Source organism: Neltuma alba, unplaced genomic scaffold (genome assembly GCF_004799145.2).
Source record: "Neltuma alba isolate B1F8T4 unplaced genomic scaffold, ASM479914v2 tig00013329_pilon, whole genome shotgun sequence".
In the NCBI taxonomy this organism is placed as follows: Eukaryota; Viridiplantae; Streptophyta; class Magnoliopsida; order Fabales; family Fabaceae; genus Neltuma; species Neltuma alba.
Genome location: NW_021637603.1, coordinates 22,943 through 95,031, shown reverse-complemented (window position 1 = coordinate 95,031; position 72,089 = coordinate 22,943). Strand labels below are relative to the sequence as shown.

The 72,089-nt window shown below is 33.0% G+C and overlaps 6 protein-coding genes across 7 annotated transcripts in view; 3 read left to right on the top strand and 3 right to left on the bottom strand.

Moving 5' to 3' along the window:
* The window catches only part of LOC114736347 (chloroplastic group IIA intron splicing facilitator CRS1, chloroplastic-like), a 6,320-nt gene extending 5,184 nt beyond the window's left edge, over positions 1–1,136 (bottom strand). The window contains exon 1 of the mRNA XM_028924138.1: positions 278–1,136. Coding sequence (XP_028779971.1) covers positions 278–1,090 — 813 coding nt within the window. The 5' untranslated portion in view covers positions 1,091–1,136. The remainder of the gene's footprint in view (positions 1–277) is intronic.
* Positions 1,137–4,545: 3,409 nt separating this feature from the next.
* Positions 4,546–7,607, bottom strand: LOC114736348 (delta(7)-sterol-C5(6)-desaturase-like). The gene is made up of 3 exons (XM_028924139.1): positions 7,370–7,607; positions 5,684–5,989; positions 4,546–5,288 (listed from the first exon to the last, which is right to left on the bottom strand). Exons 1-3 carry the CDS (start codon positions 7,605–7,607, stop codon positions 4,996–4,998), a joined length of 837 nt encoding a protein of 278 aa, XP_028779972.1. The 3' UTR covers positions 4,546–4,995.
* A 20,974-nt stretch (positions 7,608–28,581) lies between these two features.
* LOC114736346 (uncharacterized) lies at positions 28,582–31,434 on the top strand. Its single transcript, XM_028924137.1, has 4 exons — positions 28,582–28,782; positions 29,986–30,046; positions 30,140–30,323; positions 31,082–31,434. The coding sequence occupies exons 1-4, from the start codon at positions 28,669–28,671 to the stop codon at positions 31,122–31,124; spliced, it is 402 nt and encodes a 133-aa protein (XP_028779970.1). The 5' UTR covers positions 28,582–28,668; the 3' UTR covers positions 31,125–31,434.
* A 4,080-nt stretch (positions 31,435–35,514) lies between these two features.
* On the top strand, positions 35,515–39,786 carry LOC114736345 (chloroplastic group IIB intron splicing facilitator CRS2-B, chloroplastic-like). 2 transcript variants are annotated; one of them, XM_028924135.1, is made up of 9 exons: positions 35,515–35,575; positions 37,076–37,297; positions 37,377–37,461; positions 37,561–37,628; positions 37,748–37,798; positions 37,884–37,957; positions 38,590–38,648; positions 38,735–38,811; positions 39,641–39,786. In XM_028924135.1, the coding sequence occupies exons 2-9, from the start codon at positions 37,085–37,087 to the stop codon at positions 39,755–39,757; spliced, it is 744 nt and encodes a 247-aa protein (XP_028779968.1). In that variant the 5' UTR covers positions 35,515–35,575; positions 37,076–37,084; the 3' UTR covers positions 39,758–39,786. The 2 variants fall into 2 exon arrangements, with proteins under 2 accessions (XP_028779968.1, XP_028779969.1); XM_028924136.1 differs by having other exon boundaries at positions 35,542–35,575; positions 37,081–37,297.
* Positions 39,787–52,751: 12,965 nt separating this feature from the next.
* Positions 52,752–53,836, top strand: LOC114736354 (uncharacterized). Its single transcript, XM_028924141.1, has one exon. It carries the CDS (start codon positions 52,831–52,833, stop codon positions 53,524–53,526), a length of 696 nt encoding a protein of 231 aa, XP_028779974.1. The 5' UTR covers positions 52,752–52,830; the 3' UTR covers positions 53,527–53,836.
* Positions 53,837–54,723: 887 nt separating this feature from the next.
* LOC114736344 (uncharacterized) lies at positions 54,724–59,996 on the bottom strand. Its single transcript, XM_028924134.1, has 5 exons — positions 59,498–59,996; positions 59,268–59,335; positions 57,321–59,144; positions 55,737–55,848; positions 54,724–55,611 (listed from the first exon to the last, which is right to left on the bottom strand). Exons 1-5 carry the CDS (start codon positions 59,655–59,657, stop codon positions 54,857–54,859), a joined length of 2,919 nt encoding a protein of 972 aa, XP_028779967.1. The 5' UTR covers positions 59,658–59,996; the 3' UTR covers positions 54,724–54,856.
* Between the last annotated feature and the right edge of the window lie 12,093 nt (positions 59,997–72,089).

Genomic DNA, 72,089 nt, shown 5'->3' with positions numbered 1-72,089 from the left:
TCTCGCCATTAGACATCTCGGATTAGTTCAATTTTGTCTTTCACCTCTAAAACTCAGTTAAATAAATCAGGTTACTATTGTAAGATTTTAAAGACGAGGAATTACCCTGACGATTCCCATCTCCGCAGTTCATTCAAGGTACGCAGCACATATTGATCCTTAAATTCAGTTCAATATGGCAGCATGTTCACATAGAACTAAAACATATTTTAAAAACCAACTTTTGAAACGTATCGCTTCGAAAATGCAAATAGAGAACATTATTCACAAGCCTAACCTCGACAATTTCTCGAGCTCTATCCATATTCCGGCACAATGGGATATCAAATTTAACCATGGCAAGCTCACTTCTAGTCCAAATGCGTTTAATTTCATCAACAACAGCTTGAGTAACACCAGCTTTCTTAACCTTCACCCAAGTTCTCATTCTAGCAGCATCAGTTCTTAATCTCCTTAGCAATGCCTTATCAAGAGTCAAATCCGCAGTAGTCACGGCCTTCTCCTTTTTCGTCCTCCGAAACTGAATAATCTCATCTTTCTCCCATGGCATCCTACCCCGAGTTCCGAAATCGCCGTCTTTTTCGAATTGTTCTAAAGTATCCTCAATTTCAGCTTGCGCAGGACCCATCTGCGTATCAGTTGAGTAATTCTGACCCTTCTGAAGTTTTTCAATGCCTTGGACAATTTTCTTCATAGCCTTCTTCCCTCTGACGCCACTTTCCTTCGCAGTCAAAGCCTTGTCAGATTGTTCCACCTCGCTCTTATTGAATATCTTCTTGGCATTGGGCTTAGAAAGGTCAAGAACTTCATGAGGCTCAAGAAGCAGAGGACCCTTCATCCACGGAGGCGTGGGGGCTTTGATGGGAGCACCAGGATGGGACTTAGACTCAGGCGAGACAGGGGAATTCGGGTTCTCTGCCGAGGCAATTGGGAAAAGGCTGAAAGGGTGATTTTTGACGGTGTTTTTGGGAGGAGTCTGGGGAGAAAAGGATGTAGTGGTGGAAGAATATGGGAATGAGAGGGAGTAAAATGTGATGTTAGGATTACCAGATAGCTGAGGAAGAAGAGAAAGGAAGATCATGGCAGGCATGAATAAGACGTGAGCGTTCTTTGCCTGCTTCGCGCGCACAACTGAAGACGAAGATGGGACTATGGCTAATACTTCCAGTTCTTAACTTCTTATCACATTTTGCAGTTGATAATTTCGGGTTGGATCGCCTCTCTCTCTCTTTCGTGAAGCTTATTCTATCAAGGTAGGAGGGGCGAAATCATACGGGTGAAAACAGGTAAAGCCTGGTTTGTACCTATAGGCCTGAACTTAGCTTTAGTATGTTACAGGTTTATTTTTCAGTCTAAACCTGACCTGTATAAAGGCCTGACTTGACTTAAATCCTGTTAAAAAGTCTGTTTTTTAAAAAATTCAAATTACAATAATTTTTTTAGAAAAATCTAAAATAAAAAAAAGTGTACATAATAATTAATTTTTTTAGTTTTGTTTTTTATTTAAATTTAGTATCATAGGTATTGTCTTAAATCTTAATTACAATTTATAAGGATATTATTGAAAACTAATTCTAATTGTATGTTAAAATTTGGGACAAAATTATGTTTAAGTACAAAAAAAAATTAAGTCAAATACATAAAAAAAAACTATTAATTTTACAATGAATAAAGAGAGTATCATAATTTAATTAATATAATACATAAGTTAATTAATCTATCATTCTTGGAACAAACTTTCTTTCGTATTTTATTTATATTTTTAAGATTTAAAGATCATATTATTTATTGATATCTTTATTTTAAATTATATTTTTATCTTTACTTGTCAACTAAACTTCAAAATCTAAGGAAGAACTAAGCTATTAACTATATATTAAAATTAAAAAAATAAATTAAAAGTGCACATTAACAATACCATTAACTAATTTTTTTATATATTATAATTATAAATTTCTAACAGGCTCAGGCCGGTCTAACAGGCTTAACAGGCCTTTTAGAGAGCCTAAACCTGGCCTATTAACTTAAACAGGCCTTTAAACAGGCCTGAGCCTGTCTTAAAAGAAGGAATATCCTAGGAAAAAAATATACAAATATGAGAAACAAAGTGAATTGAGATTTTATATTTAGAACTAAAATAAAAATCAAATAAGGTCTTAAAAGACTAGAGGTAATATAATTTTTAATTGCTATGTTAATTTTAAATATGAAATTACAATATGCCATTTCCAAAATAACCCTGGTCTCAATCCAAAACAGCCCCAACCACCCCATCAGCCATCACCCTCCATAGAAACTATTGACGGCCACCATAGAATAACATCAGCAAATGAAATATCAAGATACAGAGTCACCCATCATAAACACAGGTAGCAGAAATGGAGGGGACACAGGTAGAAGAAATCGAAGATCGAAGAGGGAAAAGGAGAAGATAATGAAAAGCTCATAGATCGAAGAGGGAGAATACGGTGTCTGCCACCCGCCATTCACCTTTCCCTTAGAAGAAAAACACATTGAAAAGAGAGAAGAAAATGTTGACGTTCGGAAATCAAATGCAAATCGAAAAAGGAGACGACCTTGTTACCATCACAGAAAACTAGATCAAAGAGCAAAGCGCTGTCTATTGCTGCCTTTGCTATCGTCCTCATGCCATCCTCTATCATCCTTGCTTACTACCATTATTACGTCTGTTAAAGGGCAACATGAATGGGACCGGACTAGTTCCATGGGTAGGAGCGTGAAACCCAATTCCATTGTTCGATGGGTAGGAGCGTGAAACCATTCCATCGATATATGTGGATGGAAGTGGATTCCGCGAGGAATCGAATTCTTAGCTACCAACACACCAAGTATGTGGTTCTAATTCCAATCTCGCTTTCATAGCCTGGATTTACTGAATGAGGCATTGAATGAGTACGGAGAGAAAGAGTTTTTTTGGGGGGGGGGGGGAAAAGTAAATAAACTTCAATTGCTTGGGTCATTATATCGAAGACTCAATTTTCTTAGAAATAGTGCCTTCAATGCTCTGTTTGGATAGAAAAAAAAATTGGAGGAAAGAAATAGAAGGAGAAAAAATAGAAAGAAAAGAAAACTGAAAAGAAAATATTATTTTCCTTTATATTTGGGATAGACGAGAGAAAATAAAAGAAAAAAATAAACAAATATATGAATGACTAAAATATCTTTATTCTTATATCAAAATATATCATGTTATAAATTAAATTAAATATTATAATAAAAAATCATATTAGTGTTAATATCATTAAATAATTTAAAATCAAATTATTTGACAAAAATTTATTACCATGTGATTATATTGTAAAAACCAAATAATTTAGTAAAAAATATTCTTTTTAAAGGTGAAAATTAAAAAAAAAGTGGATTTTTTTTTAAAATCAAACATAATAAAATGATATAAATAAATTACGTATTATTTAAGATTATTGATAAATAGTAAAAATTTAATATAAAGGTTGAAAGAGATGAAGAAATTATATATATATTAATTTATGCGAATTTCCTGCATTGTCCACTGAATGTAAAAGAATAGAGTTCATTTGTAGCTTTTGATTTTGGCCGCAATATAATGAGATAATTTTGTTAAATTATGAAGTAGTCATAAGTAAAATTTTAAATAAAAAAAACTTGCATTAAAGGCGGAATGTGATATTACTGATTATATTTGAAGAGGGCATACAGGAAATATGAGTTTTCTTCTCATTTTCTCTCCATATATGGAAAGAAAAGTTGGGGAGAAAATAAAATAGATCCCACATCCCATTTCTCTCCTATTTTTCTTTCCTTTCACTTTTCTCCCCTCATCCAAACAGAAAAAAGCTCATTTCTTCTCCTATTTTCCTTCTTCATTTTCTTTCCTCTCCCATTTTCTCTCCATACAAACATGGGGTAAGTTTTCTCATAAGATCTACTTTTCTTGTACCAAAAAAAAAAATCTTCTCTTCTAATATTTATTTGAAATAAAAGTTTATTAGAACGATATTCACCTAAAAATAAAAGTTTATTAGAACGACACTTTTGTCTTTAATATTAAAAAATATAATATATTTGTTAAAAAAATAATTTAAACTTTAGAAACAGACAAGGGAAGGAAAGGGGTTGTCACACGGAGGGAGAAGACAAAAGCCACGCCCAAAATATTCCACATAAGTCAGTCCAGCAAGCAATTATCAAGCAACTTGCAGCTCATTCGTCAAGCTCGTGCAGGGGTTGGCCACATGCTTTTGTTTTGTTTTTGTTTTGAGGGGGGGGAATAAGAACTTACGAAGTCGAGGTTTGAAATAAGTGATGTTCATTACCTGTGGTCCTATCACGTGCAACCATGGGGATGACAGAATATTCTCTTTTCTTTCTTGCACGAGCATTAATTATTTCACGGTCTTCGGCATAAACCACTTAAACCCCCATTTGAAAGTGTACCTCAACTAAATGTAGAGAGACATGGAAAGTAAATAGTACGCCCCATTTGCGATAATAGAAGAAGGACCTACCATTCTCTATTTCTTTCTAAGCTTTAGTGTACTTAAGGGGGTTGCCTCAGATACTGAGGGAAAACCTGAAAATGAAACTCCAGTGATATTCATTTACACAGTATCAAATAAATCTGAGACCGTGAATCCAAACACACACTTGATTTTGCCTTTCTAATCCCTATGGTCACCCTGTAATGGATGCTTCAAAAAGCAGAAATATAGTGAACAAAAAGAACATCCTTATGCTTCAAAAGAGAAGAACAAGATTCCAAGAATACAACAGAAATACCTAAGAAGGAGAAATTTCTACGTCGACCCATTCTAAAAAATATTGACAGACCAAAGAAATGATTGGTGAACATTCAAGCATTAGAAAACATTGAAATGCTTGTTATGTTCATTCAGGATTAATTTGTACCAAACTTATTGTGAGCTGAATCTACCTAAGGATTTCTCCCACTATAGACTAATGCAGCAGTTAGGCGATTGATGACAGTCAAAATCATCACATCACCTTACCTCCATCATCCATGGGGTCTCGTAGAGTTCCAAACATCCAATCCATCCAAATGGTGAAATGGCCGTAGTTATGACGATACGTAGTATGATGAATGGTGTGGTATCCAGCACCCATAACAGGCCACAAGTTGGCATGAATGCAGTCATGTATATTCGCAGTCCAAATGGCCTCAATGAATATAGCCGCTAAGTGTGTAGTTAAATGAACTGGAATGATGAACAAAGCAAGGCTATGTGGCAATGCCTGAAGGATCCCATCAAGAGGGTGAAAAGCCAAACCTGAAATTCAGGGAACAAAATAATCAGTCAGCCCTCCCTCTTGTGAAATCATATGGACCTAGCAGACTAAACTGAATAATGTTAGTGAAAATTTAGCTGACACATGTTTGGGTTGTGTGCGGCTCAAAATATACTTGTGTGGGTGAGTTAACGTTTAGAAGAGAAGGAAGAAGATTCTGAGCTAAAGAACGTTTAAGAGAAAGAGTACACCCAAAATTTTCAAATGGATATGTGTGTGTAACAAGACAATAATTTGCTTCACCATATTCCAGCTAATTTGAAGTTGAACTAGAAAACAAAAACCGGAGTCTAGCAACAACATAGAAGGAACTTCCATATCTTCCCACTACCTGCCCAAAACGTGAAGTAATAAGTTGAAAACATCATGTTCTTACCAGCAAATGGGGAAAGAGTGTTCTGCTTGTTGTAGATGTGATGAGTAGCATGGAGATACTTATAAAGCGGTTTTATGTCATGCAACTCTCTATGCACCCAATAAATGCCAAACTCCACGAAAATTTGGTAAATGGCTAAATATGCAAGGAAGGCAGGCCAGCTGATATTATTTAATCTTGGAAAACACTTTGTCCAGCCAATTTCTGCCAAGTACTCAGAAATAGTAGGAAGCACACAGTACCAAGGCATTGCTTTCATCGCAACAGATATTTGCAAGAGCATGGATTTACGAGAGGGAATGGCATCTGCAATAAAATGGCTTTCCATATATTAGATCCTGAAATTTTAAAATAAATAGACAACCATACACTCAAACAAACACAAAAACAGTGCCTAGAAATGGCATGGTTGGTTAAGATTTGATATAAGCAGACAATGCAAACTTAAAGGAATCTAGAGCCAACCGAGTACAGGTGAAAAGTATTTTTAAGTTATTTTCCATCATTGTTGCAAGAGATTTCTTCATCCTTCCACTGGTAAGCATGCAGAAAAGTTAATTTGTTTTACATCAGAAATACAGACATATTGATGTCGCTTATCTGATTAAGAATGATGAAACGTAACTATGTGAATGTGTCCAAGTGATAGTAGAGGATAATCTATGTTTCAACTAGCCACCTACCCACAATGGGCAAAGTGCCAACCAACTTGAAACTGCCCTTTTATGGCCAAATTACTGTTACAGAGTAGTCTAATGAAATCCTCTTGTGAAACTTGATAATCTATCATAGCAGAAGCTCAACAAATAGTATATCTCCTTCACAGGGACATGCATGATGATTGGTTCAATGATTTTGCCCTGAGCAGGAACAGATTTACATTAACAATTGCTTGAAGCTGTACAGAAAATGATTAAAACAAAAATAAATCCCTGTATCTTTATCACCAGTTATTGAAAAACTTGCCACGTATAAATAGGATAGGCATATCAATGATAACTTAATGGCGGTTGAAAGATGTCAGTAATCCCACTAATTAAAACCTTACGCGCATATTTAAAAGGGAAAATCCAGGAACTAGTCCCTGTGTAGCCTTATATTGCCAAATTCCATAGAAGAGACCATTTACACCGACCAGAGAAGAGAAACCTCACAAAACCAAACTATTGTTGTAATCTAATGGCATACAAACAGAGAACCATAACTCAATCATACTTTAACGAGCAACCAAGAGCAGAAAGAAAAGGCAAGAATACAGATCCAGGATATTGACCAAAAGATATTAGTGCCATAAATTTCAAAAGGAAATAGACAGATACGAAAACGAAATAAACTACTCTAAGTAAAAGAAAAGGTGAAATTTATGGTAGATAGCATCAGAGCCAGATAAGAGCAGAACAAGAAAAACCACATAAAATTAGCCCACAAGAAACCAACACCTCATTGAACTTGAGATTTTCAGCCTAGAAGGGCAGAACTAAATAAAAAGAAACGACAAAGAAAAAGCTCATAACGCCGTATAATGACAGAAGGATTCAGATTAAGAACTAACAAACAAACTCATCACAACTATGGCACCTTCGCCGCAAAACAACAGAAATAGAAGAAGAAGATGATGATGAGGAATGTCAAGGCAGACATTGACGAGAAGAGAAAGCTGGAATAAACCCGAAAAAAATGAAATACCTGTAGGAACATAAACATTGCGCTTCAAGTAATAGATGTAGAAGCACCAGAAGAAGCCAGAGAGGAGGTAAACGAGGACTCCCCCAATGTAGTTGCGAAGCCATGTCTGGAAGAAGCGAGGGAGTGAGATCCACATGCAATCAGGCAAGAGAGAGCCAAGGAGGAAGCGGTTGTAGAAGTCTGCATCGTCGACGAAGAGTTGACGATAGTCGCTTGAGCCGTCCAGGGGAGGCGCCATTAAGCTTAGTAGCATAGAGGATGAATCAATGAATCAGATGGTGAAGCGGTGAGTTGTGAAATACCCAAAAATAATACACGTCGCTTTTGTGGGCGACCGTACCAGATCTTAGATTTCTTAGATTCTTTTCAGGAAAATTTTAAGAAGTTCTCAAAACTTTATAAAACTTCACTACAGGGCTAAAAAGACAAACTGATATTAATTCTATTAAAAAAATAATGCTATTACTTCTAATAATATTTATTATAGAGTGACATGTAAATGAACTAATACCAGCTGTAAATAAAAGTATGTATGTTACAAATTGTTTAATTTCACTTGCAAATGAGTTCTCTCACACTTGTTCACTCACAGACACCTTCAGGTGAAGAAGGTAACATGTAAATAGACTAATTTTAGTTGTAAATAAATATATATTTGTTCCAATTTATCTAGTCCCACTTACAAATAGACTCTCTCATACTTGTTCACTCACGGACACCTTCTTCAAGTAGTAAAGGGACTAATTCCAGTTGTAAATATATATATATGTTGTAAATTGTCTAGTCCCACTTACAAATGAACTCTCCTACTTTTATTATGAGGGGCAATAACGTCATTTTTTTGTGGAATTAATATCTTAGTCCTGCAGTGAAGTTTCAAAAAATTTTGAGAGCTTTCTAAAATTAATTCTGTACTGCGGTTCTCATACGAAATTTCCCCTTCTTTTTATTTTTGTTAAAGTTGGTGAACTTTTTTTTATTTTTTATTACCTAAAGTAATATTTGATCCTCTTCATGATCCAAAATAAAAAAATATTTGTCCTCTAAATTTGAATTTTTTTATTTTCTTAAATTTATAAAGTATAGTTTTACTCCTTTAATTTTAATACTGTTAATCTTATAAAAGAAAATGTTGACTTAAGAAATTTAAAATGGTAGACTTTGCAATTAAGTATTAATAAAGCATACTTAAATTTTAATCATTTCACTTGGCCAAAAAACACGTTGGAAAAAAAGTCATTTAACAGTTAAAATAATTTTAAAATATATTGAGTTTATTTTAATTTTAAAATACAAAATTTTATATCGAAATAATCAAATTTAAGTATGTTTCTGTCACTATTTAATTATAAATTCACCATTTAAACTGGTTAAATAATTATTTCCTGTAAATATAATCAGCAGTGTTTAAATTAAGAAACTGAAAATACATTTTATAAACTTAAGAAACTAATACAATTTTTTATACAAGAGAACCAAACATATAGGTTTACTTTTTTTCGTGAAATTCCTTTTTTATTTTTTAAATACTACTCTTTTCTTTTTAATGCAATAATATTTTTTCATACTAAGTTATTTTTTTATAAACTATACCAAGTGATTTTAATAAAATTTTATGATTTTCTTTAAACAAATTCGATTGATTGCGCATATTTAAAAGGTTTTTCTTAATAAAAGTAATTTCAATATAAATAATTAAAGGATATTTTATAATAAAAATTACGCACGAGAATATTTGATTGGAGGAAAAATAACTCATATTTCATATAAATTATTAATTTTACTACTTTTTTTTAATTTTTGTAAAGTATATAATTTTCAAATTTAGGGCGGCAAGAAATACCAACTAATCCAATGGTGTCAAACATGAGTGTAAATTTTCTCACCGTTGCAAATTTTTCCACCTAAAGCTTTCAATTTTTACCTGAATTTTCCAAATTGCAACTCATATTGGAGTATTTATTTAAAGAGGCCCAGCGGGGAATAACTTGAATTTTAATTGAAAACCCAAAATAGATGAAAAAAGAATATCAGCATTTTTTAAAAATTAAATTTTATTTAAAAATAATTTTTTCACTTGACATTTATGATGTCAGATTAGTATTATTTTAAAGCGGTAAATTCAAACATCAATATCAATAGTACATCAAAAAGATTGAGTAGTGGCGAAATAAAATACAAAAAGGTTGAGTAAAAAATTTTAAAAAGTATGAATGATAATTTATATTTCTTGTAATTCTGGGTAATAATAAAATAATGTTTCATTTTGAATAATTTTTAGTAACTTAATTGTTCGAAATAGTTAGATATAATAAAAATTACTTTTCATATTCATAAAAAAAATTAAATGATCATTTAAACAATAAAAATTTGCTTAAAATAAAATAAATATTTTACCTTGTCATTGTTAACCTCCAATATTTAACCCACCTAAATTTTTTGTCAAAGATAATGATTCGGAGTTTAAATTAAAACAAAAAAGCAACTTCAATTCATTACTAACTTTGGATTTTTTTTTAAAATTAAATTTTCTCTTAAAAATACAATTTCATCAATTCTAGCAAAAAGTTCTTGATTTAGAGCTAACCCCCCCGGGGGGGAATTGAGATTGTCATCAATAGTTAATTTAATCACTGAAAATGTGACATATATACATATATATATTACTATCTCAGGTCTTTAATATAAGACTTTATTTGACTTTTATTTTAGTCATAAATATAATACCCCCAATCTATTTTGTCTTTCATATTTTTGCATTTTTTGTCAAAATAATTCTTCTAACAATAGTAATTATAGCCAATACACTTAATTAGCAAAGATATTTTAGGAAAGAAAACACATATTTATTACAAATAACTAACTTAACTTCTTTCCTTAATTTTCTCAAATTAGTCAACTAGTTCTTATGATTAGAGTCCGAAGCAATATAAAAAATGTGAATTCAATTTCTTTTTAAAATAATCCTATTTAAGACATGAAGGGGCAATTAATTTAAACATACCACCCAGTATAAATTCAGACCTTAATGTTTTATATTAAGAATTACTAGTCCTTAACTAGACTTGACGTTGTTAATTAGTGTGAATTCAATATTCGTGTAAATAGAGCCAACCTTGACAATAAATAATTAGTAGCTTTGAAATTATTTGTGGTATTATGTTGGTATATTATACAAATTGATAATTATATTAGGCCAACAAAAAGACTCTTTGGCAGATTAAATTAATCCATCGAAAACGAGGATAATGGCTTTTCCAGCCTAATATTAACAAGTAGTAATTATTTTTTAATTGCATAACTAGATTTCGACCCGTGAGTTGATCTTGCAGTTTCCAACAGGTGGAGCAAGTGATACATACAGAGGCACACACCTTTCTTATTATAAGCCACTTGTCGGGAAATTTTTTTTTTTAATAAATCTAAATCACTTAGATACTTGATACTACCTTTAATTCTAAATATAAGATCTAGTTACAAATTTAATTTCATTTTAAATATAAGACTTCCATATATTTTGTCTCTCATATTTATCTATTTTACCCCAAGTATTCCATAATCCTTATGATAATTGCACTGTGCATATGTTAAGAAATTTTTATCAAATGTCTAATATACATAATTAATAGGAATATTTTAGAGAGGTCAATACGTATTTATTATAAACAACTAATTTAATTAATTTTTTTAATATTGCAAATTTACCATCTAGCTCTTATACTAAGAGCAAAAGATAGTAATATTTTTTTAATTTTACCATTAATTATTTTTCATTGAAAAGAGAAAAAGAGAAGATTGATGTGAAAATAATTTATAAATACAGAGAGAAATTTTTTTTTTGGTTGTTGATAAAGATAAATTTGAAAAATTTTATTACTTTATTGTATTCTTTTTATACGATAATAAATTACAAATGGTTTACATTTATGCTTGTTGAAACATCAAAATTAATTTAGATTATGAATTGTAGCAATGAATAGTTTTTTTAAAAAAAAAAACTAGCAAATGCAACGCACAGCAAGAATACACTGTCAAGTTCTAGCATAAATGGATCTAAAATCAAACACAATATTATGATGAAGTAAAAAATTCTACATTGACAACACTTTCTTAATAGACAAATTAAAAAGTAATCTTACCCAGCCGTTACACTTGTGACACATTCCTAAAGATTTCTCTGTAAACAACATTTCTTGTCTTTGTATTCGTACAACTTCCACTCTTATTGATAAAAATCTTCAAACCTTCAATGGATCTAATTCTTGACAATGCAACATACAATTGACCATGAGTAAAAATTGTCTTTGTTAGAAATAAACCGACATAATTAAGTGATTGCCCCTGACTCTTGTTTATTGTCATTGCAAATGACAAGGTAATGGGAAATTGTCTTCTCTACATGCGAAATGGCCATCTACTTTCTGAAGGATTCATATCCATTCTATGCAACAGGACCTTCTCATTTGGTTTAGATCCATTCAAGGTGATAGCTTCTATCACTGTCTTTCCCAATTGTGATATACGGAGTCTTGTACCATTGCATAGCCCAGACGCTTGATCAATGTTTCTCAAAAGCATAACAGGTGCTCCAACTTTTAGAGAAAGCTTATGGGGTGGAAGACCTGAGCAATTTATTCTGTTCAGGAACCCAGTAGTGTACAAATTATCAAAGGAGTCACTATCTTCTGATGATCTACAAACTATGTCACAACTTAAGTACTCAACAGATTCACCAAGCAACAGAGAACACATATATTCATTTATTTCATTCACATACTCAATTGTTGGGACCAATATGGCCCTATCAGTGAAGTAACCATTCCTGGAGAAATTATTACGGAGATCAAAATAAGTGGACGACACAATTGCTTCAAGTGGGTTAGTGTAATTTGTGAGCAAGAATTCATGTGGTATCTCTATCTCTGCTACTCCATCATGGGGAAGTCCTAAATTTCCATCTCCAACATCAAGCAACCATTTTGAGAACTTCTTCAACGAATACGTTCCTTGATTAATTGAGGATGAGTTCAATCGCATGTTTCTTGTCAATCGGAAAACAGTGCAATGATTCCATAACAACGAAGAAGTAATACATGCATCAACAATAGTTGCCCTACTGCCTTTAGGAATGACTGGCAAGATCTGTCTAAAATCACCACCCATAACTATGCATTTCCCACCAAACGGTTCTTGACAGTGCATGATATCCTTAAACGTACGGTCCACCGCTTCAACACAATAACGTTGAACCATTGGTGCTTCATCCCAAATAATTAACTTCGTGCACTTAATTAAGTGACCTAAAGGAGAATTTTTCTTGATAGAACAAATTGAAGAATCATTAATTTGAATTGGGATTGCAAACCTTGAATGTGCAGTTCTTCCAGAAGGTAATAACGTTGCTGTTATTCCACTTGATGCAACAGTTAATACAATATCGCGTTTGGCACATAACACATATGTTAATGCGTTCCACAAAAATGTCTTCCCTGTTCCTCCATAGCCATAGACAAAGAAGAATCGACCCTTGCAATCATCAACAATCAATAAAGACATCACCCTATCAAATATTTCTTTTTGCTCAATATTTAATGACCTAATTAACTCTTCAACCTCTAAATGTAAGGATTCCCTATCATAATTCAATTCTTGTAGAATGAGCTGATTCGAAACATCAATAGTTGGAACATTAACAGGCAAAGGAAGAGAAGGAAAGTCATTAAGACTCCTTCTATTTGCTTTCAACAACTTATCAATTTCATTAAGTGCAGCATGTTGCTTATCCAATAATGGAATGTGATGACCTAAAAATGCAATATAACAGTGGACATGTAATGGAAACATTTTTCAAAATTAAATGGAAGTAAAGAATACTATTACCGTACAACATGATTAAATGAGACCAACTTACTTGGAAAATCCAAATTAGCTCGGGGGACGTAAAACAGATCTTCTGATAGCAATTCTGAAGTTTTATTCCAAACATGATCAGGACGGTTTAAGCAGCAACACAATAACATGCTAACAAACATCTTTCTAAGTGAGTTCCCTGAAGCCCATGTTGCAGCTTCCTTTATTGCACAAATACATTTCTTATCATCATCTAACAGCCTAAGTGCAAAGCATACCTCTCTAAATGTTGGGTGTATAACGCCATCAACTGTTTTTATCTCATCAAAAGATCTTGGTCCTCGAACTTTTGTTAGAAGCATCCTCAAATAGTATAATTCCCCTAAAGTAGGTGATGCATGAGTAATTCTTCCAACTACAAAACCTTTCTCTCTTCGCTTCCATTCACGTTTTGTTCAAAAATAAACATAATGATTTGGAAATTCAGAATAAGTTAGAGTTCTGGCAAAGGTATCCGTGACATTAATTTTCATCCATGCAAGAAATTGAGATTCACATACCCTTTGCTTCTCCATCAACTTAGCAACATCATCAGAATTGAAGTAAATCACATATTGTTGATTAGGAAGATGAAAACTCAACCTTTTAACTGCAGGATATCTATGATGAATATCATACCCAAATATACGCCATGAAGCTTCACATGCAGAAATGTACTTGCAATTACAATATTGCTAAATTTCATCAAAGACTTGTGCTCTATCCGCATCAAATATACCAGCAACAACCCTATCATTCCCTTTACTAATATACTTGAATAAGTATTTAATTACAGTCGATTGATTGCACTTTTAAACGTTGATGTGAGCTTGAAACATATGTAACAACAATGGATTGTAGGGGACAACATATCGATTGTCTAAAGGTACAGATTTGACCTCAATTTTTCTCCCATCATCTCTTATCATGTATGTAGGATAACCATCATCATCAATTGTTGTGTTGCTATTGAATTTCTTAGGAAAATACTTTGTGCACTTCTGATCTTTCATGCATGGTGACTCTAGATTATGTGAACCACATGGTCCATGGATCATGAACTTTTTCACCAAATCATATAACTCAGGTGTTGAAGCCTTATCAGGTATCTCAGCAGAGATTAGCCAATCAATTGTACCAGGATCTTTGATCTTATCCCTTGGATCGAGGAATAAAAGTATGTGTGCATGCGGTAGTCCCCTCTTTTGGAACTCAATGGTGTACACCTCTGGTAAAAAAAACACAAACATATATGGTTCAGAAACTAAAAGTTAATAATGAAATCAATAGTCAAGCAACCAAGTAAATATGTCAAAATTAAGAACCAACCTGCTCGAACCCTCCCAAATATTTTCTTCTCTTTGATAGCCCTCATCAAAGACTGCAGTTTCATCTTAAATACCCTTGAGAGGATATCTGGTCTATCTGAAGGATGCAACGATTCTGGTTCACATAATCTTGATACTTCCACCCAAGCAGGATTGCAAGTGAAGGTTATGAAAAGATCAGGATATCCAGCCCACCTACACAAACCCATTGCATCCTAATAATTTCCTAACAAATATCTTGCTCCTCCTGTAAATAATGACGGAAGTATGATACACTTTCCTGTGGACGATGCATCTCTCTCTCCACTTGTTAAAGCAGCAAATAAGCCTTAGTACAAATCTACTCGAAGCTCCTTTTGATGAGTTCTAATCTAAAGCAATCTTTGTGCTTTAATCATTGTGTAACCATCAACTAAAAATTGATGGAATAATCTACGAGCATGCAGCAATGACAAGACCTCATTGCACCTAATCATTATCCTATAAGTGAAGTACTTTCTCATGCTAAGCCTTTTCTTCTTCTTTGTGGCATGAAGAGTTTCCTCATGACACTCAATATCATCCCTATACCCATCTTCTCCGTAAGGAAATAATATTGGATATTGAAGTGGCAAATATGCAGTATGCAGTTCATTTATACGTTTAGGTGAGCCCGATACCTCCTTAACTATAATATCTCTCACATTATAAGACATACTATGTCTCCCACTATTAGTTTAGCAACTTCAGACGTTGAAGGCATATTATACATGCGACCATCATGTTCTCGTGTGCTAATTAGACATAATTTGACTTTTGAGCGTCCTTGCACATTAATCATTGATGATGCATAATGATATTGTTGGACAAATGGATTCACTTCATCAAGCATACTTTTTATACTCGCAACTATTTTAGGATCAAGACTTGAGTCCTTTTGATGTTTATTGCATGAAGAAAAGATACAACTTAGATCAATTATGAGGTTTTTAAACAACAATAGTGAATATCAATAGATAAACATAATACCTGATAGCAAAAATGCAATTTCCAACCTCATTTTCAGTATCATATATGTAAAGCTGGGAGTAGATAGGCCTACAAGCTTCCGGAGGTAACAAACTGCCAATATTATGGTAATTCATGCCCGACAAAACAAAACAATACAGCCTTTGCCCTTAATTCTTAGAGTGATCAATTTTCCCCCCATGGATGTAAATGAAGACATATTGTTATAGTGCCTAATATTTGCATAAAAATTCTTTGATTCTCAGCTTCCCTTCTCGAAGAATAAATTATACAATTTTGGAGGAGGAGAACGTATCAAAGGTAATTGGACTTTTCCCTTCAAACAACATAGTGAGAATGTGTTTACATTCCTCTTTTTGTCCTTCTTAACCCTTTCATTGTACCATAGATATACGCCACAAAATTTACAGGAATATATTGGATCACCTTCATCTAAATATTCTGTGAAATAATAAAACATAAATTGCTAAAGACACATCATGAATAAACATCGAAATGGAATCGAATCTTTTCATATAAGTGGCTTTTCCATTTCGATAATTAGTGAAAGCACATACTTACAACACTTGAAATATAAATGTCAAATGCATCAAGGAAATCCTCATCAGTGTTAACAATCCGAGTCCCTCTATTTTCAAATCTCCCGTCATCTAAATTATCCTCTTCACTGCCACTTGAATCAGACTCACCATAATTGAAAGAGAATTTGACATCGCTATAATCAGGTCCTACATAAGTTAGGAACTTGCTTAAATAAAAAAAATATAATTGAAACCACTCAGGTGTTCAAAGCATCTAAATTATTGTTTCCACCCAAATATTGTCATATCAAAGTTTTAAGCGTTATAACTATGGACAAGTTCCATTGAAATTACTTCATTCTCACAACCATGAAAAAACAATCTCATAGAATAATTGTACTAATAAATTGATAGGATCATCCAGGAAAGCATCAAGGCGAGAAAAGAAAATAACATTAACAATATCAATTTACAGATCACAATTCTTGGGTACTTCTGAGTTATTTGCCTCACCTATGGAAGAACTTGCAGTCTGCAGTTTATCAGCATTATTGGTGTCACTTTGGCATCCCTCTAGAATTTTGCTTACAGTGACACATCCCACAGTTACTACATCTCCGTCTCTGAGGTCCCTAACTTTGCCTCTTCTGCGTCTAGCCCTTCCCTGCAGTATTTTTTCCTCCAAATTCTGTCCCTGTTCTTTTGTTATCGGTGCAATATTGTCAATCCTATTGACATCATCTGATAAATGAGATAACAAATTGAGTTAATAAAGTTCAATATTTTAATAAATTGACAACAGGTTCAAAAAACTCCACTATCAGTAATTTGAAAAGCATAATCCTAACCTGTTATTACTTTCTTATTCAATATCTTTCCAACTGATCCAATTGGAATAGTTCCCATATTCTCGAAGGCCTTGAACTGTGCATTTTTTCGCTTCCATACATGTTCAACAAGCTTAATACATTGTTCTGGCCAAATATCAATGAAAGAATCATTACCACAACTCACAGGAGCCACTTAACTATGTAACTACTAAAAACTAAAAACTGAATGTCCAAATATCTTCATTGGTTTGGTTCGTAAACCTTTTACTTAGATCAAACGCAACGTTTGTGATATCTTCCAACACACACTTTCTTTTTCGAAAACTACGGATAACATTACCGTTGCCTTTGGTAAATACTGCATTAGGTTGTGTCTGCACAACCATCATTGAATAATTAAATAAATCATTGTAGTAATAATAATGTAAACATTCAAACTAATAGGGAAGTGATCTTTTAAACTTGACCTGCCCATTACAATCTTCCAAAATTGGCGAGTTTATCATTTTGGTGCATCCCTCTGTATCTTTCCCTACAGCATTTTACCTATAAAATAACTAATAAAGCTTAATATTGGTCAGTATAAGAAAGGGTAATAATTTCTTATGATACCTTCATCAATGCCTTCACGAAATCCTGTATCAGTACACATCTTAGTTGCTTAAGCTTTATGGACCATCGATATGTCTTCCTTTTATTTTCAGTGGAAGGAAGCAAACATAGGAAAACTCAGAGACAGCGCAAGTCGATGGGTCGTCCAAAATATACCAATGGATCTTAGCTTCTTTATTATGGGCATTACCCTTCAGTCACTAAATTGAACACAAGTCAGAATGATATGACCTTTAAGGCTATTCATGGTTATACTGAGTCAAAAGTGAAATTAGCTGGTGCAACAGTACAAAAGAATGGCTCTGCTGTCACTTTCATATGGAAAAAGAAACTCACATTACAATTGGATGTCCACAATAGATGACAAATTCCACGCCCAAAGCTCACTGACAATGAATGAATAGGCAAATAATAGTTGTGAACATATATCACCACCACCATTGAACGATCACCATGCTAAGGAATCTTAGTTGAGGAACAATATCTTCAAGTTCTTTAATCAATGTCTTTTTTTCAGTTTACTATCAAAGCGTAACGATTCTATAGATATGTGAAGAGTCATGGCTTGCTATTAAAATGTTACGGTCAGGAAGAATAACCATGCCGTATTTTTTATTAACACATGTAACCTCTTTATTCCCCAATAAAATAAGGCTATTAAACTATCCACAAATTTTTCTGCTTTATTGTTTCGATTCTATTGATATATCCTTATGGAGAAAAAGTTATTGAACTTATTAGCCTCTTTATTACTATAGGGTTGTTTAATTTCTTTCTGCCAAAGATGTCCTCACCGTCATTAACTCACCAATCCTTTAACCAATTCTATTATTACATAAGTATTAAAAGTACGTCTCTTTGTTGTCTTTATTCAAATGTTACATCATCATTAACTTTATGATACTACATAATGATAAAGATTTTATTTCTTCCAAGTCCGTCATTATCATACTACATTTTCACTTTAAACATACTAATTTTTTATTATTATTATTATCATTATTATCACTATTATTATCATTATTATCATTATTATTAATTATATAATATCCTCACCTCGATAACTCAGTTTTTGTTTTACCAATTCTGTCATCACATAAGTATTAAGAGCATGTCTCTTTGCTGTCTCTATTCAATTGACCTGTCATGGTTAAGATTATTATATTTCAAATGATGAAGATACTTTTTCTTTCAGGTTCATCATCAGGCTATTACGCATATTTGTTTAAGTTATAAAACTATTATTATTGATTATTAATAATATATTAATAATATAATTTATTATACTATAGATAACAAACAACGATTAATAGATGGCACGATTCAACACATGTAACATAAAATAAATATCACATTAAGAAACGCTAACAAACTGAGCATAACAAATGGAATTGAATTACAACAGACATAAAAGGTTTAATAAGCTAAAACTAATGCAAATGACAACATGGAATAGATCAACGTGACACAAATTCAAAGAAGTGAAATCCTACAATAACACCAACGACATCAAATAGCAGAACATTATTAGGCATCCTTCTCTTTCTTAATTATCTTCACAGTGTTCCAGTTAAGGTCCGAGGCAGATGAAGACCCTGGCCCATTGACTTTGTCAGTAGCAACACTACTATTCTTCCCACCACTCTTCCTTTTCCTAGTAACGATAGAAGGAACAGCAACATTCTGGCATAACTTAGCTAAAGTTATGTCATCTGACTTTGGAGCATCAAGAATTGGTGTTTGAGGATCTGGTTGAGATGGGGAAATTGGTTCACAGTGCTGAACTTCTGCACTTTCATCCTCAATATTGATGACATTTTCCTGAAATTGATCATGATTGAAACAAAGAAATTGAAGTTAATGATCTACTAATTAATAAATTAGTCCGGCTATAACAATTTAATTACTGCAATGGGTTATGAATATTTAATGAAAATGACCTCATTTATGAATACTTACATCAGCTACATCATCAAACTGCTCTATAAGGTTCTCACAAATTGTATACTGCAGCACACTAATACTAGAGTGAGGATACTTCTTGTTGTACTCATTGAGCTTTAACTTCAATAATACCTTGACACCAACTGGATCATCAAGCTTGTCAGGGAAATCATAGGCACGATCTTCCTGCTATACATTATAACATAACGTCCATCAAACTTTCTATTAAGTTGACATTAGGAATATAATACTGACTAATAAAGAACCAATAATGAAGTCCCAACTTCTCGAGCATCAGTTTAAGCTCAGAAGCAGTATGCTTAACTAACTAAACAGCCAACTTGTCCCAAAAAATAACAGAGGCAGACCCTATCTCGTCTACAATAGTGTAGTGGAGCTTCATCCTGATTAATGATGATATTCCTGAACAACAAACAAAAAAGTATATATTATCCTAATATGCAGCTTAACTATACATATCCTTCAATTAATGAGCCTCATAATATTAACGATACATACCTTCCTCAAAAAAACCAATCCTGCATAGATTCAGTAGAATAATTACAGGAGAGCCCATGTTTTCGAGATAAGCCATTTAAGCATTCATGGAACATTCATCAAAGAGGATGCACTCTATATCATTATCCCTGCATCATGTGATATAATTATCAAACAGAGCCTTTATGTTTGTTCAATATTAGTTATGCAAACAAATATAGTTAGAAGTTGTACTCATTGTCTACTAACACCATCCTAAGCTTTTTTTTTTATCTCATTGTCCCTTCGATATTCCTCCAAAAAACCAATATTCTTAACAAAAGCAATCACATCTGTATTAAGTTGTCAATGACAAAAACAATTAGTACTAAAACCTTATTTCACGAAAATCCAAAACATATAATATAAGCATATAATAAGTTAATAGTAGACCAATCAAACAGTCATTGAAGTTCCTTTCAGTGCTCTTCAATATTTCTTTGACAGGGAAAAAAGAGTATGGAGAGCAAGTTGGCAGGGCAGAATGTTCCTTCATGTATGTCTGAGGCGTGAATGTTATCTTGAATTTGTGGTTAGTAGCTCTGTACTGTGAAACATTGGGAGAGACAACAAAGTTGGCAAAAAAGTAAGTGGAACCCTCAATCAGTCTCTCACTAAATACATCAAGCAGTGCCCTGTTCAACACACTTGCTTGGATCTTGTTGCCTTGATAAGAAATATCAATAGATCACGTACATCATTTACACCATATTAACATATATCATATATCATATGATTACATAAATAAATATCTATACACATAAATACATTATCATGTAATATGTCATACATGGAATACAATATGGTGATATATCTAAATAGAATCACATTTTACCTCTGCGTCTACTAATATCATGGTGATACAAAAGACATCACTTGGAGCAGACTTCTGGAACACACTCCATTTCCTGAAAACATTGGCAACAACTCGCCACCGCTCAGTGTCTTGGTTGAGATCTTGGATAAGAGAAAGTGGAGGCATCGTTAAGTTAAGAATAAAAGAAAGGATGAAGAAAGGAAATGATTGAGAAAAAGAAGTCAAGGATGGGGTGACTACAACACCACACAACATCCTCTTATATAGGAAATAGAATGGAGCCAGATCAGTTAAGTACCCTTCTATGTGGGCTTAGTAATATTTTGATGAGATGGCCCACATCATAATATTTATTCATTTATTCCTTGTTATTTCATAGTTTCATTGATCCTAAAAAACTCCATACAGTATGATATGTCACTATTACCTTTCCCTCACCACTACCAAGTGAACCTGAAATGAATTTTTGAATGGATGAGTACAGTTTATCCTGAAATAATTATTATGACATAACAAATGAATATCCTTCAAGGAGATCACTAAAAGGATCAATGTTCACAATAATTTAAAATAACCATTGTTATGAACAAAATGTTAATGTTAATGTTAATAGAATAATATATGATACATTGTGCAGTACCGTAAACTATTTCCTGCATGTCGACAGAAATACGAATCTACTTAAATGTGCAAAGCATTTCACTCTATATAGTCTTGCTTGACGGGCTAAAGACACCAATAATCGGCCCAGTAAATATGATTTTAACATATAACATCACAGAGGTCCAATCCAAATATCCATAAGACATGAATCGTGGTTCATAACAAGCTGGGCTACACAAGTTCTAAAGCCGACATATAGTCATGCTTTTTTAAACCATGATGACGCCAAATAGTCCAAGTGAATCCAAGTAAATACATACAATAAACAATAAATATAATTTCCATTTTCATTGTTACTAAACATGATACAGCGCAGACCTATTATAATAATAGCAACATCTATAATTATCATAATTTAGGAAAAACCAAATGGAACCAAACACTGACAATAAATTCAGACATGACATATAAGCAAAAACAGACAAAATACCTTATACCCTACCATCAATGATGCCCAAAAAAAGAAGGATTAAAACCTATAGTCTGAACTTCCATCACACCTATAATGAACCTACAAAAACTATTAACTATTAAATATCAATTTAAAATATACATACAACTTATCAATACCATCCCATGTTAGCACACATCCAATGCATATGAAAACTAATGACCATGCATTTTAAAATATGTTTCCATCTCAACGTGTTGCTAATATCAAAGCATATTTGAGGAGGCTAGCATCTAAATCTCATTAAATGTTGTGACAAACAGACCTTCTTTTTTACCACAATGACGCCAAATAGTGGAAGTGAATGCAGGTGAATATAAACAATAAACATAATTGTCATTGTTACTAATTCATGATAGATGATAGGCCTATTATAATAATAGGAACACCTACAATTATGATCATTTAGGAAATACCAGATCGAACAAAACACTGACCATAAATTCATAGATGACATATAAGCAAACAGAGACAAAATACCATGTACTCTGTCATTAATACTACAATAAAAGTACAATCTGACCTTCCATTATAGCTATAATGAACATAGAAAAACTTTTTGCTATCAATGCCTATTAAAAACATTGACTTGACATTTAAAAATATACCTGCAGGTTAACATGTCATATCAAATATCAGTGCACATTTGCATTGGCTCGCAATTGAATCTCGATCAACGCTTCCAAGAAATAGGGCAGAATGAGACAAGTCCATACATAAATAAAAAAAGTAGTCAACATGAATAGAAAGAGGCAACTAACAAAATGACAACAGGCCCAAATTAGAACATCATTTAAACATTTACAAGAGGAAAAGTACTGCCCACATATTCCATAAAACATCACCCATCGTTTACAATAAATTCTACAGCTGACAAATAGTCCCTTTTTCTGAATTGTAATGATGTCAAATAATCCAAGTGAATACAATACTTAACACAATTGTCGTTGTTCCCATTTCATGATACAGCACAGAGCCTTTATAATAATAGCAGCGGCTACAGTTATGATAATTTAGGAAACACCTATTGGAACTAAATACTGACCATAAGTTCAGAGCTGACATACAAGTGAACAAAGACAGAATACCGTATACTACGCATTAATGATGCAACAAAAGTAACATTTGAAGGCTAACATGTTCCATCACATATCAATGCACATTGTCGCATGGTGGCATCTGAATCTCATTCAATGCCACGTCATACAGTATCAAATATTGTACAGGGAAGAAAAGCAGAAGCATTAATGACTTATTGGACCATGAGTACATTTCAATACCTGTGTTGTCAGCCTCAGCCCTATAAAGCCAAGAAAGTATCTCACTGCAAACCATCTGCTAAATAGGAAAGTGAATTTATGAACAAACAACTAAAAGCTAACTTCACCCTAAATACATAAGATAGAAACGACATATACATGCCAGCATAAAGGTGCAATTGTCTAAAAAATGCAAACCCCCATGTACACAGACAACTGACATCAAAATTTCTTATTCAGTCCTTTTTTTGAACCATTAAATGGAAAAATTGTCATGTAAATCTTATAGAGATGCTTCCTTTGCTTAAATTGACCAACAGCAATAATATTGATAAAACTACATAACAATTAAAGGAATCAATATCAGATATAAGTAGAAAACTTAATAGATGATTTAATGTAGCCTAACATTTAAAAATCTTATAGTCATCATAGGCTGTACTGGCCTACTGCCTACATTTATTAGCTCTATAAACTTATGCTAAAAGGGAAACCTTGAATAAAAGTAAAGAAGGAAACAGAAATGCATTTCAATAAAGATGCCCAGAAAAAAGATTTCACCACTTTTGGACAACGTTGACTGCCATGTTGTTACTGTTATAATTACTTTCCCTAATTGTGAAAACTTATAAAAGAACTGAAAAGGCAAAAAAAGGCACCCCATGTGAAGATAAGACAACATATGTTCAGTCAAGTCACATCAACCATTAATATAAAGCAGAAAAATCTTTGATCTAAACCATGACCTGGCCACCAAGCTCCATCGTACTTATATTCTACAACCCACAGATGATAAATTCATTTCATCATAGCAAATTAACCATCCCAGGGATGAATATCCTTTACCCATTCAATGAGGGCCACCTATATTCTCAGCTGAGAAGATGGCGCCGGAAAGGCTTTATCTTCATCCAAATCACCTGTGGACCACTTCAAGTGTCTACAGGGCCAAACCTCCTCAACTCCGGTATATCCTTACACATCACTCAAACAGGGCAGACTTGCGAAGGTTCAGTAACATGGTTTGGTCCACAATATGTTCTGTTTCGGTGCATTTATGGGATCATGAGAAATGAAGGCTTCTGTTGCCCCTCATGGGATATTAATGAATCAACATTAATCAGAAGAAACAATAGGTACTTGACATGGATAAGAATGTACAGCTAGTTTTGCTGGGCCAATTACCCTAATAATTCAAGGAAACCTCTCCTTGTATTTAACTTATGGTCTGAAACCTACATGAAGATCACTCTCGTTCATAGAAGGCACAGAAGACTCTTGGTCACAACACTCTTATCTGCATATCTGAACGTCCAAGAGAACACATCAGAAATCGAAGATAATCAGTCCCAACACAATGAGACTTCGACTTCAGTAGACCAAGCTACTATGGTCGATGCTCCAGTGGTGGACTACGAACAAATTCTCCCATCATCTTTAGAAATTGGCATTGAGCTTGGATTCGTCGCGTGTGATTAAGAACCCCAACAGTAATTAGATCTAGCAACTTCATCCTCTTAATGTGAGTTAATGCTTTTTTTCCCACTCATGTACTGAATTTAGGTGACCAACGTGTTATTTGTCTCAATGCATATTTGTGGATTTCATTTTAGTGGACTTTTTATGACATCCTAACTACATGACCAATGCAAACACAAAACACAAACCAAATCATATGCACTTAAAAATAGAGTTCCTCTGTTACCGAATTCACTTTTAAATTTATAATTATTGAGTTCAAGCTTCTTCACATCAGATTCTCCATACGTTAAACACAACATATTATTTAAGGGAATTAAGGTTAATATTTACCAAGAACAACTTACCAAAAAAATCTTTTCACACCTGTGAATGTATTTCTTTAAACAAAATTTTAATATATGCATCTTAAGTTAAATATCATTTACCTAATATCATTCACAGATTTAACTGTTGTGAGTTGTTTATTCTATCAATAATTTCCAGCACACGAATCACACCAAAATTATAAGCAAGATCAACTTGGAAAAGTATTTCTGTGAATAAATGTAGATGTTTATCCGAGACGAACACAACCTTCTAGTGGTACTAAGATCAATTGCACCGGTGCAGAAAAATGTTTCTAAACAAATTGATAGTTTACCGTGACAAAAATACCTCTTATATAACTCATAATATCACATTTCTAGATAAAGTGTCACAAACATTACTTGTACGCATATATGGCCTTCTAATACAAGAACAAAGCAGGTTATTGTCCAATAGCCTTTTTCGGATTGTAAGAAAAATCTGTAACCGAAGGCAAAAACTATTCAATTGTCTATGTAAAAAATTCAGAAAAACCAAAACAAACAGATATAAATATAACTATCATGATAAAACACCAATCTGGGAATAGAACTATAACTGTAGTCAAGATAATAAAATATCACACTGTGAATAGCCGAATGATGAGTATTAAACCACTAAGATGCATTAGCAGGTAACAAAATATTAACCCAAACTGGAAGTACTATCAACCACAACAAACTAAGTTTGTAATAATTATAACATAGTATTATGCAAGAGCCATAAGTTGCAGCCATCAAAAAATATTAAGTTATACACAACACTTGGCTGCATTTAACAAAAAGACAAAGATTCAGCAAAAAAGCTCCGTCCTCACTTCCTGAGTCTTTGGCCAGCTCTCATCCACAAAAACCCTTGTGGCATCGAAGTATGAGTGCAACATAGGACCACCTGCTTAGTAAAATCATATTATCCTATGGATGTAAAAATATAAGGCATAACCATAAACAAAAAGTCTCACATATTGAGATTCTGCATACCTCGAGAGCCATGACCCATTGCAACAACGTACTGAACCACGGCAAAAAGATTTTCATCATCCATGTGTCCCTCAAACTTGGCCAGTGCAGTCTCCACCAAACCACCGTGCAGCATCATAGTCACCTCATTATTACTGTAGAGAGAAATGAAAGAGATAGCATTACAGCTGGAAAAAAAGCATGAAAAAAAAATTGAACCAAACAAAGATCGAATGATATATGGGAATAGCCGATATGTTAGACACTCAACTAAGAATCCCTTAGCATCAAGATTGCAGCTTTAGAGTTAAGACCTTCCTATTTGGATAACCCTGTCTCAAAAATGAACTTGAATATCCCACAGACATCTAGATATATGAAATGGAAAAAAATAGTTGTTGAATATACCACCATATTTGTTGAATATAACTTAAACATAACATAGGAATCGATTACAAAAAAATAATGCATCAAACCCAGACCTATCAAACCCCAGTCTGCAGGGATACCCCACAGAACATCAGATATACACATGAAAGAAAAACAATAGGCTGGAAAGATGTCAGTGCCTTCAGTGATCAACGTCCTTGTCATAGCAACCAAATGAAATGAGTGATGAACACCCTCGCCCCCTGACTTCACAAGAAACCCAGCAACCTTGTAACAACAACCATTCAATAGTCTTCATGCATTCCTATCAATGATTTCATCGCTCAATAGCCTTAAAAGGATCCTGGTGTTCTGTACATGTATTTCGACAAGGTGGCGTTAGACAGTGGTATGAAGGAAAAGAGAAAAGAAGGAAAAAAAATGATGTGAACTTACAGGTCCGTCGAATAAAACCAGATCCATCGACTCCAGAACTTTGACAAGCCTTTTGTGACAATGAGACTTGACCACCACCTCCCGATTTATTATCCTGTCCAACTTCACACTGAGGACTCTATCTTCTGTTCCTTCAGTCAACTGAGAAATCGTGACAGCAGGACCGAATGCCATCTCAAAGACCTCAACAGGAGAAGAATATAGACAGTAAATGTGACCAGAGTTAAGTTGTCAACAACACATACATGTATATATAGAGAGGAGAACGTTCTTTAGATGGGAAGGAGAGAAACGACCAAAAGGAGGAGATGAATCTGTGAAAAGCTTCAGTAACTCGGTCTATATATTTTTAACACATTAAATGGAGAACTATAAATGCTCACCAAACATACCTGTTCAAATCGAAATCAAATCGAAACAACTCTGAAGTATGAGACAGATCAGTTAACAGGTAGATAAATCGTACCCTATTAAAATGTGTATCAGTGAACGGACACGATGCGAAGCAGTTCAATATCTCGGTGAAGGAATTATTATGACATTTATGGTACTCCATTAATGATCACCAAACATACCTGTTGAAATCCCTTTGAAATCTAAGGCGCATCAGTTCACAAGCGAAAAAGACGTCCTCCATTAAACTAAAATGTATAAACTGAATATAAGAACAGAAAGGGTCGTTAGCGGACGAATCAAGTGCAAGTTCCTTCGACAAAAGATCAGAAGAACAAATGAAAGGAGCACATAGAATGAAGCACACCATCACAGCAAACACATCATGAGGAGCAGCAACCGGGAATATCAGCGCACACACATTACGAAGATAGAGAAACTGCCCAATCGGAGAAACAGTGACTAACTACGAGCCAGTATTGGCACGCAGCCCAACATTGGAGAGAACATCGTCATCAGCTAACACAGAGCCATATATAGATAATGTCACTTTCAATGAGCTGAAAACCATCTTGTGAACAGTGAAATAGGTTAGGAGCCGATATTAAGGGGTGTTGGAGCACGGCTTCGTGGGGAATAGATTTATAGTAAACATTGATACTTAGGCACCTCAACACCCCCCACCCAATATAAGAGTGAGAGGGACCCACACACCCTTATATGCACACTCATCAACCCGCAACCTCCTCTGTGAGAGGAAGGGTAGAGTATCATGTGAGTTAGAAGTTCATGGGGAGGTATGAATGTGAATTATCAAACTTTTGGTAATCATTGTTACTAATGCAAAGATTTATCATACTAAAAAAGCAACCAAACCGTCAACTATTTGACATATAATCATGATTGTCATGGTAAGTTTGCAATGAATTGAACCAAACGGTCTATAAACTTGGATAATATATGAGTTTATTTGTGAATTAAATTTTAATTAATAGGAAAGAAAGATTGGACACATAGATAGAATTATTGTAGCCCGAATCATACCAAATTCTTCATATAAGCACATTTATATTAGGATGAATTATGTTGGACGACCGGGATATAAAAATATTTAGCTTGAGATCCCTTTCGACTTGGAGTACAGAGAATCTTGATCTCTTCCAGTTCGAGCAATAATTGTTGTTTCCTTTATTTTTCTTCTTTCCTTCCCTTTTGCCTCGTGCATCCTACGGGGTTCTATCTAGTTAATTTGAATTTTGTGAATTTATAATTTTTATTTAATTATTACTTATTTAAATAAGGGGAAAAAGGAAAACAGCGAACTTTAAGACGACGTCGTTCCATAAGTTTGTTTTTCCATTTCCGCCCGATATTTGCTGTTATGTGTCGGCGATGAACTTTTCCGACGGAGTCGGGGACGGTGGGAAAACTCGGCTATGGAAAAGGAAGAAGAGGATCGGAGAAGAGAAGCAGCAATCGCATCAACGCCTTGTCTACGGCCCAATTTCGCAGCCAGAGGACTCACTTCCGAACAGCTTTTAAGATTCCGAGTACTCTAGTCTCTTTCTCATGACTCTTTTCTTTTTCTTTTTTTTTTAATTAATAATTAGGCGCGATGTTTCTGTGATCTGGCTAGTTTCGTCTAGTACGTCTGCCTTTCAGAATTTCCATCATTTGAAAATTTGGAGAATTTTATGCATCTTGCTGCTGGGGATAATGGCGACAAAGAAAGGAAAGAATATTTCCATATTTGCAGGAAAAAAATTACTTTCATGCTGATGTTTATATTGAAATTGAGTGCGACATGTATCCATTTCATTGCAATGATCTGTTAGAGGCGTTAATAAGTTTTCGGCTTCCAATAGTTTGATGGAACTTCCAAGAGGGTTTTTGTTGTGGGCTAAAAAAGCATATGCGATAGACCCTTAGTTTGCTGCAAGAGAAATATTAGCTGTACTCCTGAACTGAAAGGTACAAAATTTGTGGCAGGATAAATTATCCTACATGATAACAAGGAAAACAAGGAACTGAGGAAGAAAAGAACAGAAAAAGGCAACAATAGCTTAGGCATTATGCAAGGTTAGTCATTCTCTTTGCATACGGATAAGAGAGATTTCCCTTAAAACCTGTCAAAGTTAGGCCGTAGAAACCATCCTAACCAACAAATGTTAGGGTAGATAGATGTCCTTTGAGAGTTCAGCTTCTTTTCCAGCCAAATAAACCAGGAAACTCTTCTCTGTTGTATCTAGTCTGAACGCATTTCCTTGAACATTTTCTTTTTCTTGCCAAAACCTTATAATCATATGAGGAGAAACTGCTCCCTAGTGTTGAGGCAAAGTCCATGCCACCCAACAAGTCTTAACAGGCTGTTCCACGGAATAATTCTTTGTTCCTTCATAATTCTCTTGTATAAAAGGCCTAGACAAAAACAATTTGAGTTCACTGGTTGACATGGAGGGTGGAAATGTCTGTTTCTTGCTTCTGTCTCCGCTAAGTAGCTGTTGCTGTTGTATAGCTAGATTCGTGTTATTGACTTAAAAACTATAATGTTGAATGTCTGAGTGCAACATGCAAATTTTGATTAGGAATCTGGGTATTCACTGCTGGGAAGATTTAGTCGGTGCTTGAAGATTATTTTCTTTGTCATTTTTTTTGGGGCTTAATGTAAATCAATTCTACCCCTATATTTATGTAGTTACTTACATGTTTATTACTATCCTCACTGATAGTGTCTGAAAATTTAAATGTCATAGGAACTGCACAGGAGGCGCTTACAGATAAAATCAAAGTCAAAGAATAATGCAAAAGCCAAAGGTTATTCTGGTTATTTTATAGTTGAGGTTATTATTATTACTTTTTAAATATTATTTAACTTCTAATATTCATCTGAAATTTCGTGTCTTGCAGGTGATGCCAAAACATCCAAAGTCAATGACTTCAGCATCCAAGACTCTGAAGTTTCAAATGTTGATAGCAAGGAGCCGAGTCTTTTGAATTGTGAAGTCTATGATAACAAAAAGGAATCCTCCATAGAGCAGGATAATGTATCTATGAATTACACATCAAAGAAGCGACAGAAATTGCATTGGGGGTGGGTATTACTTGACCTGGTTGATTTCCCCTTTTTATCAATTAGCACTCATTTCTTGATGATTAGAATAAAATATGCTTGTTCTAGCATTACAATTCATGTTCTTGATGCACGTAAAAGGTGCCTATTAAGTTTCCAAAGAAAAACTAATGGTAATTGGTATGGACAACTTTCCAGACACGTCCTAATTGAAAGGAAACATATGGCGGATAAGAGTCTGCTGAAATACATTAAATGTGTCTGGCCATGTGTCATTAACGCTTTGACATGCTGTGCGTGTTTCATAACTCTTCATGTGCTCTCTGAAATTGTGGGACATGTTATCTCATATAGTCTGGCGTTTGCCCTTCTGTGTCCAATGCACCGGCGGTTTTAGGGCTTTTTTATTTAGGAACTAAAATATTCAGTGAGAAGATGAAACTTGTAAGGACGACAATCGTACCTTTGAGAAAGTTATACATCACAAATTTTAACTGGATTGTATAGTTAAATTGTTTAAGTATAATTGTCTCCTACAGTTTTCATCTACCGCACTGAATTTTTTAATCACTTAAAAAACCTTCTAAAACGGTTGTTGCATTGGACGTCTTACTGCCCTACTATTATGTGCCATGTCAAGTACAATTCGTTTCTCTAACTCCATGCAATGCATAGGACCCTTACCAATTTCTCATAATTTATCTGTTTGATTTGTCTGGCTTGGATTTTGTATACTCCATGTGATCTGTTCACAATAATTGTCGTTGTCACATTTGTAGGCTTGATACTAAGGAGAGATGGGAAAGGAAATCCAACATGTAATATGTAGACATATCACCATGGAACTGGACTGAGGAATCCTTGAAGTTAGAGCTTTGATGGAAGCCATGGAGCTTATAGAAGTGATGGTGTTGCATATGCAATGCATATGAAGGAAACAGTTGTCCATGTTCTTGGATTTATGGTATCCTACCATACTGTAATTGTCCATGTTCTTGTACCCTTTTTTGGTATTTATAATGTGTATAAGACGGAAGATTTTGAATTGGATATTCGTCAGAAAGGACTTGGATCACCATGGGGAGATACTAACTGCCCCTATGTGAAAGTTTTTCTTGACTTCACGTTGACACAAAAATACCAGCGAGGATTTATGAGGCAAAAAATGATCACTATCTAAGAGTTGATCAGCTGATTCAAGTGCCTCATGAACTTGAGTTGATGAAAATCTGCTTATCTGCATATTACTAATCTCAAGCTTTAGTAGCGTGCTGTACTAACAATAATAGAACAGCTAATGTATTAATGATAATTAGATCGCGTAAAAAAATTGAATATTTGTGAAACAAAAGCGTAATTTTAACTTTTTAAATAGAAGTTACTTTAAAGGAGGTATATCTATTTAGAATCTTCTAACATTTGAATCTAAATTAATTAAGTACCAAATACGCATGAATGTGGAGAAGAGAAACATAGGCTTAGATGACATGAGAAGAGTATCTCAAATCCTCTCAATGTCGCAGGAGAGATATCTAGAATTTATTGTCCTTCTCTAATTTAGCCTTCACTCATAATCTAGTTAATTCACATTTGGCTCCTAGCTATTTTCTGCATCTGAACCCAATCATTAATTCTAATGGTTGGGTCATAATATTACATACAGCCAAAAGCAAGAAGTGTCTTCTTCTGTGACATTATTGGGTGTGTTTTCAAGGTCAGCCTCTCCAATATTTTCAATGGGCTTGAGGAGAGAGGTGATCATGTTAGAAGTGTCTTCGTTTCATTCTTTCTTGAATCATTGAATCCTCACTATTTTCTCTTGGAACCACATTACTACAACTCTTGGTGTCAATTAAACAATTTGATCAAGTGGCTAATAGAAGGATAGGCACAGGAAATGTTTTTTTGGAAGACATTTCTGCCTTTCTCCCTTTGTTTATTACTACCTCCAGTCCTAATTATAAAACCCAGTTGACTTATTTGAGGAGATTAAGGAAGTAAGTTAAGATAGTTATTTGTAATAAATAAGTGTTGTCATTCCTAAAATATCCTTGCTAATTAAATGTATTGGTTAGAACTATCATTATTAGAAGGATTATCTTGAAAAAAAATATATAAATATGAGAGATAAAATGGATTGGGGTCTTATAATTAGGACCAAATAAAAAGTCAACGGAATCTTATATTAAGAAGCGGAGGTAGTATTTTTAATGTAGTTGTAGTTAATTCTCCCTCATTTGTAATTACTGACAGCGTGTTGGGATTGCCATTTCGACGAGGAAACGTGTCTGGGACCCCGTGAAACACAAGTTTGAGACTTGTTTCCAGACTGAAGGTTGTTTGGGTGGGATTTTAACTTTCTCCGTGTCTAACGCAGAGAGAGAAACAATGAAAATGAAGAGAATAATAAGAGTATATAAGTGAGTCTTATCTTAATCTAATAATATGATTTTTTTTCCGGTAATAATTTAATTATTTTTCATTTATTATGTTTCTTAAATTTATCAAATTATATACATGTGATATGCTGTGTTAAATCCCCAATATAAGACCCAGTGGATTTGAAGAAATTATAGAAGCTAAATAAATTATTTGATTATATCATATCTTACATGATCTCTCTAAAATATTTATATATATTACTAGATTACAAATAAATTTATAAATCAAGCAAATTAGTTTGGAGAATGTGGTACCATTTTCAATCATTTTATATCTGAACTTGTTTTTTTATTACTTATCCAAATAAGTTTTAATTTATTAACTGACTTTTATAAAAATTAATCCAAATATAAATCATATTACACTAATTAACTTCTACTTTAACCCACGTTTACAAAAATCAGATGAAATAAAAGTCAGTTTTGTCATCACTTATTTAAACACACCTTAATTTCTTTTCAATGTTTCCTTTGACATTACCTTATGATGTACTTGATCTTTTGTTTTTAATGTCATTTGGCCTTTTCAATGTTTCCTTTGACATTACCCTAAACCAAATGCTATATGATGGGAATTATTTTTCAAAATGCCAATTGTTCACTAGAGGAACAATTTTAAACTTATGCAGAACTCGTTCACTCAAAGAACTGTTTTTTGAGTGTGACGTCGAAAAAGTGAAATTGTTCATGAGGTGAACGATTTCAATTTTTTTACTTTAGTGGTCTCTTCTCTCATATACAATTTATTTGTTAACTCTTGCATGCATAATTTTTCAGCCAAGGCAAATTACTCATTTATCCCTATTTGAAATTCCTTTCTAAAAAAATTAAAAAGGGGTTGATTCTATTAAATATAACATGTTTACCGGTGACCTGTATGGTTGGAATTAGTGGTCTCTTAAAACATGTTTACCGGTGCAACTGATCCCTATTTGAATTAACATGTTTCGTTGGTTTAAATTCTTATTGCATGACTGCATTATCATAGTGATAAGAACCACAAAAAAAAAAAAAAGAGTACATCAGTGCCAAACCAACTCATTAATTTCTCAAAAATAATATTAAAGCTGATTGATAAGAAACAGACTTATTAAAGAAAAAATATCAGATTTTTATAATCGAAAATTTGTTATTCTTATTTTTAAGCCCAATTGTAATATCTCTAATAACGATTTTTTTTAACATTTATAAAGTTCAAACCATTAATCTTGCTTAATTAAGTATTTTCCACTTAATTCTACCTGGCAAAAGAATCCGTAGTTAGTATCATTATTGCTAGTATCAATTTTTAACTTTCTTAACGTGAAAAAAAGGAAAATTCCCAAAAAAAAGGGACTTATCAAAAAAATTCTAAAAGAAATTGGTGGTTGAATTTCTAAAACTTCAAAATTTCACTTGAATTTACAAAATTATAAATAAGTTATAATAACTAAATTGAAATTTTAAAATGTTAATAAATTTACAATGTTGCTCTTAATTTTTTTTTTTAACAAAAACCTCAAGTACCATCATCAGTCACCCCAATATTCACTTATTCAATTAAATTAAAACATAGAGTAAATTAGTAATATTAATTTAAAAACATGTCATATAACGTGAATCGAGCTGTGAGACTCATAAAAAGAGTTATTAACCACGTTATTAGTGTTAAAAAAATTTCATAAGGTTAACCATTCATTAATTTTTCCAATTTTTTTGGTCAAAGAATTTCTCTAAGTTTAAAAATATATAATATAAAATAGTTAATAATGTTAATAGAATTATGAATGACATTATATGAATTGTCAATCATATTACAAATGTTAAAAAATTTCTAGCTTAAAACCCTGAAAAACACGAGGTATCAATAATGTTACAAATATTTTAAAAAATCTCAGTTAAAAACCTAGAAAACACATGATAAATAATATTAATGGAACTGTGAATATTGTTATAAGAGTTGGTAATCAAGTTGCGAATGTTAAAAAATTCAAACAAAAAAAGCCGACGGCCGAAGCTTCAGCACCGGTTGCTAGTGATTGTGACTTTGAGATTTTTTTTAAAAATTAAAAGGTAAAATTGTAAATTCAACAAATATGTCAAAATTTCAATTTAGTCATTATAACTTGTTTAGAATTTTGTAAATTTAAATGATCTTTTAGGGTTTTGAAAATTCAATTATAATTTTTTTAAATATTTTCTAAAAAAAATTTAATTATAAAAAATCTTGAAAATAAGTGAATAGCCTAAACATGTTATTGTGAAACTTGTCATTATTTATTCTTTATTTGTCAATCAATTTAAAGTAATTAAATGCCTGCCTTAAGATCTGATTGTAATTCTCACAAAAAAAAAAAAAAAACAAATACTGCCTCTGGTTCTTAATATAAGTTCTTATTTAACTTTTGTTTTGGTCCTAATTATAACACCCCAATTCACTTTATCTCTCATATTTATTCAATTTTTTCAAAATAATCCTTCTAATAATAGTAATTCTAGCCAATAATATACTTGATTAGTAATGATATTTTAGAAAAGACAATACCTATTTATTACAAACAACTAATTTAATTCATTTTTTTAATCTTCTCAAATTAATCGATTAGCTTTTATAATTAGACCGGAGGTATTATTAATTATTATAATAATACGTAAGATATTTAAACTTTAAAGCGCCGCACCGATTTTGCCACAACAGATTTTTCTCTTCCCAGGTACTTCTGAACTCCCACGCTCCTCTGGTTCGCTTAAAGTTAATCCTTCTACCCAATTTCTCAGACTTATCATCCTACGAAATAGACCGGGAAAGCCAAGGAAGCTTCAAAAGCTGCAACTTTGCATCTTCCATTTCAGGTTAGCATCTTCCTTTTCGTTTTCGCTTCAGTCTCCGTCCTTTCGTTCTTAACACGCGGCACCCATAGGATTTGCTGAGGGTAATTTGTGGGGAATTTTGAGAATTTAAAACTAATCTCTGTTGCATAGCATATCACTATCAAATCTTACCTGCATCCACCGCTGTTGTCTCTTAATCCCTAAACTCTTCTTTCGTTGAGGTTCTGTTTCTTGAAAACAACCTGCTTATTGGAGGTAGTAAAAATTCGAGATGGCTTATTTGGCAATGTTTCATATCCGAGCAAGAGCATGTTGAAAGCTCTAAAGGATAAGCAAATCCTGAGTGAATGTGTAGGAAGCTGTTAGGCATGGAGACTTCAGAATGTCAGAGAATTCAAATTTTGGTTGTGTCGCAGTTTTAGTTATAATTTCATAGACATAAAACGGCTCATTAATTTGCATATGAACACTTGAAGTTTTTGTTCCTATTTTACTGTCGTGTCCTGACTGTCTTAGCGTCCATGCTTCCTAACATTTTCTTGACTCTCTTCTAGCGGAGCCCCAACTTTCTTCATTTCCAATCTTCCCTTTGAAGTTTGTACATTTAAAGAGGTTAAAATGAATGAAATAATAAAACTACGCCATTTTTAATTGAAGCCCATGTAAAACCATTTCCAACTAAATATAATGGAGTAAGTCGTGGATCTGAAGTATTACAAATTGCTGGCAACAATGGCAGCCTTTGGAGGATGCATGGGTTGCTGGAAATATTTTTCAGATGTATATCCTGAAAATCAAAATATGATTTGTGTTCAGGTTACCAGCTACTTGCTTCTTATTCTGCTCAATGATGGTTCAAATCAGCAAGCTGGGAATTTAGATATAAATGTAAAATAAATGAGGATCTTTTAGCTTCACAGGAGTGAGAAACTTATCCAACTGAACAATCCAATCTGTTTTATGTGATGAATCTATGAGAGATAAAAATCAATTCCAAGGTAAGCTGATGGTCAGGGAAACTCTGGGATGAAGAAGGAAGGCCATGTTGACAATCCTGAAGTTAAATTTAGGAAGTTCTGTTTCTGGTGCGGTTAGAAATTGAAAACAATGTAGCTTGGTGGAACTTACTGATTTGCTACATAGGATCTGAATAATCAAATTCTTTGTGTTTATGATCGAGCAGGGTTCAGGACAAGTTTGAAATTTTTTTTAGTAAAATAGGCCTTCAGTGAAAGAAATAAAACATTTGGGTTGAAATTAAGTTCACCTTAAACTTACGAGACATAAGTCTATACTTTTGCCCAAAACTAATCTTAGTTGTTGAAGTTTCCGGTAGGTTGGGGATTGAAAAAGGGAGCAGTAGTTGGAGATTTCTGCCCCATATGCTTCCACAAACTTTATTTTCCCTTATGTATTACTCAGTTTTCTCAGTTTGGAATGTCTCAGTGTGGTGTAATTTAGAGGAATTTGAACTATTTGATCAAGTGATTTTTTTATCATCATTTGTATTTTTCATTTTAGGGTAGGTCAATGTTGTATGCAGCATCTGCCCCAAGCTTTTGTGTAACCTATCCAGGCAAACTGCATTTTCCTCGTTACATAACAAAGCATTCAGTTGCAACAAGGTGCTCAGTTCCTTCTTCAGTGCCGGAAAACAACAATGGAGCTAAAGTGGAATATACACCATGGCTCATAGTTGGCTTGGGTAACCCTGGAAATAAATACCATGGCACTAGGCACAATGTAAGTGTTAACCAATATGTGATGCTGCTTGTTCTGTTGTACTTATATGTGTCTGTTCTTATAATTTTCTTTCTATTAGGTTGGATTTGAAATGGTTGACAGAATTTCCAAGGCAGAAGGGGTTTTGATGAACACAATTCAATCAAAAGCCTTGATTGGAATAGGTGCATTACTTACTTCCATTATGTGTGTGTGTTTATAGTTTCTTTCCTCTTTTTACCTCCCCATTTACTGATTCAGATTTCTTCTTGTGATCAGTACAGGCTCAATAGGAGAAGTACCAATTTTGTTGGCAAAGCCTCAAACATACATGAACTTTTGTGGGGAATCGGTTTGTTTTCCATCACATAATGTGTCTTATTTCTCATCATATGAAGAATATTTGTTCTGTGGCTTTTTAGGTGAATTCCTGTGCCTGACGTAATAATCTTCTTTGTGCTGTACTTGAAGGTCGGACCACTTGCTGCATACTATAAAGTACCCTTGCGCCATATTTTACTAGTATGTTTTTCTGTACCTTGCTACGCTCAAAGTAATGTTTGATAAAATAGTGACGGTTAACAAGTTTGTGGTATTTTCAATATAGGTTTATGATGAGATGAGCCTTCCAAATGGTATTTTAAGGCTCCAACCTAAAGCAGGACATGGCCATCACAATGGGTAATGTTAAATTGCCTCTAACATGTTTTATAACAATTTCTTGTCCTCTCTAATTTGTCAAAACTAAATGCTTCCTTTGTCCCTTAAAATAGGGCCCAATTTTCAGCCTTTTTTTTTGTCTCAAAATATAAGTCCCGATGGGAATTTTCAGACGTAATCAGTGCATGTTTCAAAAAATACCTCTTATGAAAAATCTAAATTACCTATCTCACCCTTGATATTTAAATATGCACTCTTTTCCCATGGCACTTACTTGAGGGTAAGAATGGAAAGAAAAGAACAAAGTTTTACGTATCTCCTAAATTTTAGTATTTCCTTGGGTTTTGTGGTTTTCAAAATTGGGACTTATATTACTGGATGAAGGAACTTTACCCTTTTGATGGTGAAGATTTGGTATGTAGTGGTTGTGGAGAAACACCGAAGATTCTAAAAGGAGGTTTTATTGCTTTCTTTACTTTGTGAGGCTCCTAGGTCTCTATCTAATAAACAAAATTTACCCTAAGCATCACGGCAAAACCATTCTGACAGTAAGTTATTTTAGATATCAGTAGCAATATATTTTTCTATACTCGCCATAAACCACCAGCAAATCATACCATGAGAGTTATGTAACCTGTGTTAGATTGTTACAGAGTTAAGAATGTAATTGGGCATTTGGATGGCTCTCGTGCATTTCCTCGACTTTGCATCGGTAAATTCCTTGTGTTCTATTACTGAAAAATGCTGCATTCATATCAGTTTCAGCAGTATTGGATTTAACAGGTGTTGTATTTGTAGGAATTGGTAATCCCCCTGGAAACATGGACATGAAAGCTTACCTTCTACAACGCTTCGGTTCAGTTGAGCGTAAACAGGTGATACATTGTGTTTATCTTGGAGATAAGATTTGGGCAGTCAAGATTTTATATGGATAGTGTAAGATTGCAGGTTTTTTGTTCTTATTAAGTTTTAGCAATCATTTTTTAACTTGGCAATTAAAAGACTTTTTCATTTTGAAACTGAATATTCGGAAAAATTTCGGTCAAAAAAATATTCGGAAAAATGACTTATCTTATTATTGATCAAAGGAGATATATATACAGTGAGTCTGAGAGCATTTACATAACAAAATGTAACTACTTCATAGCAACATAATTTATCTAACAAAATATCCATTTTACACTTGATACATTTTGCATCGGATTTCATTTCGCATATGAACAGTCTGGATTAAAGACGAACACCCTTTTTGCTCATCTTTTAAATAAGCTGAGAGTCTATTTTCATAGAAGGAAGGTAACATCTTTGCAGAAAGAAAAATATTGATCTCTTACATCAAACTAAACACGGATTCTGTCCTGAGCACTGTGATCCATACTTCCTATATATTATGCATAGCTTGGATTCCTGTAGATTTTAGGGAAAATCCCCGTGTGGTCCCAACAAAAAGGAATGTGCTTACCCAAAAGCCTTATAACAATTGAATGATGAGTTTAGTATGAGAAATGACAATAAAGTACATGTTACTTACTCGTCATTGGATTTTTTTGAGTAATTATATTTTTTCTTTGAAACTGCCGGTGATTGTCCCTAAATTTTATTAATTTATGATTGATTTGTCGGTACTGTTTGAGTGCTGCAGATCCTTTTTTTTTCCGTCACTCTTGTTTATTTTACTTTGGTTTCGTTGCTTTAAATTAACAGATTGATGATGCATTGGACCAAGGCGTTGAAGCTGTAAGAACCTTAGTTTTCAATGGCTTCAATCAGCATGTCAATAGATTCAATTTGGGGCAGAAGTATAAGTACCACAAAGTTTAAATTTTTTTTCCTCAAATGTTTTGGCTGAAATCAACTCTTCTATCAAATGCATAACCAATCATTTTCAAGACAGATGGCATTGGCATCCTTCTTGTATCAAATGCATAACCAATCATTTTCAAGACAGATGGCATTGGCATCCTTCTTGTATATCCTCAGTCAGTAGGTAACTAGAGTAGGGAAAACAAGCCGGGTGTGAGGGCCGGACTTGGAATTTTTCTCTTCAAATGGAAAATGGCTTAATAGGGTTGGTCTTGTAGGGCCGAAAACTTAAACGGGCCGGCTCATTTAGGTCTTTTTATTTTTTAAAACTTTTTTTTTTATATAATTGTAATATTATTAATTCCTTTGCGTTATTAATGATATTTCAAATATTTTTTTATTTTTTAAATTTCACAAAATAGTTTGATTTATTTGGTTTTGGACAATAATTTTTTCAATTAAATCTAAAAAATAGGTTAATTTGGACTTTAATAATAATTTGATTTATATTATATGTGAAAAAGCTTTGTCGTAGGGCTCTTCAAAAGAACTAAATTAAGCTAATATAGTATAGTAATTTAACCTAAGTTGTTTCACAAAGGAGTTTTTTTATGTATTTCAATTCCTTTAGCTAGTCTACTAATTAACAAGTTAATAAATTAAAGATGCAAGCAAATGAACAATTATTCATTATATTTTCTGGTTTTGTAAATGCAGAATATAAATCTTTGTAAATTTTAGATTTATCTAAACAAGATGGTGTGAGGTGAAAAAGTGATAGAATATCAATTGTGAAAGATTGTTCTCCTAGAAATATACTCTGCTTTCCCAGTCCACTTAGGGTGTGTTTGGTGTAATATCCTAAATTTTATTTTAGGATTTAAAAAAATATAAAAAATAAAAATAAAATAATAATATTTTATTGTTATAATATAATAATAATTTAGTAATTAAAAAAAAAACATACCACCTTTTCCACCGAATTCGGTGGAAAAGGAGGTAGCATTAAAGATGAAGAAGGAAATTTGGGAGAGAAGAAGTCAATGAAAGAGGAAAATTGGAGATAGGGTGGTTGGAGGATGGAATGAGATGGAAAATAAAAGAGAGAATGGGAGGTAGAAGATGTGGGTGCACGGAGAGAAAGAGGGAAAGATAGAGAGAGAGCGAGAGAGAGATAGCAAGAGCGGAGTTGCGGTCTTTGTGAAGGAGAAGGCAAGTTTTGGAGATAATTTAGGTACATAAAATTACTTCTTTTCATTAAAATTTCTTCATAAATATTTCCTATATATTTTGAGCTTTCCAATAACAGTATTATTACAGTAATTAGAGAAAATTTTGAGACTTATATATGGGATAAGTTTTGAGTTTTGATGAGTTTTAACCACATTATTATAGATCTATTATAGCAGATCATTTCTATCGGTTTAGATTTGCCTATTTGTTGGTTTTTAATATTTAAATTAATTTATTTAGTTGAAAAATCTGTTATTTATGAGATATATTATATTTGTACCGATCAAAATTATGTTAAATAATTTATTTGAGTTGTTTGGCATATTATTAAGATTTTAATCGGTTTAGTTTTAGTTATTGGATGACTGAAAATTTTAAAATAATTATTTTAGGTAAAAGAGTTTATTATTTGTGGAGAAAAAGAAATATAATAGTTATACTAATAGAATTTTGAGTAGATTATTTATTTATAAATATTTGCATTACTATTGAATTTTTGATGATTTTATTTTGAGGTTTAAACTTTAAATAGAGTTTTTTTTTAGAATGTAAAATATAATAATTTCATATTTGAGAATTTTGGAGAATTCTTTTTATTAAAGTAAATAATCCAGAGGATGGAAATGAATATTTTAGCCTGTTAGAAAAATTTATAAGTTAGTTCTAAAATATTTAATTTTGGGTTATGAGAGTTGTGGGAATTTAGAATAAAAATTATTAAATTAGAAATTTAACTATATATATATATAAGCTTAATTAACTAGCTAATATTAATTTGTGGTTATATTAATGGTGTAGATTGATTATTGGATTGTTGGTTTGAGCACGGGGTTGACTTTGTAGTAATTCTTTTTATAGCCTTGGTGAAAGGTAACCACTTTCCACTTGTTATGTATACTTGTATGATGTTTGTAAGTGATTTCAAGTTATATGAGATTCTTGAAATGCTATCGAATTATTATTTGAGCAATAGAAGGCATTATTGTTAAAATTGCCTGGAGATACTTTATGTTATTGAAAAATAGTATGAAATTATGAATTTATAAATTTGTCATGTGGAACAAGAATTTATTGAGAAATGGTTTGAGGATTGATGTCGATTATTGAAAATTTGAAATCTCGATTTTGGTAAATGTGAAAGTTATTATGTTATTAGTAAATGACTATTCTCATGAGTATAAATACGAGAGGGGATGGTGAACGTTGATTGGTGGGAGACATATTATAGGGAGAATAAGGGGGTGAATTTTGTACATATTATAGAGGTAATAAGGTGGGAGGACGCCAGATGTACACTGGTTGATCCTTTGGCCCTTTTATGTGTTTTAGGGCGTATGACACCCCGCTAGTGGACTAGAGGGGGAACCCATGGTCCGATCCTGTGCTCTGTGGATTTTGGCCTGTTCACATCACTTGATCGGTGAGCTTATTATGTTGAGCTACCAGTCACATGGGACAGTACTAGCCCATGGGTTCAGTCAGAGGAAATAAGGTGGAATTGAGAGTGAGATATTGTATTTTGATATGTGTGTATATATATAACCATGTGACAATTGTGAATGTTATGATTTTTATAACTGTTCCACTTGACACCTCTCAAGCACTTACTTGTATGGCTGATGAGTAGGATTGTTGGTTACTGAGGCTTTTGTTTCACCCCGTGGTTTAACATTTTCAGATAATAGCTCTAGGGCCGGTTCGTCAGGGAAGGCAGTGAAGGCTTAACTATCAAGTTTATCTTGTATAGCCTCCTTTTTGTCATGTGATGAGTATTGTATATTGCCACATATAGCTCTCTTTGCATACTCTGATTTAATTGAGACTTATGGTCTTAGTTACTTTTGTTGCTGGGTTGCTTGGGTCTGTAAGTTGTGAACCCACAATGACTTTTGAAAGTAGTTGATTACTGTTGGTTTGGACAAATTTTATTCAAAAAATATCATGTTATGAGCTTAGAGATGAATTGTGAGTTGCTAGGCTTTGCAAAGCCCAAGGCCTAATTATTGTGAAATATTATTATTAATTACGGTTTTCATACAATTTGTTTAGTAAAACTCTTATAATCATGATAGACATTTTGAATAATTAGTTCAAATCTTTTCTATCATGATTAACAGTTTTGGCGAATCGAATTTCTTTTTATAACCATGGTAGCTTTTTTTCAATTATTATACCAAGATTCTTTTCTACCATGGTTAGTATTATAAAAATTTGGAGTTTAAAAAGGTTCGTAATAGGTTGAAGATAACCGATATTACATTTGGTATGAGGGATTTGGGAGGGAGGAGAGGGATTTTAATCATTTCCTTTTATTTGGCAACACACAAATTTTAGGAGGAGAGGGAATTTTAAAAAATTTTCCTCCCTTTCCCTCCTCAACCTCCCCTCCAAAATTGGAAGGATTTAGAAGGAAAGGGTAATATTTTGTCGTGTTGTGACCATTATATCCATATTTTGTCATCTTGTGACTATTATGCCTATATTTTGTCATGTTGTGACCATTATACCCATATCTTAAATAAAATAAGAGCAAAATTATCCATATTAAAATATTTTTTCCTCTACTCTTTTTTTTTTATAAATCCAAACAAGATAATATTAAAATCTTTCTATTCTCCTCTCCTCCCATTCCCTCCATTAAAATCCCTTCCCTCCCCTTCCTCTTATTGAGCCAAACATACCCTTAAGAATTGGAACTCACTCACTGAATCAAAAGTATGAGCTAACAACTCGCTAGCTCCCTCATCAATCAAACTCTAAAACCGTAGCAGTCTAATAACAAGTATGGACTCAATTCAGTTGAAATTCATGAGCATAGTAATAATTTAGTAGCTCTATGATAAGCACAACCGTACATTATCTTGGACATCATTCGAATCAATCATAGAATTTAAATCAACTTGACCAGACACTAAAATTGATTCTACCAAAAAACAAATGAGGCAAACTAAACTCGATTGGCAAATGAATTATTACTCTACGATTCTCAAACACATTCGTTAGTTCCAGCAGAATAACAATCCAATTCAGATCCTGAAATCATAAGATGAAACGTACAACTCGTCCAGTTCAAAATACAAATCTAGAATAGAACTATGGAATAAAGACAGCTCCCTACCAAATCGGAGACTCAGGCTCGGCTACACTTCTAGGAAGAACAATAGAGATCAGCCACGCATATTTTGACTTCGCACCACAAGAGAACTGAAGAATGCTTCGGTCATAGTGGAAGTGATGGAGATTGAGTGGAAGAGAATGAGAAAAGATTGGAGGCTGCAGAAGCGGAGTGATTGCAGGGAGGAGTTGATGATGATCAGATCAAGAGTGGAAGTGTATGGAAGACGGAAGAAATGAATCCCGTGTGGTGATGATCTGTTCTAAGCAAATCTAAGGTAGTGAATATAGAGTGAAGATGAGATGAGCTGCCTCCAAATCTCTTCCAACGGTTCATAACAGAGTGCTCTTTCCCTCCGGTTCCTTCAAAATGCCGCACTCCACTATTCACTATCTCCCTCCTATCGCTTTTGGGCTGGGCCTGATAAAACAAATTAAAGGAGTAATTGGTTCACAGCCCAAAAGTGCTAAAAATATGACACTTGGTTCTTAACTTGATCAGTTATGATATTTTTTTTATTTCTTTCCCAGAGAACAATTACATTTAGATCACAAAATTGCTGTTTGATCTACCAATTAAGCCAAGAATTCACTGCACAAAAAGGGTTTATAAATATGTGTTGATATTTATAAACGATATATATATTTGATAAGAGAGTATTTTTATATTTATATAATTGTGATTCTATAATTTGAATTAGAAATTTATGAGTTTTAATAACGATACATCTCAAACTAAAATAAAATAATAGATAGACTATAAAATTTAAAAGTAAAATTTTTATGAAGAAGAAAAATTTGATATTTTTGTTACTAAAGAAGAGCATACTCATGAAGAAGAGCAACTAATAATAGTGATGATGAAGTTTCAAAAAAATTAATGATAGTGTTTATCTATTACACATTTGTACCGTTGATAGAATTTTTGGATGTTTTCTTGTTGTTAATTGATGTTTTAGATGTTCTTGGATATTGATGGATATTTAGATATGATTTTTGTATTTGTGACTTCATTTTATTCATCTTTATGCCTTTTATTAGTAATTCCATTGTTTTATTTTCACTTTTTTGGATAAAACATGTGAAAAATATTTTTTAAAAAAATTGGATTTTTTCTTAAACGGGCCAAAAACCTATTGGATAGCCCTAAGCCCATCAGTTTAAGTGTTGGGCTTAACAAAATGAGACATTTCTCAAATTTTGGCCCTGCAAGTCTTGCCCGTTTAAGCTCGCAGCCCTGTAGGCTAGCCGTATTTCATATACTATTGGTAATACGGTCAAGGCCGCAAGCCCAACTCACCATGGTGTGGGCTACTTTAGCCCATATCACTTTAGGCATGCTCCACCACAGTCTAGCCTGCAGGTTGGCCCACTTTTTTGTTTTAAATAAAAAAAAATTTCATGCAGTTCTCAATATATTATATAAAATAGTTGGAGGATGTTGACCCTCAAATTTCACATGCACATTGTCCCATTCATATAATTACATATGCAATTAAACATTTTATATATACATATATAGTTATATAAAGAGCATTGTCCATCTTTTATTTTTATCTATTTGTTGTTCTACTACACACACTTTTATAAGATTAAATAAACATGTGATAGTTGTATGTGTGTGTGTAAAAGATCTACTTAATTAATTTGGATAAGAAAATTAGTTAAATTAATTATTTATAAGAAAATATATATTGGCTTTTCTAAAATATCTTAGTAAATTATAAATTAATTCTCATATTATTTTATCATAACCCACTACTCAAGTTCAAAACTCTAAGTCTAATTTTAACATTTTAAATTGAGTCTAACCCACACCAATAATCATAGTTTTTTTAATATAAAAAATGGCCCACCAGATCCCCTTGGACCAACTAGCACCGCCACTGGCTAGTCTGTATCCACACCGCCAATCCATTTTACCAGTTTCCCAACAATTTTATGTTTTATCTTTCCAGGTCAAAGGTCTAGTAGAATCTTCCATCCTCTCAATATCTTTTATGAAAATTACATTTTTTTAATAGAAACTTTATTAAAAAAAAAAGGAAGACAATACAATAAAACGAAGTCCTAAACCCCTTCATCAACCTCCTCCTCTTACTCTAAAGGTAAGCGTACAAAAATTTTCTACCATTATGTGTGAAGATTTAGCTAAAAAAAAAAATCTAAATGCTCCCAAAGGTATCGTTAATAAGAACATGCCAATCCCTATGTAACAATAATCTAGCATCCTCAACCATGTCTCTGAATGGATGAGAACTAACACAACTTCTAGTATGTAGGTTCAAGGCTTTTATATAGTTGAAAAACAAAACAATGTTCCTATACCCTTTGGCCCAACAAAGGTTTAGGCCATGTATGATTCCAATTAATTCTGTTATGGTTGGTGGAACCTTAGTGAGTTTGCACTTGAAACCAGTTATCCAATTGTCATTTTTGTCCTTGGCAATTCCCCTACATCCACTATCTTCATTAGCTAAGACTGAACCATCTACTTCTAACTTGATGAAGTCACCCTGGGATCTGCTATGCACTTTAACTTCTCCTAAAAAATTACCATAAAACTTAGTTATTTATGAGATCTCGATCCTAATAGGCCCTAAGGAAACTGGACTTGTTGGTCTAGTACTCATCACTGCTCATGGGGTTAAAGAGTTTTTGGCATCTTAAGACCCATATATCCTAGTAGATATAGCCAAATAGAGATGTAAGGAGAGATAGGATCACCCTCTCTGATACCTGAAGAAGCTTGGAATTCATCAATAGGTTCTCTATTCTCAAGAACTCAGAAGGAAACACTAGTAATACACACCATAATTAGTCTACATAGTTTATCATCAATGCCCACTAACTTGAGAGTACCAAGAATGAAGGGCCACTCCAGTCTATCATTCGTCTTTTCCAAGTCAACGTTGATTGCAAACCATCCTCTATTACCTGTCTTTTGTCTCATAGAGTGAATGACCTTTTGAGTAATGATAATGTTGTCACTACTCTGTCTCCCTGTGATAAAACTACATTAATGCCTCCCTACCACCTTATCCATAATGTTTTTGAGTCTTATCCTAATCAATTTTGTTAAAATTTTATAACTCACATTACAAAGAGAGATAGGTCGAAAATCTTTTAGTTGTTTTGGTTGGTCTAATTTGGGTATGAGTATTAGCTTTGTTAAAAAAAAAAACACACACACACACACATTTTTTACCTGGCCATTGAGAAAAATTACATACCTTAAATTAAAATAGATAGACTTGTTATATTTTCGTTCTCTTGAGTGATGAATCATTGGTGAGTGATGAACTCTGAAATTAACACTTATTTTCTTAAAAGATTGAGAAAGTTCAAATTCTTTTATATAAAAAAAGATCATCTGATACTGATGCCAAACAAGTGAGAAAGCTTGTATATTGAATTTTAGCTTATGTGTAGATAATTTTTAAAATTTTAAAATTTCTATAATAAAGCCTCTTAAACTTTTCCAAGCCCACCTTGATTGCAAACCATCCTTTATTACCAGTCTTTCGTTTCATATAATGAATGATCTCTTGAGCAATAATAATGTTGTCACACTACTCTGTCTCCCAGTGATAAAGCTACATTGATGCCTTCCTACCACCTTATCCATAATGTTTTTGAGTCTTCTGCTAATCAGCTTTGTTAAAATTTTAGGAAAAATTACTGTAAAGTCCCAAGCAAGAGATTTTATCACTGTAAAGTCCCTGGAAATTCTAAAATAAATCTGAAGTCCTAAGGGACTTAATTGTGAAAGATTTCAATTGAGCAATCACAAAACTACCCTCATTTATTTGAAAGAAAATGTGAGGGTTTCTTTTTCATTCGCACAGCTCCGTCGCCTCTCGCCTCTCTCCTTATCACCTCTCACCTCTTTGACTGCGATATTCTACTATACTCCTCGCCTCTATGACTCCATCTTTGCCTCACACCTATTGCTTCTCATTGTCACTACTAACTTCCCTGTTTTTCGCTTCTCATTCTGTGGGTTATAAAATGATGCTTTGTTTTTTGCTAATGGATGCTTTGTTTCTGTTGAAAATGAATGAATATGACAGTTTTTTATTGTTATAATCCTTGTAATGCGATGGTTAAATGTGTTGTTAATTGCTATATTGAAGGTTGTCAATCTAACTGCATGATTTGTCAATGACAAGTGATTGTGACAAGTTGATATGAAGGATGTTAAGCTCAAGCGGGAAGTATTTATTCTGTTACCTCCATATATGGAGACAATTTATTAATAGTGTAGAAGGTGAAATACAATATGTTAGAAATGGTAGCATATATAGCATTTTGCTTTTTTATTGGATAATATAATGACAGCTAAATATAAAGTTAAGTTAATGTGTATTGACATTGTTTAATGGTTATAAAGTTTTTCTTTAATATCCTTATCATGTCTAGAAATGATACGGCTATTAATACTGAAAAAACAAATGCTAGCTATGATGACATGACAAATATATATCACAGTCTTCTCTGCTAGATTCATTGACAACCTCAATAGCGAGTATTGACAACCCAAGAAGAAGTCGTTGACAACTTTGACATTGTCACTAACAACTGACTCTGTGGAATAGCACAACCTCTAACCAAATAGTATTATTATCATATATAACAAATTTAATAATAAAATGGAAAGCTCTTTCAAGTCATTAATAGTTTTAAGTAAACCCAATTTAATTACAACAAAATTTTAATACAGAAATCTATTGATAACCTTAATAGCGAGTATTCACAACCCAAGAGGAATCTGTTAACAACCTCGATAGTGTCGCTAACAACTAACTCTGTAGGATGGCACAACCTCTAATCAGATAGTATTATTATCACTTATAGCCACTTTAACAATAAAATGGGAAGCTCTTTCAAGTCATTAATAATTTTAAGTGAACCAAATTGGATTACAGCAAAATTTTATTGTACAAATTCATTGACAACCTTAACAACAAGTGTTGACAACTCGAGCAGAAGTCGTTGATAACCTTGGCAGTGTCACTAACAACTGACTCTGTGGGATAGCACAGCTTCTAACCAAATAGTATTGTTATCATATATAACGATTTTAACAATAAAATAGGAAGCTCTTTCAAGTCATTAATAACTTTAAGTGAACCCAATTGGATTATAGCAGAATTTTATTACAGAAATCTATTGACAACCTCAACAGCAAGTGTTAACAAGCCAAGAGGAATCTGTTGATAACATCAGCAGTGTCACTGACAACTGACTTTGTGGGATAGCACAGCCTCGAACCAAATAGTATTATTATCATATAGAACAAATTTAACAATAAAATGGGAAGCTTTTTCAAGTCATTAACAGTTTTAAGTGAACCCAATTGATTACAGTAGAACTTTATTACAGGGATTCATTGACAACCTTAACGGTAAGTGTTAACAACACAAGGGGAATCTATTGACAACCTCGGCAGTGTTGCTTATAACTGACTTTATGGGATAGCACAACCTTCACATGACATCAAATTATAACCAAATAATATCATATCGCAACTTTAACACTAAAATCACATGTTAAGAAATCATAAAACACTAGAAGTACATGAAATTGTCATGTTATATCAATAACTTAATTCAGACTACCAATGACAACCTCCACAGCATGTGATAACAAGTCCATGACAATCTATTGACAAGTACAACAAAATAAAAATATGATATTATATCATATTACTTTTAGATGTCATTTACCACTTTATATATATATGTATAATGTAATAATACCAAATTTACAACCCACTCAAAAAAGCAGGTGGGTTGCATGTGTACATAATGACCGAGAACTTGATGTGTATGTAATGACATTTACAAAATAATACTGTTACATGCATTCACAAAATGCTTCCACTTTTTGGAATTCATTTTTAAAATTGGGATTGACATCATTTGTGAACCACATGGTAATGATAGTGGTTCTTCACTGAACACATTGGATGGAGACATAGACAATACATCTGAACTTCTGAACAAGTCTTTCATTCTGCATAACAGGACAAGTCATGGGATTATTAATGACAACCTTCGACCACTGCAATAACAATTTAAACAGAACAATTGACAACATGCAACACTACTTTAAAATTTAAATAATACAACTCACACATGTTGCTCTTCTATTGGAACATTCTTTGTTAGTTGTGAATTTTCGTCTCTATTTTCTCCTATATATACATGGTTGCTGTCACCATTGAAGTTAATTAAATGTTCCACTCCTCCATTATCTACAAGGTCTACAAATATACACTCATGCAAGGTTATTGTGAAGTTTATAACCATTCCATTACTTTTTTTCCCCACAATTGATGTTACCATTATTTTAAATTCTTCATATGCTGTGCCTTCCTTAATCATTCTTGTTCTCACACCACCTCCAATATATTGCATTTACCTTCTACATCATTAATAAATTGTCTCCCTATATGGATGTAACAGAACAAATACTTCCTGCTTAAACTTACCATCCTTCATATCAACCTATCACAATCACTTGTCGTTGACAAGTCATACAGTTAGATTGACAACCTTCAATGTATTCATGAACAACATATTTAACCATCACATTACAAGAGTTATAACAATAAAAAACTATCACATTCATTCATTTTCAGCAGAAACAGAGCATTAATTAGCAAAAAACAAAGCGTCATTTTATAACCCACAGAATGAGAAGTAAAAAACAGGGAGGTTAGGAGTGACAATGGGAAGCAATAAGTGTGAGGTAGAGACGGAGTCATAGAAGCGAGGAGCAGAGCAGAATATCACAATCAAAGAGGTGAGAGGTAATAGGGAGAGAGGCGAGATGCGACGGAGCTGTGCGAATGCAAAAGAAACCCCCACATTTTCCTCTAATGTTTTCTTTCAAATGAATAAGGGTAATTTTGTGATTGCACAATTGAAATCCTTCACAATTAAATCCCTTGGGACTTCAGATTTATTTTAGCATTTTCAGGGACTTTACAGTGATAAAATCTCTTGCTTGAGACTCTACAGTAATTTTTCCAAAATTTTATAACTCACATTACAGAGAGAGATTGGTCGAAAATCTTTTAGTTGTTTTGGCTAGTTTGATTTGGGTATGATTATCAGCTTTGTTAAAAAGAAATATATATTTTTACTTGGCTATTGAGAAAAATTACATAACCTTAAAATGAAATAGATTTGTTATATTTTTGTTCTCTTGAGTGATGAATCGTTGGTGAATGATGAACTCTGAAATTAACACATTTTTTTTAAAAGATTGCGAAAGTTCAAATTCTTTTACATGGAAAAAGATCATCTGATACTGATACCAGACAAGTCAGAAAACGTGTATATTAAATTTTTGCTTATGTGTGGATAATTTTTAAAAATTTTAAAATTTTTATAATAAAACCTCTTAAAGTTTTATAGTCGTGTAAATGACTTTTTTTGCTGTTAATTTATTCCTTATTTCACTAAAATAATATAACATAAGTAGGATCAATAGATATTTGTCTTAATAGAAGGGGTTAATTTGTGAGGTCTTTAGGAGTTACCAAATGTATTTGAAGTGATTATTTTTGGAAAAAAAATGTTTTTGATCTTTGTTAATAAGGTTTGTCGCTTGGGACCATATGTAATTTTTCCTTAAAATAATGGCATAATCTAATTAAAAATCCTTGTACTTTTCTGATTAAGGATTATAATCATATAATAATTATTGTATTTATCATGTGCTTTCCCTCACCTTGTCCTTGATGCCAAGCCAAATACGTCTTTAGTACAAGTGTATAACGGTTCAACTTGGTGTAAATCTTTTTGAAGGCCAAAAAAAACTTGGTGTAAATCTTTTTAGAGCAACATCTTATTTTTATTATTTGGGATATGACAATGTAAAAGCAATTCCCTCAATAGTTTTTTTTTCCCACATGGCTATACTATTTATGAATCGTAGGATTTTTCCGGTTGTATAAAAAACAAATTATGAATTTTGGGATTCATTTGTATAGCTCCATAGATAATTAAATATTCACATAATTGTTTGTTTTTGCCAGAACACATAATTATACTTAACAATAGTAAAAGTTGAGATTTATTATAATTTATAAATCTTATATTTGGCATTAATAATTGATAATTGATTATGATAATATATTAATAATTGTGTGTTTTTTTGGCCAGAAAATAGTTTATATTAATAGTTAGGGAAAACCATATTGGAGGTATCTATACTTTTTTTCAATTTTCAATTTGGTACCTATGTGTTTTTTGTTCTTAACTAAATCTTTATTTTTCCTCTATTAACATCATTAATCCTTATATAGAGACTAAAAATATCAATAAAACAAAGTTATAAGAGCTAATATTGCTAAAAAGATAAAATTAAATATTTAATTAAAGAGAAAAAAACACATAGATACCAAATTAAAAATTGAGAGAAAGTATAGGTACCTTCAATATAGTTTTCCCTTAATAGTTATATTAATTGACATTGGTGCTAGTAAACCCAATAAAATAATTAAACAGTTAATAAAGACTCCTTAGATTCTAACACTGGGACCCACCTCCAATTGGAACGTTGCAACGTAAACCTTGGGAAAAGCCCCTTTCTCTCCCTCGTTGAATTGACGATTCATTAGACCGTTGCAAAATCTTCACACCTTCCTGCTACTTCTGAGCAAATCACAAAAAGTACCAGACCTGTTAAATCTCTCTGCCACATACAAAAAAGCTTCAAATCCATCAAGAATGGCAGAGATTAACGTCTCTCTGCAACGGCAACAATCCCACGAATCAAACCCCTCTCTTCGAGCTCTCTTCCACGCCCTCGACCCCATTTCTCTGATCCTCAATCAGAATTCGAACTCCGATTGCCCTGTTCCTCTCAAACTCACCTCCGCCGATAGCTTCATCATGGAGCGAGGTCCCAGATACGAAGCCTACGCCGAACTGAGGGAAGCGAAACTGCGAAGGAAGTATGCGAGAGCCTTCGAAGAAGATGAGGAACCGAAACGAGCAACCCCACCGAGAAAACAGGTCAAATTCCAGACTAACTTGGCTTCTGGACGAAAAGGGTCCTCTGTTCTTGCTCAATCGGTGCCGGATTTCTCTGCGGCGTTGCGGAAAGAGAACCGGAAGCCGACGAACACGCTTCCCTCGTTGCCGGAGATGACGCCGCCGGCCAAGAGCTTCTCTAAGGCGAATAATGGGGTTTTGTCAAATTCGAGAGGGAGCAAGTCGGCGAGCGCAGGGGAGAAGAAAGGTGGTAATGGAAGGGTTCTGATGGCCAGAAAGAGCTATGCGAACATCGATGAACTGAAGAGTTTGTCTTCGTACGCTGCGAACGCCATTAACGGCGAAGCCAGAGGAGGAAGGAGCAATGGTTATGGCGGTGGCAGAGTGGTGGGAAACGGGAAGAATGTTTTTGGTTACAGACAATATTGATTATGGTTTGTTGAATTTGGATTTGGTCCTTGTTGGGATGATGAATGGGTTGCTGCTGATGAGAGCTCTGGTCACTGATGAATGGCGATAGTTATTTGATCTGCTTTATGGTGTTTTAGATTCTTTCAAAATCTTCAATTTTTTCACTTTGCTTGGGGAATTTACAGTGGTCTGTATCTGTACAGCTATAATTTGTACACCTATGGATTGAGCATTTATATTCATAACATCTGTTATTATATAGGAGATATTTGTTTTGTGCATGCCAATGTACCAGATGTTCTGGCAATCCAAGCTGATGATGAAGTGATCTCTGTGTGTGCGTGTGTGTGTGTGTGTTTCACTGTATTAATAAGTGTGTTTTTTGAGAATTAAACGTTGGTGAGTTATCAAAATTCTTTTAATACCAGATTTATTATAATTAAATGATTTTTTAAACTTTTTTAATCTCCTTAAATTAATAAACTGAGTCTTATATTAAGTACATGAGATAGTAATTTGTTTCCTAGACATTATTTATTTGTATTTATGTGGCACTACTAACAAATAAATTGTGAAGGCAAGAGAGAATGGTAAATCCAATATATTCCTCCTGTTAATAAAGACCGGCATACTACTTTTTGTCATGTAGAAAGGGACTCGATCCCTTTAGCAGACTCTTTAGCGAATCATGCTCATAGGATAAACGGCAATTTTTACCTTTTTGATTGCCCTCCACCCGACGTTTCTGAGATGGATGGGAAGCAGAATAGGACTTGATTGTTTCTGCGTTGTACTTTTGTAATTTTTTACCTGTTGTCCTCTTTTCATTCAATATATATATATATATATATATATATATATATTCCTCCTGTTCCTCGATATAAGTTCTTTTTCACTTATTGGAGAGTTTACATAGAGTCAGACAGTTCTGTAATTAATACTTCCTCTGGTGCCTTCTAATAAGGATTAGGTAGTCCTCCTAAAAATGCTTTATAAATGGTAGGAGGAAGTTTTGAATATCTACAAAATCTTACTAATATGTAAGGACTTACTTTATCTTCATCTTATGATGGCATTAACCCCATAAATTACATTACAGTTAGAATCGTCTCCAAAAGCCAAATTGGTTTGCCAATTCTTCAGCATTACAACACAAAAGTGAAGCAAAGGATAAGAATCGATTATTGAAAGATAATGCTGATATGAATGAAAATATGCTTAGGACAACAATCAAAAGACTATATATGGGGCCATTTTAGGTAAGATCACAGTCAATAACCTTGGTCAACGTGGCCCAATTACAAATACCATCTTTCCATTTATACAAGGACAAAAACCAGAGAGGATTTCAGCAGGAACATCTGGGTAAAGATTCAAATAACATCCCTCCACAATCTACAAGGTCTTTAACAATTTCATCAACTAAAATTTGAAGTATCTCCCCATCGATTTCAACACCAGCCTCGAATGCTTCGACATCAAAATCAGTCCATTTCCCTCTGGAGTGGCTCATCTCCCATTCTATTATTTCATCTGGTATCATCACAGCCATGCATGCCCACTTCTTGACCACCCTCTTGACCTCTTGAACCAACATGCCAGCATTCATGGATAAAGGCAGCTTGGTCCATGTCCTGAATCCACAATTACAATATGTGCAACAATTTGATTCTAGATACTCTACAACACTGTCAAAGAGAAATCCCTTGAATTGGCTTCTCTCTTTGGAATCCCGGCAACCCACAGAGCCGTTAAAATCAATCCACAGGGCATCATCGTCAGCCATGGTGTCCAGTTCATCAAGGAGAAAGCGAGAAACAAAAAGATGTGGCATACTGTCTTCACTGTGTGTAGTGGTGGTACTTCCGAACAACAACTCAGCATCCAGAATAACATCTTTCACATGGTCAGGCTTGCCTCTCCTCATTGTTATCCCAAATGAGCTAAGACTTTGTAATATCATAGAAATTTGATTAACAATCACATGCAATAACTCACTACCTATCTTCCCCTTGTCCAATGGTGCTACAGAATCTACAAGCTGAGAATCATATTCCAACTGATCATATGAGTAGTTCATAGACTCTGTGTGAAGATCGTGCCCTGGAATAAGATAAAGGATAAGATCCATCAACAGAGGAATTACACTGATGACCGAGAAAAAATGAGGTTAAGCAGATGAAAATTAGAAATTCAAATCTAAGGAACAAAAATAAAAATTTATATACCTGAGCTTTCATCCAGACTACTGGAAGAAAATGAAGCTTCCAGAACAGATCCAGGGCAAAGATGATTAACATTGCACGAGGCTCCCACTAAACTTCCCCCTTGTGCTCCACCCTGATCAGAGTAGAAACAGAAGATGGTGTCAAGCATAGTTGCTGACTGATGCGGCTATAAATCTTTTAGGAAGGAAAGAAAACAATGAAAAAGGGAAAAATTTCTCAAAATTCAAGCCAATTCAGTACTCATTAATCAAGGATAGCAATGCTGGGCTCATTCAAATAATTTGACAAGTAAACTAGCCCAATCATCAACTTCATTAAGTTCTAATACATCATAAATATGGCCTCATCATACAAAAATATGAGAAGTGTCACTCAATTTAGCGATTAAACGCAATAAAGAGATCCTATTGCTGAGCTGTGGTTGAAGAAGATGGCATTATTTACACAAGGAAAGAAATTCATCAGAAAATGCGTTATTTGAAAATCAATCGAGAAGTGAACAAACACGGGCAGTGAAACTGGTACTGAAAAAAAAAAATCCATTTAATATTTAAAAGCTCTTCAATTCTTCTTCAGCTATACATTCCAAAGCAACCAATCAAATAGCACAGGCGATGTTAGGAAGAACAGAGTAACATTTGTGTTCAATTCACTAATCAAGTCAGACCAGTAACTCTCCCTAATATTGCCACGTAACAGGTGATGTTACCAGGAAGATTATTCAGAAAGCTACAGATTAAATTTGGCTATTCCGTGTGTTAATGACTGATAAGAGATTACATCAGACAAGACAAAAATAACTCATATATTCAACCTGACATATACATGAAGATAAGGCATTTGATTTCCTAACATCAAAAGCATACCATATGAAATCAATAGATATATGATTATACATCCTTACTGCAGTCTTTAATGGCAAGGTATCATTGATATGTATGCATTATTTCATGGATCAAATTATGCTCAACATCCTTGCAATCACCAACTGAAGACACTATCAATAATATCTTCCAGTTGATAAAGCTGATAGCATCAATTAGTACTGGATTTGTACCCTCACTTTCCAGGTTAGGTTCTTATATGATTCAGCTATGTTGTTCAACAAGAGAGAACAGCATATATGATTTACTTGTGCACACACCAAGCACTAGCTGATGCCATTTAAATACTCATGACCATCGATTTCATCAAAGGCAAAGCCACCCATGTATTCATAATTCTCTCCAAATATTTATAGTGAGCTGCGAAAATTTTCCCACAGCATTTGACGTGTACTATAATGAAGGCACATTAGAGATGATTTATGAACACAGTTGACTTTATATCTTGATATACATATGCACACATTTTATCAAGACTTATACAAGCATACCACTATTAACACTCCTCATTGATGCTTATAGTTTATCATGTTCAAATAAGTTGCAGACTTTATGTGATAAGGTTGACATATTAATATAGGAGCATTGTGTAAATTTTTTTTTTTAAATAAAATGTGCGCAAAATGAAAATGAGGCAACTGGATAAAAGCTAAACAAGCCCATAACAACCACAGCATAGCAACAGAAAGAGAAGACATACATGGAAACCCTTGTTGACATTGACGATATGACCATAATGACAGGTCAGCTGCTCTGCACTTAGAGCAGATATCAGCTCCTGAAGAATCATGGCAGGTGATTTTTTCGGTGGACCACCAATAGGCAACCTCTCATCTTCTTGAGTAGTCAATTCCCTCAATTTCTGTTCCAGAAAAGCAGCTAAAACATCTCCCGTCAACTGTAAAGCTTGCTGGGAATATGTACTTATCTCATTCTTGCTGCATGTCTCATCCTTTTTGGTGGTCATTCCAGTCTTGTGCTTCAATGGGGAATTAAATGCAAATGAAACTACGTCATTGACCTTGTCAGGAGACTTGTATGATTTTCCCTGACTTCCTTGTTTCAATTTAACATTAATACTGTCAAAGGAAGAAGCACTGATGTCCCTCCCTTTTCCACCCAGTGCATCACATCGAGCATTTCTCTGTTTCATGACAGCTGAATTGACAGAAGCTGTACTTTCAACTAGTGCAATACTCGGAATCCTTCTTTTTCGTTCCATTGTCCTCACACGAGGCAAGGAATCAACCTGCCTATTACAAGGTTTCCTTTCTAGGTCAAACTTTGAAGTTTCGATTTTATTAGGAGACCTCAATCTGCTTCGGCCACTGAGGCTTCTGTTCAAAGCAACAAAGTCTTTAGTCCTACTTACTTTAGATCCAGGTGAAGTTCTTTCACTGCTTATAATCTGTTCTTGTGTTTGAGATTTATGCCTGAAGGAAACAGAAGATGCATCATGCTCTAGGGTGCTGCATGGTTGGGGTAATGAATTCCATGGTACAGGAACTTCATGGGGCGGAGGCATTTTTCTGGTAGAAAGTTCATGACCAGACTGTGCATTACTGTCACTATCCTGTTCATGAGGGGTCATAAGTGATCTGACCTTCCTCTGTGCATTACTTCTTCCATCTTCTACAATATTTGATGCGATATGTCGTTGAGGTCTTAGAAGAACCACATCACTGTCGTGTTCATGAGGGGTCATGAGTGATCTAACGTTCCTCTGTTCTGCTGCCAAACAAGAGGTAGTAATCACTTCTGAATAGGTAGCTAAAGGAACAGTCGGATGCTCCTCAGCATCGAGATTGCGGTCAACTACATCAAGCACATTACCACAGTTCTTGCAAGAGGCCTTTCCCCCTGATCCCATCAAAGGCTTGGATGCATTTGCATCATACCTAGATTGGCTCTGTACATTTGCTGACTTAGACATTACTCTATCTGCCGCCACGTCAATCTTAGGAGCATATGTGGAACTTGGATATGTAAGAGAGCATTTTGCTCTGCTTGTAGCTTGCAGCCCAGGTTCCAAAATCTTAGTTGCTGCTCCTATTAACCTCGAGCTTCGAGACGTATTCTTTCCCGAATTAATTTTAGGACCCTTCAAGTGAGAAGCAAGCTTTGGGTGGTGGTGATAACTATTATTATGCTTTCTTGCTCGCGAGAAAACACTCTTAATTTGCAGGGCTTCGGCTCCAAACTTAGCCATTGCCTTTCTCTCATATGTCCCCGTTTTCTGAAGCTTTTGAGGTCTTGAATCATGTCTCGCAATTCTCATTTCCAAATTACCAACTTGTCTGTCTGACTCGCAATGATTACCCCGAGATTCATCCTTCACATTACCACAAGAACCAGAACAGGAAGCTTTCTCAGACTTGTCTCGCTGAGCAGTTGGAATAGATTCTAGACCCATCAGCCTAGCCACCAGACCAGGGACTCGCATATCATGCTTTGGTTCTAAATCTAAGCTCCGATTTCCACTTTTTTTGGCACTTGGGAAGCCTCCTCTATTTTCATTGGCAATCTATAATCCGAAAATAACCAATCACAATGTGTTCAGCACTAGAGAAAACAAAACAAAAGGCAACACAAAGACCAAGAAAAATCAAACACGAAATTTCGCATTTACCATTCTTTCAGCACTTACCAAGTGGAGCTTGGAATTTGGCATTTTTTCGTCTCCTTTAAACTTCTTAGAAGCTTGTTTTGCCCGAGCTGATAATTCAAAACCAAAGATCAAACAATTTATCAGCACTTTCGAGAAAATAAGAAGTACATACCCAGTAAAACCAGCAAGAGACCAAAAAAACGCGAGAGGATAAGAAGAAGATGATGGAATGAAGAAATGCAATTCACGCCAACTACGAAGAGACTAACCAGGAGGCAAAAGTTTCTTAGAGAAGAGCTTCTTCTTTGCGAGCTTTCCATTCCAATCAAATAGCTGAAAGAAAAGGCCAATGCAACCTCCGGGTCTTTGCTTCTTCTTTTTCTCAGTGATTGCCAAACAAGAAGAGGTCTTTCCGGAAGAATCATTCATTTCGGAAACACTTACTAGCACGAGAAGCAGTCACCTTCCTTGATAATAACTAGATTTGTTATAAAGCTCCAGAAATCTCACAATGCACAAACCAAAAGTCATCTAAACCAGAAAACTTCCTGCTCTACATTATCAAAAGAGATATACGAAAACCCATCTTTCGTTCTTCCCAAACCAACTCCAAAACTCAAACCTAACATTTTTTACCCCAAATTGCGCCCCATTTCCAAACCTCAGGACTCCAAACAACTAAATCACCAAGGGAAACTCCGTACAATAATGTCATGCACAAAAGACATGTAACACCCTGCAAAATCCCTGAGTCCCCCACGATAGCCTGTAGCAGAAAGCAACAATTGAGCGGGAAAGAACGGACCCACTCACTCACAAAGAACAGAACATAACAGACCCGTCACGCTTTCTTTCTATAGTTCCACAAGCAAAAGACAGATAGCGTTTTCGGTACAAAGCAACAAAGAAGCCCCCCTTGTGAGGAGTGGACGCCAAAATCAAAAGCATCGAAAGCTATGCCAAAAAATAACACTGGGATAATTGAGAATCATACAATTCGATGTAATTTTTTTCGAACCCCGAGACAGAGATTCAGCTCGAGACTCTGCCAGTGCCAGCGGAACGAAGCTTTTTATGACTCTTCTCTGCTTGTGGCGCCATCTATTGGAGCCTAGCCGGAGTGAGATGGTGCGGGTGTCAGCGCGTGCAATGAAGCGCGTGTGTGAAGGATTAACGTATAGAGACAAAATGGACACCCACGCCCATCGAAGCATTGGTCAACTCAACAGCAGATAGATATGATTTAATTTAAGTATTAAATTCTTAGACTTTACTCAAACAAAGGCACCGTCATTTTTAAGTTTAAAACTGATTTTCCAGTTATATAGAAAAAACTACTTCCTCTTATCCTAATTATAGAAATTAGTTAACTAATTTAAAAATATTAAGAAAAGAAATTAAGTTAGTTAGTTATCATAAATATATGTTTTTTCTAAAAATATTCTTACTAATCAAGGGTATTGCCTAGAACTATTATTGTTAGAAAGACTATCTTAAAAAAATACATAAAAATTAGAGACAAAATAGATTAGAATCTTATATTTAAGATCAAAATAAAAATCAAATGAGATTCTATATTAAGGACATAAGGTAGTATTTCATTATTTGTCAATAAGGATTTATTAAAAAAATATTATTTAATTAAAATAACTATAAAAGTAATAAAATATAAGCAAATTATGTTGGGAAAAAACCATATTATATTTTAAAATTTTAACTATAATTTGTCAATATTTTATAATAAACCCCTGATTACTCCTATTGAGTTAGAAAATTATTAGTTATAATATTTCTTCAAATTTAGCTATTGGATGTAATTTCCTTCGGCCAAGCCCAATCCTGTTTAAATAATTATTTAGTTTGAATGATGTCATGCAAATTAAATAGTAGTATTAAATAATCATATAGCCTATAATTATTTAGATCATCATAATGATAAATGTCGTTATACTTAGATTTAGATTCTCATGCATAAATATTCCTGAAAGTTACTAAGGTTTTTGTTGAGAGGATGCCCATTTAACCTGTAGTTATATTTACTAATGTTTGACCGGTACTATACTAATGTTGATATCTAAGGAATAACTAGTTTTTAACCTCATGCATTGCATGAAGTATATTCAAGCACATAGTCAGGACACGGAAATACTGCGAAAGAAACAAGAGTTAACTTTCATTTAATATTCTCAATTTTTTTTTAGAGATATTTAAGATGCAAAAAAATTTTCACAGTAACACCTCAAAATATATTTTCAGGTGTATTTAATATCTTAATATATTTTGTGATTTATCTAGCAGTCTAAAATACTTTTCTGAACATACCGAACGTCTTAATATTTTAAATCCAGAGTCACATCACAAAATGTTTTATAATACTTGACGCATTTGAAAAAATACTTAAAAACACCAAATAAATTATAAAATACTTTGAAGCCTAGATAAATGCACATGAAAACAATATTTAAAAATGCTAAGTGAAACAAAAGTAGAACACTTATTAGTTTAACTTTAAAGTGATTTTGAGTAAAAACTTTTTTAAGTTGCTTTCAAAAATCATGTCAAGCATATTATTCTTTTATCCAATTAATTTTCTTTTATTCAAACTAATTTATGAGTCTTTTCACAATATTTATGTCAAATTTCATATATCTATTATATTATATCAGATTATTTAATCACCCATAATGATGAGTCGCATGGTGGCAAAAAAAAAATCGCATTTGACATTTTTTTCATTTTGGTTTATAATTAAATAATAATATTTTAAAAATAGGATATACTACTTCCGGTCTTTAATATAAGATTTTGTTTGACTTTTATTTTGATCTTAAATATAAGACCCCAATCTACTTAGTCTCTCACATTTATCTATTTTTTTTCAAGATAGTCTTTTAATAATGGTAGTTTTAGATAACAAATTTAATTAGTAAGGATATTTTAGGAAAAACAACACTTATTCATTATAAATAACTAACTTAACTAAATTTCTTAATCTCACCAAATTAATCAAGTGGATCTTATAATTAGGACCGGAGATAGTATATTGTATCCCAAATGTTATTGAAACCTGATTCGTCCAAACATGCACATATTGAGCAAGTCATTAATATTAAAAAAAAAAAAAAATGCATGCAGGCACACGCATGCATGAATGCGGTGGGGCGAATAGGATTTATTATTATCATCTGCTGGGCTCAACGAGGGTTATGAAATTAAAGTAACCCAATGGAAATAAGACAAAAAAATAAAATAATAAAATATTGGAAACAGTTGAAAAATAGGTAAAGATCACGTGAATTAGAGGCACTTTGTAATTTAGCTGATGTTTGCTGCATATTTTAACATTTTATTTTATCTACAGTTTCCAAACTGTTACTTTTTTTTTTTTATTTATCGTGCCTCAATGCCCCAATAAATGTTTTGTTTGTCATCTTCCACAATTTTGGTCTTCGAATTGTAGAATGTAGTGATTTTTCAAAATAAATAAACATAATGCTCACATTGAATGAAATAAATTATCTGGTTTCTTAATCTCACTATTATTGCAGAAATTAATACGAATAGTTTTAGTTTTCTTATTAAAAAATAATAAAGAAAATAGAATGTATTGAATAATAATAACATTAACATAATAACGTAATAAGTATTGCCAAAAAAAAATTATTTCCCATGTTTTCCTATGCAATTCCCTTTCCCTAATTGTTGTTAACTTGTTATAATAAGCACAACATTAATTTTTCAAATTAAGTAATGATTGGGTCAAAATATGATTATATATTTTAAAATAAATAATCAGCATCAATAAGAATAAAAAAATCCTTTATAAAATAGCAAAAAAATTAATTTTGTTACCCTTGAAAGCTTCAAAAATCAAAATTTGTTGAGGAAAATTAAAGTAGAATAAAAATTATAAAAATGTATATGATACTTTTTTTCAAAGAGATTTCACTCACTCTTATTATTATTAGGATAACTTAGTTAAAAAATCCCCTAATTTATTACCTACAAGAACCTAAATTACTGGATACAATTCTTATTTAACTATATGCAACATATTTTTAGTTATGTATAAATAAGTTTAATTTTGAATACTCTTAAACACGTTTAAAGATAAATTGCACATAGCTAATAGAGAGTTACAGCAGCTAAAAATGAGTAGCATTAAGTTTCATTAGTTTCATTAATTATTATTATCTGTCTCAAAAATTCAAATTCAATGGCTTGAAAACTAGTGCTTGGTTGTCATTTTTGCACTGTGGCCTGGACGGCTGGATGCAACCTAGCCAGATTAGGTGGGGCCTGGTCCCCCCCCAAAAATAACAGCGTCCGGCGAGGTCTAGGGACCAAGGTGGTCCGACCACAGGCCAGCCTACTTCATCGTTTTGCATTTCATCCATTATATTATAAGGTAAACCATTTATGTGCATTGTACCTTCAATAAAATTTCAAGTAATTATAATTTATGAAGATTATGACATTTTATTGATTTTATAAAGTATTTCTTTTTTAAAAAAGATAGCCAAATTGTATATTTAAATTATAGAGAGAGAAAAATACATAAAGCCCATATGAAATTGTATCCATTAAAAATATGTAAAGCCCGTATGAAATAACAGGACACATTAGACACCCATTTATTAAAAAGTTTACAAGATAGAAGATAAAAACCTTACCAGAATACTTCTGGCCTAGTGGTGACTGGCTAGGCCACAAGTGAGGCGAGTCTCTGCTCTTTGAGGACGGGGGTTCGAATCCTCACTTGTTAAAAAGGGTACCGGGAAGGGCTTTACTTGTCGCCCGACCCGAATCCGGACTAGTTGATCGTTCGGGTACAACTGGCCCAAAGAGGCTAGGGCCCAGAAAAGGCGCGGTTGGATACCGGATGGTTTATATATATAAAAAAAAAAAAGAAGATAAAAACCTTTAAAATACAGTTACTCTTCCGGTCTTAAATGTAAAACCCTTGTACTACTGAGTATAAGGGTCTTACATTTAGAATAGAAGGAGTATTAAAACTACATATCCAAAATGATGACCAAATTAATGCCTTCGACATGCTGAAGGATAAAATTAATGGATACTAAGCTAATTCTAATGACCTCCAACATCCCATTATTCCCCAAATATCTTACACATCTTTAAAAAAAAAATTGTTAAATTGTTAAATTTGTCAAAAAAAATTCATTTTTTATCTTTATTAATTAAAAGACCAATTCCTTCACATGGGATGAAATGGGAAGGACAAAACTTGGATCCATTTGCATAATCATTAGGCCCATTTATATTAAAACAATTGAGAAAAAAATCTCCTATTAAAATTTTTATTAATAAAAAAAACTTAAATCAAAGTACGGGTATTTTATAGGTACAAAATTATCAGAGTACCAATACTTTCCCTATATGAAAATTTATCAAGCCCCTGTCATTAATAAAAATTTTAATAGGAGATTTTTTTTTCCCAATTTTTTCTTATATTAACAAAACCAGCATTAGCAAGAACTGAGAAAAAAGGAGATGGGCAAAGAGAGATAGGGAGGTCACATCTCAGCTGAGCAGGTGAATCTGTAGTTATTAGAATGCAAGTTCCCTTTTTTAGCTTGGTTGAGCCACTTCAAGAATAAAGTTGCATCATTTTTTCACTTTTAAGATTATTCTCCTTTCCTTTTCAGCTCATGTGCCTCTATTCTTCTTTTACTTGTTGGGGCCAAACCCTTTTGATTTATTACCTCAAATATCTCCTTCAAAAAGGGGAACTCATCCCCTTTTTATTATTACCTTCTTGACGCTCCTCAGATTCCTTTTCTTATTAGGTCACTTTATTTTATCACCTAAAGGTAATTCATTTTCATCCCTCAAGTGGCATTGAGAGAATAAGGACATGTCACGTGCTTTGTTTTCCCCCGGGGGGAATTAATTTGTTTTTCTCCATAATATTTCTTCTTTTCAATTCATTAGTGTTATTTAATGATAATACTTTTTTTATTATGTAAAAGTGCAATTTTATCTTTGATATTATTTCCCAATCACTACCTGATTTTTTTTAGCGGTGTATTTTTTTAATTGAGAAGTTCGTTCTTTGTTTTGTTAGGTTATATTTATATTGTTCGGTTTGTGTGTTTGATAATGAGACCCAACTTTGTTTTATGTTATAAATTTCTACTTTTATAAAAAAAAAATTATTCTTAAATGTTATATGGTGTAAATGTTGAGCTTTAAAGAGTCAATGAGAGCAAAAATTTGGAGTATAAAAAATATGAAGATGTTGATATGAATACACGAGACTACAAAAGAAGATAAAATTCATAATGAACATATATTAAGAATAATTAGCATGATTTCTATTAAGAAATAATGGTAGAAAATTGTTTAAAATAGTATGTAAATTTACAAAGATCATTTGGAAAGATGGTAAAGATAGTAAATCCCACAATATAGAGTCTTCTAAAAATAGTTAGGTGAAGATTGAAGAGAACTCAAAAAATGCATTAAATAAGATTTTTTGATTAACAACTTATTTAAAAATTTGGTTATTAATAGAATAAAACGACAACATATAATTTGCGCAGCTAATCTCATCTAGGTGAGATAAGCTTCGTTGTGACAGATGATTCTTCTGTGAAAGCATAATAATGCCTTGGTTGGGGCACAAAAGAAAAAGAAAATATTAGGAGGGGAAAAAACCACTATCTTTTTTTTGGTCAAAAGGAAAAAACCTCTATCTACTAAATTTGTTTTATAAGAAGCACTTGATAAATTTTTAAATGCAAAAAACACTGATATTTTACAAATTTTATCACAAGAATATTAGTATATATTTTGATTTAGATCTCCTCAGTGGTAAATTTTTTAATAAGGGGTCATTTTCCCAATTTCTTTTATTAAAAATTGAGATGGAATGGGGAAAAACGAAGAACCAAACATACAGATTTTGATAGATACGATTGCCTCTGGGAGTTTCACCCAAATGGGTAAACATTGGGTGGGGCACCTTAAGAGAGGCAAAATCATGTTCCCCCAGTCATACGAAGCCACCACATGCTCTGCTCCCTCCACAAAGTGCAATTATCACAATTTTAAGGAAACTATCACTTGAGACCCTGGACAGAATATGACACCTCATGCCCACTTACAAGACTGTTAAATTAAACTATAAATATATGCTCCTCCGGTCTTTAATATAAGACACATTTAACTAATTTGATTAAATTAAGAAAGTTAGGTAAGTTAGTTAATTATAAGTTGGTTAATTATAAGAAATATGACACGTTTTTCTTAAAATATTATAATCATCTTTCTTAATACTCATTTTCTTCTTTTACTTGTTATGATTGAGGAAGTATACATATGGATAATTTAGGAAAAAAATAATAAATATGAGAAATAGATATTATATTTAGGATCAAAACCAACTCAACAATTGGTTCCTATATTAAGAAGCAGATGAGTAACTCTATCTCTTATTCTATTTCTTAGATATATTTGGTATTCTGATCTTTTTAATAATACAATTTTAATTATATTTTTTTATTTTTGATGTGATCATGTGTTTATGTATATGTTTAGTAACGGTAAAATTACATCTAAAAAAATAGACCATGAGTGAAAGAGCGCCGCTAAAAAATGAGATGCTGAGTATACTTGAAAAATAATATCAGAGACAAAATTGTAGTTTTACTCAAAATTAAGATATCATCTGAACAACAATCAAATTGGCGTAAACAGGAGGATTTGATTTTTTAACCACTATATGGGGAACAAATCTATTTTTAAAAAAAAAAGGCCGCTCCTTTATTGTTTTAAAAAAAAAATACCATGTATTTTATCAAGTTTTTTAATCTGCGAATTCAAAAAAGTCATTCAACCATCTATTTGTGTAAAACTTTTCTAATGTCTGTTTTCTTTTTCACTGCATAATTGCTTGCAGAGATCTTATTTCTATTTTGTAACATTTTGTTTCAAAAACTGAAAACTCTGCAAATCATGAGAAAAATGTTTAGGGCCTTATCTCTATTTTTTTTTCATAATTGCTTGCAGAGATCTTATCTCTAATTTATCATCTCTATAGCCTTGTTTAGGGCAAAAAAAAAAAAAAAGCTTTGCAAGAAGAGAGAGGGACCAAATTTGGGATGACAAACAAACTTTTTATTAAAAAAAAAAAATATTGCAGCTTTGAGACAGAGCATATGCTTCTTTTTCTATACTGACTGAGCAAAGTTGTGTTGATGAGGATTGGTGAAAATTGGACAACCCAAAAAAACAGCATTTAAAAATTAAATTAATCTTAATTATGAATCTGAATTCTGATTTTCTGAACTGTCTGCTCAGTTTTGGATCGTCTTATTCTCAAATTAAAAAAATAAGGAGTGAAGAAGAAGTAAGATACACATTCCTCTGAATTTGGTATACTTCTTTAAAGAATTACAGTAAATTCACTTTCTCTCTCTCTGTTTTTTTTTTTGGTTTAATATTTCGTACAACGTGAATTTTCCTTTGTTTCAATTTCAATGTAAGGGAATAAGGCTGTGGACTTAAATCTCATAAATCTCTACGAGTCAATAAATGTCGAAAAGAATTTAAATAAATTTTTTAAAATGAAGATCTATATCATCGTAAAAAGGCATCAATCACAAAGTGTTAGGGAGTGAACAACCCTTTCAATCATTTTGCAAATCTCAAAAAGCTCTTAAATCCCACCCTACTCCCAAAAACGGCAATCCACGTGGCCTTTTTTTTTTTTGTCAAAAACAAATTAATCTGAAAGCTTTTATAATTTTTTTCAATTTTAAATCAGGTCTCAAAACTTTTTTTATTGGATTACTCAACGGTATTCAAACTCACTATTCCATGAATTATGAGTTAAATCCTTACTAACTTTCACTTTAAAAAAAAAAATCTTACTAACTGAATTGATCTTTATTTGTCATAAGGCTTTTTTTTTTACCAAAAAAATCTTAAACGAGTTGGGTTTCAGAGTTCATCAGGGTCAAGATATATCTCCAAACTTAAATAACACTTTTAGAAACACTTACAAATCGCCTACTAATAAACCCTTCATATCAGTAGAGAGATTCATACTCATAATCTTATAAAGTTATAATTTATGAGTCGATGCCTTGCCAATTAAATGAACTCTTGGTGGCATTTGCTACAAGGCTTTTGATCTCATCTATCGAGGTAACTGTTAGGTTATCTTCGCACATACAAAGTTAACATGAAGAGTCTAATCTCTATTCAAAAGACGGCAAGCTTTGTGATTATGTCTTCAAAAGGGTGTTCTCGTACTGTCAAATCTGATAGGGAGATTGGCCGCATTGAGACGGTCATTCACAAAGTGTTATGGAGTGAATATCCCTTTCTATCAATTTTCTGGCCTCAAAAAGCACTTGAAACGCCCCTAAAAAGGATGAGGACTATAACTAATAATAAAAAAAGTAAAAGGCAATTCCTGAGGCTTCTTTTGTTATGGGCAAAAAAGGAGAATTGGATATTGAGGACTTACCATAGTCAGGATGTAAGTATAAACTAAAAAATGTTTACAAAGTCACTTATAGATCACTTGCTAATAAAATCTATAAGCTAAAAAATGCTTACAAAATCACTTATAGATTACTTGCTATGTTTGGATTGGCGTTAGATAAAACTGACTTATAATCTAACTGACTTTTGTATCTAAAGTTAGAGTAAAAGTCAGTTAGTGTAATATGATTTATGTTTGGATAAGTGTTTATAAAAAGTCAGTTGAAAAAGTTAAAAGTTGTTTGGATGATTAATAGAAAAGTTAGTTTGGTTGTAAATGACTGAAAATGGCATAGACTTTATGGAATAATAGTGTTTGAAATTATATGTTTTTAATGTAATAATAGTTTAAAAAATACATAAAATTATTATGGTAAAATATAAATAGTTTATTTGTGAGATTATAAAATAAAAATATTTGTTACGGAGAAAAATTTGAAAACACATTGTAGATAATTAATTAAATATACATAATGGATAAACAAGAATATAAATTAAAATTTATTTGGTCTCTAATTAAAGTATATGAAATCACATGACTAATTAGATCGTAAGCTTTGCACAATTTTCCCATAAGTCAGTTAGAAAAGTTGATTCAGATTACGTTGAATAAGTCAGTTAGAAAAGTTACTTTTTCCCATAAGTCAATTAGAAAAGAAGTCCCATCCAAACAATCTTCTGAGTCATAATAAGCCATTAACCTCAGTTTCACGCTTTCCTATATGCTTTTGGCTTCTCCAACTGCAATCCAAAATGGGCAATAGAATTTGAATTCTATGGGTCAAATTCTTATTAATTAAAGGGTTAAGTTGTAAATTTATTTTAAAAGCCTTTACTTAGCAGTAATGTTTTCTTAGAAGTTTTTTTTAGTTCAAGATTGCCCCTTATCATTAAAAACATGAAACGGTCAATATTAATATTTTAAGTCAATGTTTTTAACAGAGTAGATTGACATTGCTACGTTTTGAAATTTCCGAGCGATACTAAACTCAAAAAAACTTTCAAGACAACATGGATCCTGAACAAAAACTTCCTAAACAAGTTTATGTCTTAACCCTTAATTAAATCAATCTTTTATCAGGCATAAGCTTTTGATATAATGTATTAAGGCAAGTTTTAGCTTCTCTGCACACTCTAATCTCTGTTCAGAAGACGGCAAGCTTTGTGATTATTATATGTCTTTAAAAAGTTAGAAGTTGGGAGGGGGGTCTCGCAATGTCATTTCCGGTGAGGAGATTGATTGCCTTCATGCAGCGGCACTGAACTCCTATCTTATGGCCTCCTTTAATTGTTTGGTTTGTGGAATGAAATGAAATGAAATAAAACAAAAAACAAGAATAGAATTTTTTTTTTGAAAAAAAAAGATGATTTTTTTATACGTGAATAGTCGTATAAGTTCTAAGATACAAATTGAAAACAGAAAAAATATTTATACCTTGGTAATGATTACAAATATATAATATATATTTTTTATTTAATATCCAACAGTATCTCGAACAGGATTGTCTCTAATAAAATGATACATGTGTTTAGTAAAAATAAAAGAGATCAACTTTTCTAATGAAGTTTTAACATCTAATGTATTTTTACATACTACGTGCGTCTTTACATGTAAACAATTTTATATTTACAAGTTTAAGTGCGGCATTTTATAAATAATTTTGGCTATCTATCTAATAATAAAATATTTCCCATAAATAAAAATTTATTTATTAATCACATTGTTGGATGAATTACATAGGAGACATGGGAAGGTTTGGTCAAAGGTTTATGATTAAAAACTTAATTGTGCAAAGGTGCCTAGAATTAATTTAATGACCTAAATACAACATATATTCAACAGATAAAATTCTTTTTCCACTAAGTGTAACTTATCTATGACTACATGTAAAACGAAAGACATTTTCGTATAATTGAAGATAGGTTGCATATAATTGAGAATGAGTTACACCCTCTTGAAAGACTTGATTTATATACCATTGTATAATTAATTTTCTAATAAGAAAAATTTGACCAATTTTTCTCCAAAAAAATGTGTTAGATATTTATTTGTTGAAGCATAGATATCTTCCTATTAGAAGCAATCTTATTTGAAGCATTGTTGAGCACTAAATGTAAGCACCTCTTATAAGGGGGATTCGAACCTTTATTCGTCACTTTATAAGAGATTAATCCCTTCTGTTAAATCCAATGTTGTTGGTAATGTGTCATATATTTAGGTTTCTAGCATCTCTACATCACACAACCAAACGGGCCAGCTCCAATGAAACCGTCCAATACAACTAGAAGAATCAATTTTTTTTCCCTCAAAGGTCGGAGGTTTGAATGGTACTTTTTATTTCTTAAAGTCCAAACACATTCTTAACTTCAAATGATCTGTTGCATGAAGAAACTAATTACCTTCAGCCCTCTGAAAAGCCCAAGGAGCCAACTAATTCTACCTTGGAACTCCAAGAAAGTATTCGTCTTTTTAAAAAAAAAAGAAAGTATGGGTAAAAAAAAGGAACAAAAATGCCAACAAGGGAAGGAACCCACTAAGCGTCAGAAAAGACCCAATCAAACCCAAAGAGAGAGGAACTCTACCACAAACTGGGCTAGCACAATGTTTTCAAAAACAAAAAAACAGAAGCAATAACTAACAGGGGTTGAGTTTTTTTTTTGGGACTAAACAGGAGTATTAGTAGTAGAAGGAGTTATTCTATCACAATATGATAAATTAAGGTTCGAATCTCTATTGAGAGAGGTGTGGCTAAGCCTGAGAACACTTTGCTGGAGTTCAAAAGCCCAACTTTAAATAATTGCAAACCATAAAATTAAGTGCTTTGTAAATTGTGATTCTAATGTTATAGGGAGGTAAGTAGGTTTTTAGATTATGTTTTGTGTAATTTATTGTTATGTTTGCTCTCATTCTAAATGTATGGGTTTGTTAAGTAATTTACCCAACTATTTGTTTCGTCTCTTAAATTGATATTGATGGCATGTATTAAAAGGGATTTATACCAATGGGGTAATAATTAAAGAAATATTTAAAAATAAAGTATATTTATTATAAATAACTAATTTGAATAATTTTTAAAAATAATTTTAAAGTAATTATCTAGTTCATATATTTAATACCTGTGAAAATATAATAAATAATTTTATGTCAACTTGAAAGAAAATTAAGAAGAGAGAGCATCAAAGGGATTCGGATGCTCTCAAAATTCTCTTTCCTTTTTTCAGTGATAAAATTCTTTTCGTCTTCCTCTCAAAATCTTTTCTTCTCTCTTAGATTAAAGATGGTTCAGATATAATAGTTTAAAAAGTATTATTATAATATTATTAAAATATGAATAATAAAATTTA

Bases quoted from the DNA above. Each gene is read 5' to 3' on its own strand.
- LOC114736354 (XM_028924141.1), top strand. From the start codon at position 52,831: ATGGCAGAGATTAACGTCTCTCTGCAACGGCAACAATCCCACGAATCA.
- LOC114736344 (XM_028924134.1), bottom strand. From the start codon at position 59,657: ATGAATGATTCTTCCGGAAAGACCTCTTCTTGTTTGGCAATCACTGAG. The intron at 55,849-57,320 runs GTATGTCTTCTC...TACTCTGATCAG, and splicing joins ATGTCAACAAGGGTTTCCAT to GGTGGAGCACAAGGGGGAAG. The intron at 55,612-55,736 runs GTATATAAATTT...ATCTTATTCCAG, and splicing joins TAGTCTGGATGAAAGCTCAG to GGCACGATCTTCACACAGAG.
- LOC114736346 (XM_028924137.1), top strand. From the start codon at position 28,669: ATGGAAAAGGAAGAAGAGGATCGGAGAAGAGAAGCAGCAATCGCATCA. The intron at 30,047-30,139 runs GTTATTCTGGTT...CGTGTCTTGCAG, and splicing joins GAATAATGCAAAAGCCAAAG to GTGATGCCAAAACATCCAAA. The intron at 30,324-31,081 runs GTGGGTATTACT...TCACATTTGTAG, and splicing joins CGACAGAAATTGCATTGGGG to GCTTGATACTAAGGAGAGAT.
- LOC114736348 (XM_028924139.1), bottom strand. From the start codon at position 7,607: ATGGCGCCTCCCCTGGACGGCTCAAGCGACTATCGTCAACTCTTCGTC. The intron at 5,990-7,369 runs GTATTTCATTTT...ATTTTATTGCAG, and splicing joins CAATGTTTATGTTCCTACAG to ATGCCATTCCCTCTCGTAAA. The intron at 5,289-5,683 runs GTAAGAACATGA...CCTGAATTTCAG, and splicing joins CACTCTTTCCCCATTTGCTG to GTTTGGCTTTTCACCCTCTT.
- LOC114736345 (XM_028924135.1), top strand. From the start codon at position 37,085: ATGTTGTATGCAGCATCTGCCCCAAGCTTTTGTGTAACCTATCCAGGC. The intron at 37,629-37,747 runs GTTTGTTTTCCA...CTGTACTTGAAG, and splicing joins TGAACTTTTGTGGGGAATCG to GTCGGACCACTTGCTGCATA. The intron at 37,799-37,883 runs GTATGTTTTTCT...TTTTCAATATAG, and splicing joins CCTTGCGCCATATTTTACTA to GTTTATGATGAGATGAGCCT.